The 70,022-nt window shown below is 57.7% G+C and overlaps 2 long non-coding RNA genes across 2 annotated transcripts; both read left to right on the forward strand.

The window, feature by feature from the left end:
• Positions 1–2,430: 2,430 nt before the first annotated feature.
• Positions 2,431–7,768, forward strand: LOC148109403 (uncharacterized). The gene is made up of 3 exons (XR_015725624.1): positions 2,431–2,649; positions 6,461–6,569; positions 7,302–7,768. It is a non-coding gene; the product is annotated as an uncharacterized LOC148109403 (long non-coding RNA).
• A 5,313-nt stretch (positions 7,769–13,081) lies between these two features.
• On the forward strand, positions 13,082–17,725 carry LOC148109404 (uncharacterized). The gene is made up of 3 exons (XR_015725625.1): positions 13,082–15,726; positions 15,819–15,886; positions 16,191–17,725. It is a non-coding gene; the product is annotated as an uncharacterized LOC148109404 (long non-coding RNA).
• The last annotated feature ends 52,297 nt before the right edge of the window (positions 17,726–70,022 follow it).

Below are 70,022 nucleotides of genomic sequence, written 5' to 3' on the forward strand. Positions count from 1 at the left end.
CTGCCAGTGAGGGCAAGGTGCGCGGACAAGGGACGCGGAGCCCCAGCTGCGGACCCGCCCTCCTGGCCAGGAGGTTTCAGGTCACAGACCGCTTGTACTGGGAGGACGAGGTGAACTTGGCTTCCTGGCCTCTGGCGGGAAAATCGATAGCATCCTGCAAGCTTGGATCTCATGCCCCAGAGACATCATTCTTATCCCGTCTGTGGGATGAATTGCAGCCAGCCCCGTCCTCTCACATCTGTGCACAGAACACAGACACTGGCCCAGCGGACGTGTCTGTGAGTGAGGGAGGGAGGGGATCAGTACGTGACTCATGACAGGCCCGGCCTAGAAGGGGTGCCTGGTGCCGCCCGTTAGAGGCACAGGTGAGCTGCTGGGTCTGGTGGTGCCCTGGGCCGTGTTTGTACTTCCTGCTCAGAGAGTTTCTCCTTGGGGTGTTGGCCCCTAGTCCTCAGAGCAGGGCACCTGGGGGGCAGGTCCTGGCTCTGCCGCCAGCCAGGCTGTGGCCTCGTCAGCTCACCTGCCCTTCTCAGAGACACTGGGCCTTCATCAGAAAGGTGGGCTCCCCAAAACCATGTCTTGGTCTCTTGCAGATCCTGGAAACTCCCCAGCCTATACACTGGCAGGTCCCCGAATGGGACCAGAGCCCTTTGAAGGACCCTTGTCCTGACACGGGTGATCTCCCCGCTGTGGTGTCGCATGGTGCCCTGATGACGGATGGTACGAGCTTGGCTGGGGCCGGCCTCGCTGTGGCCACGCCACACAGAGGGTTGTGCACTGGGAGCCGAAATCAGTACGTGGCACACGCATCTCCTTGGGACTAGGGCCGGGCTGGCAGCGTGGACTTCGGGCTTCGCGCCCTTCAGTGTGCCCTGGGCCCCCCACTGCGGGGAGGTGGGGGCCACACCTGTGTCCACCACAGCATTTGATGCCCAGGGCTCTGTGGCTTTACGGTGTGGTGCTCTCTGTTGGGAGGTCCTATCCCCGGGTGATCGCTCCATCGTCGGTCGTCCCGTGTGCGGTTCCTCGGCCCAAATCCGGGGGAGGAGGCTTTGGGCTCACCCTGGACCAACACCTTTTCCTAGAGGCAGACCTGGCTTCGTGGTGCTTGGACACAGGGCCTGTCACCAGGGGACAGGCTGCGGACCCCACGGAGCACAGACCAGCTCCCTTGCCGGGACAGCCGGGGTCGGTGCTTGGGGCTGGAGGCTGGCGCCCCTCTTCTTCCCATGGCACCATAGTCCGCACAGCACTCGTGCTGGGGAAGCTCCCAGATTTACAGAACACGACAACGGCCTGAAGGAGCATGACCGTGCCTCCTTCTCTCCTTCAGGGAGCGGTCTGCGTCTGCGCACTCTCACGGCGCACCTACTGAGCGCTCCCTGCTGGCAGGGACACGGTGCAGACGGCCAGCTCCAGCTCTGCTCCACCCCCCAGCTTGCTTGTTGTCCAAACAAGGACATTTCCAGAAACTGCAGCGGTTCCCCTGGTTCCCCCAGAACACAGGCAGATACAGCCTTGGCTCTGCCTCCCTTCTGTCTGACCGCCAGCTGCCGGGGAGGGAGCAGCTGTCCCCACAGCTGAGGCCCTGCCGCGGGGACAGGCGCCCGGGGAGGTGTCGCCGGGGCGAGCTGCATCCCTGTCAGCTCTGGTCTGGTGCTATTCCTGGCTCCTGGGCCACCAAGTGTCTGAGCGTGAGACCCCCTGATTCTCTCTCAGCAGCGGTCACTGAGGCACACAGGGGGGCTGGCCAGCACTGCCCGGGGCTGAGCCCACCTAGAGCCGGGCTTTGTGTCCCAGCTTCACCAAGCCTCCCCTACGTCACCCCCTCGCATTGCTCTGTGTCCCCGGGGTGGGTGCTCGGCCGCTCTTGACTCCAGAACCCGGAAACCATTCACCCGGGGGCCACTGCACTGGGCCCTGACCCAGCCCCTGGGGACAGGGAGGGGACCAAGGCCTGCACCCCAAATGCAGGCAGCAGGCCTGTCAACCACTGGGTGTCCGTAGGACACAGCCTGCAAGGGGAGGGTGTGGGAGATGGAGGGGGGAGGGGGCAAAAGAGGGCGTCTCGGTGTCACCAGAGGTGAGGGGGCTTGGAGAGCACCAGCCTCTCCAGAATGTCCAGGGGTTTCCGGGGTTCTTGTTTAAAGGCCCCCGGCCCATCATCTTGCTCAGTTGTCCTGAGTGGGGGCCGCGTGCCATTATGCTCACAGACGCAGGCTGGAGCTCCAAGCCTGGTGCTGCTGCTTGGGGCCCACGGAGACCTGACTGGGTCTGGGTCATCCTCCGTGTCTCCATCTGCAAAACGGGGCCACGGGTAGCAGCTGCCTCCCGGGGACGCTGCGTGGGTTCGGCAGGTGGGGCAGTGTCAGGCAGACCTCAAGACATGCACCATCGCATTGAAGTCTTATTTCTACACCCAGGGTTCCTGCAATTGGCCTCTGCGAGCTCCGGGCCCCTGGCCGGGCCTGTGGGAGGAGCGGGCTGCTGGCTGCAGGCCCAGCCCACTGGTCTGCCATCTCGGCAACCGCACCGGCTCCGGCTCTGGACCAGAAGCTTGTCGTGCGACATGCCTTCAGCTCCACGGACGCACTCAGCGAGTGTGTGCCCTCAGCCTCCTCTAAAGGCTGTGGCAAGTGGAAATGGCAGGTGAGTGTTGGCGGCCGATGATGCTGCAGGTCGACGCGGCTTCACCCAGATGGAGCGGCTCCCCACGGTGCCAGCTCAGGGCAAGGAGCAGAGGACCCTGAATCAGAGACGCGGGTTGGAGTCCTGAGTCCGGAGCTCTCCCAGCCCCACCGGCCCCTGGAAGCGCCCCCACCACTCCAGGAAGGAGCTTCCTCCCCGCCTCAGGCGGAGGCCTCTAGCCCCGCTGGGCCTGGCCCCCAGCACCCGGCAGCAGGGCGGGGAGGGGGGTGGGCTCACCATGCAGCAGGTGTCTGGCCTTGCTGCCTCGCTCGTCACCCGCTAGCTCTCGGGCAGCACGGGCTGCACGCCAGCGTCTGCAGTGGGAGGGGGGGGCAGCGGGGCATGAGCGGGGCCTGTCCCAGTGAGAGGCTGGGGTCCGCATAGTCCCCACGTGCTCTGGGAGTGAGCTACGTGCCTGTTTTGTCTCTGACTTTGACGGGAGCCCTGCCAGGCCGTGGGGCCGCCGCCCCTCGATTACAGACACCAGGCGCTGCTTTCAGAGCTGGGGGCCGTTTCTTGGAGAGGTGCTGATGTGGGTTCGAATCCCAGCTCTGTCTCCCAGACCAGGTGCTGCCACCATCACCGGGCTCAGCCGCGTCCCCTAGGAAACGGGGTCAACATCCCGTGGCGTGTGGCGGCGGGGCCGGGAGCCGGGGCTGGCGCGGAGCAGGAGCTCAGTGTCTGGGAACCAGCCCCACTCCCACGGCGCGTGGCTGTGCGTGCGAGTCCTGTCTGCCCTTTGTGCCTTTGACTGAGGGCTGCCCTCATGTCAGCTCCGGGTGCATCTGTGTCCACACAAGTCGATTTTTAGAGTTTGCCTGGTGCAGATGCGGGAAGGCGCTCCGTCCACCCGACAGGTAGCGGAGGCGATGGCATTAGGGACGTGGGTCCTGGAGCCCAGGCTGTGGCAGGGGGACTGGACGCTCCATTTTCACTGTGGACTTCCGTATCTTCTGAATTTTGTACCAAGGGCATTTTTACTATTCATAAAAACTAAGATATGAAAAATTCACCAGGGTGACGCCTGTGGCTGGCACCCCTGGCTTTGCCAGGCCCTGGGACCGTGTCTGCTGGCCTGTGCAGAGGTTGGGGTGGCTGTGGGTCCTGGCACTGCCCTTCCCAGCCTTGTCACTGCGGGCAGAGCCAGCTCTTCTTACGGTGCCCCAGAATCCTCTTGTGACCATGGGCACATGGGTGTGAGCACCAGAGCGAGTGGGTGTGGCGTGGGTCGGGAGGATGGGGTGGAGGTCTGGCCCTGCTCTGGGGCCGGGGCTGGGGTTCCTGAATGGGCATCTTGGTGTGTTTCTGGGCTCACCTGTAGGGTGTGGGATGGGTAGATCTTGCAGGTTGACCTCTTCTCAGACATCCCGTGGCCTCACAGAGAGCTGGGTGTCCCCTAAGCAGGCCCCCCAAGCCGGGGGGATGCAGATGGCTAGAGGGCCATCAAGTCACACGTCTCAAGGAAAGGCTCTGGTTATTCCTGAGTCATTAAGTGTCACGTAATTATTAAAAAGTAGACAGCCCTGCCACAAAGTAAGATGCATGTGATGACATAGACCCTGGAAGGCCGTAAATATCGCTAAAGAGCCAATCAGCCCCTCATTAACTGAGCTGCTTACGGAGCAGAGGTTGTGCGGGGCAGGGCCCTCCTCCCCACCTGCCCTCCCGTGGGGCCCCTTGCTGCCCCGTCCCCCCGCGCCCCTGCCCTCACCGGTGCTTTCGTCCCCGGCTAGTCCTCCCTGCCCACGCGCCCCGTCCTGGCTCCCCAGCTATATGGGGCATGACTGACAAATACAAATGTTACATGTTTAAGGCGTACATGTGGCGGTTTGGTACACGCATATACAGTGCGATACCCCATGACCCGCTGATGGACACGTCTGTCCCCCCATGGAGTGACCGGACACTTCCCTTCCTCTGTGTCTGTGGCGAGAACACTTAGGGTCTGTCTCTTCCCCGTGTCCCGGCATCCGGTGCAGTCCCGTTCGCTGTGGTCCCCATGCAGCACCCCAGGTGCCAGAGCCTGGCTTGCCCGTCACCGGAAGTCTGTGCCCTTCATGGCACCTCTGGGTCACCGCGGTGCGGCGGTTGCCCCTGCTCCTGGGGCCCGTCTGCCTCTGGTCCCGCAGGGAAGGGAGATCTGTGGTATGTGTCTCTGACTTACTCTGCTTTGAGTAATGTCCTGCAGGCCCATCCGTGCTGTCGCAAATGGCAGGACTTTCTTCCTTTTTGAGGGTGAATAATGCTCCTATGTGTGTGCGCGCACCGTGTCTTCCTTGTGCATCCGTCCGTCCATCTGTGCACACTCAGATTCCTCATCTCGGCTTGTGGTGAACATCTCCCTCTCGCTCAGCCTCTCCTTTCCTCTTTCCCTCCCTCCTCCTCCCCCTGCATCAGTCCCTTCTGTCTCTCCTTCCCCCGCTCTCTCATCTCTCCGTCCTTCCCCCTTCTCTGTCTGTCCGTCTGCCTCCCCCACCCCAGACGTCTGTGCAGCCGTGGTGTGTGTGTGTCATGGCGCTCACTACGTTCAGAGCCGTAGAAGCCTTGGCTGCATCTTATTCCCCCTGTGGGAGCGCGACCCCGGGAGCCCCAGGTCCGGCGGGGAGAGCACGACCACCCCGGAAGGACCTCAGGCGTTGGCGGGGGCTCTGGCCGGCCTAACTTGGAGGCATGAACTTGAAGCATGGTGGTATCTTCACGGGCAGAGGGATGGGACAGCTACAGCCCCTTCCGTCGATCCTGGGACTTTGAAATCAGCGGTGGACGACTTAGGCCACGTGGGTGGGTGGGTTTCCAGGTGGGAAATGGCACGTGATGCCTTTCTAGCCCATGTGGTGGTCCATACATGTATGCACAAGCATGCACACGTGTTACCCACACATGCTTACCCACATTGCACGTGCAACCCCTCCGGGGGCCTGGAGACGCTGGGCCTGGTGCTCCTCACTTTCGTTATGGTTTGGAGTAAAACCATTTCTCCGGCGAGCGCCTGGAGATACAGCCTACCCCTGCCTGGGCACCGCCGGCCTTCTGCAGGCCTGAGGGGGGCTTTTAAATTAAAGTCCTGCGTATGACAAGGGCTTGCCCTGGAGTGTCAGCTGCTGGGAGAGGCCGGGGCCCGGCTGGCAGGCAGGCTGCGGGCTGGAGGGTCAGCCATCTGCCCTCGGGTGCACGAGTGTTGAGCATTTGGTGGCAGCGTGGGGGGTGGAGGGCAGCTGGGCGCCCGTCAAGGGGAAGGGGAGGGGCTGGGGACAGTCCCTGCGGCCTGCTGGGCAGCAGGTGGGGGGAGACGGCTGGATGAGCCCCAGGGGTGCGGTGCAGACAGAAAAGGATCAAACACCAAATGAGGCTCTTCACCAAAATTAAACACACAGATGCGAGTCACAACGCGCATCTGGCCAAAACATAATCGAGCAAAAATCCACCTTAAGCCCATTGGATGACGGCCTATGTGTGGGAGGGGACAAACGGGAGCCAACAACAAAGTAGAGCCACGGAGAGAAGGCCCTGCTTGGAGCCTGCCCTGAGGATGGAGGCTCCCGGGGGTCTCTGTGCCCGGCTGGGGGTGGAGGGATGTGTGCAGGAGGGGATGGGACCATGCTGGGACATGGAGGTGCAGGACTGGTGGCCTGCCGGCGTCGCTCAGCTGTCTTGGTTGGTCAGGACAGGGCTGGGCAGCCCTTTGCTTGGTGATGGATGGTCCTCTCTGGAGGCCAGGAGCTGTGAGCTTTGTCCTTACTGGTTCATTCTTGCATTCTGCCGCGTTCTCTAGAAACACTGGACGTGTGTGGACCTGAGTCTGGCCTGCTGTGTGTGGTGGTCCAGGGACACAGAAGTACCTTCCTGCCCCTTAAGGGAGTTCAAGGGAGGCTCCTGAGCAGGTAAGGAGGCTGCCTGGAGGAAGCGGCCCTGAGCAGAGTCGAAGCAGTGAGGAGGAAGGGGCTCACAGAGGAGGAACCGGGCTGGGTGGGAGTCCAGGGTGAAGGGCTGAGACTCCGCCCTGTCCAGATGCCCCTGACTCCCTGAGGGCTCCTGATGAAACACCAGCCTCATTGAAGCCTGGCAAGGATTGAAGGGAGGGAGGCAGGAGCGCGCTGTGCGGGGCAGGGGTGCTGCAGCCTCGGCCGGGCTGTCTGAGCTGCCTCCCGTGGGGTGTCCTGCCTTCCTGCTCGCCCCGCTCGGACCCACTTCTCATACGACCCTGCCCCAAGTCCTCAGCTGCTCCCCGGCCCCACAGAGGAGAGGCTGAGCTCCTTTGCAGGGCATGTGAGGTACTCCAGAGTCGGGCCCTTCGTACCTCTCCAGCCTGGCACCCACCCCCGCCCCCCGAACCCCAGCTGCTAACAAAGCCGCATTGTCGGTAGTTCTCTCACAAACACGCGGAACCTGGGAGTTTACTCCTGAGCCCTTGCGCTGCCGTTCATTGTTTTGAGTGCCTGCGTGTCCCAACTGGCAAACTCCTCTCCATCCTCAAAACCCTGCTAATGCGTAACCACCCGTCGTAAAGCATTCCTGATGCCCTCGGACAGGGCGGAACTCTCACCCCATGCTCAGATGGCTCCTCTTCGATTTCTCCCGCATCCTAATGATTTACTTCCTCTCTTTTCCATCAGATCAAGAGCCTCTAGACGGCAAAGCTGTGTCTCGAACACCTGCATTTCCTTGGCCCCGGGCCTGTGACCCACGTACACCTGCCCCGCACAGAAGGCTGAGGGAGAAACAGCAGAGGCCCTCGTGGCCTTGCGTCCTCTCTCGGATCCAGGGCGGGAGGGAAGACACTGTTGGTCAAGGTCAGTTGGAATGCCCGTGGCCTCATCTCGGAGAAGATGACAGTGTGTCTCAGGAGCCACGGCCAACTCGGTGGCCGGCCAGGTTCAGGCAGGACAGACACAAACTAGGTCAGAGGCCCAGCTCGCCGGCTTGTTCGGCGGAGCCAACGCCGTGGCCACTGGAGAGAGCTGACCTTGCGTGGGATGATTTATCCATTTGGTGAACTAGGTCTTCGCAGACCGTTTCCCACTGTAGCTCCATGTGGTGAGGGGAATTTCGATGGGCTTTGCCAGGAAGTCCTGTTGGCATTGGACACCGCCCGGGCGCCGTGGCGGGGTGGGGGATGGTGGGGGCTGGGCTCTGGCAGCGGGGTCTCCTCTGGCCGCCCGCCTCTGCCCTGCGGCCCCAGACCCGTGTTCATTATTCATGTGCGTCCTTGCCGTGCCATGCACGGGCCCTGAGGACGGTGTGAGGCCACCCAGACCCTGCCCTCCGGGGCTTGAGTCCAACGGTGGAGGGAACCATGGAGGGCGCCGCCACAGTCCCCACGGGGCCGTCAGAGCACTTCTCACACACGAACTCACCGTATGTACTTGTCACCCCACCACACTCCAGGAGACAAGCACTGAGGGGCTCAGCCGCTGGCCTGAGGGCACACAGCTGTGGGTGGAGCGCCCCCAAGCTGCCCCCGGTGAGGCTGTGTGTACCTGTCCTCCTTACGGCCAGCTAGCCCACCGCCGAGTCAGGGGACTGCGGTGCTAGGCGTTCTGGTTCGGACTAGGGAGGGGTCTGGGGAATATCTGGACCAAGAGTCGGAGGTGATTAGGAGGCCCCAGGGAGCTCATAGAGTGGAGGTGACAGCCGGAGCAAAGGCCCCGAGTCAGGAGGGGAAGATGCATGAAAGGTGAGCGGGGCTGAGACGGGGGTGGGCGGCCCACAGGAAGAGGATCTGGGGAGGCTGAGGTTTGCGCACTGGGAGTGGCGTCCTCAGTGAGGGTCCCCTCCGCAGCAGGGCAGGGATGAGGTCCCGCTTATCTCTCCCCCTCTGGGAAGTCCGCCTAGGTCCCGCTTATCTCTCCCCCTCTGGGAAGTCCGCCTAGGTCCCGCTTATCTCTCCCCCTCTGGGAAGTCCGCCTAGGTCTCTCCCTCTCTTCAGAGGAAGGGGCAGATGGCTGCCGAGATGGCCTTTGGTGGCCTCGGTCTCCCTCTCTATCCCGTCCCCTCACTGTAGGTTTCCCCAGCCGTCACGTGGTATTTTGGATGGACCGCAGGTCAGACTCCCCAGTTGCCAGTGCAGACCTGCCCCTTTGCTGTGCAATTCTGGGCAGAGGAATCAGCCTCCCTGAGTCCAGCGCTGCGCCTGCAGAGGGAGGGCACGGGCTCCTGGGACCAGGCACGAAGGGCATGTGTGGGCCCCAGGATGCGGCCGGTGTTGCATAAGTATGACTGTCCCCCGGCCTCACTCACTTCCCTCTTCAACCCCGGACCCGCTCCTCGGCCCTTCGCCCCGGGGAGTGAAACTCCAGGAATGAGACTGGGTGTGGTGCTGGTGGCAGCCCCCCCGGACCCCGCCCCAGCCGCACAGATGCTCTGACAAGGGTCCAGACCCCCCGTGCTGAGTTCTGCTCCCTCTGGTTGAGGTGGGAGCCCCATTTTGAGCTCAGCTGCCCCCCACCGTCAGCCTCACTCTCTCTCTCTCTGGTCCAAGCGAGGACAGAACCCCTCTGTGCGTTACACCCGCACAGCTGAGGCGCCTTGGCTTTGTCAAAAAGGGCATTTCATCAGAACTCAAAGCCAGTGAGAACAAACAGTAAGTGAGTTCAAGAGCAAACGCTGGTTGTGACTTCAAAGCCTGGGTTCTGGATCCCGGGAACCGGCGGGAGCTCTGTTCCCATGTCGGGAAGCAGGGGCGGGGGTCAGGGCAGGAGCCCCTCCCCGGGGGCTTATTTCCCTCGATCCTCAAGACAATCCCCGAGGACTCTGGAGAACATGAACCAAACACAGAAAGGTTAAGACACTTGCTCCAGGGCACACAGCACCAAAGCTCTATTCATGGGTCACCACAGTTTTGCCCCAAATAATAGCTCTGACTTTCCAAACTTTCTGTGTAGCGACCTCTCTCAGTCGGGAGCTCTGCACCCCGTGCGTCCCCAGGCCTCTCTCTGTGGCCCAGGTCCCCTTGGGGGGCTTAGCCAGGTTGGCAGGTTGGAAGGGAGGGTCCTGGGAAAAACCTTGGCCTTCAAGTCTCAGGTCCGTGCAGCCTCCCGGAGGGACAGAGCCCCGAGGAGTCCACACCCTGGACTAGTCTAGTGGCTTCCCCTTTCTGCCTCAGACACCTGCCTGCTGTGCCAGGTCGGGAGCTCAGGGGCCCTGGGTGATGGACAGTCGCCTGGGCCCCGCCCTGCTTGGGGGCGGTGCAGAGCCCTGAGGGGGGCAGGGATGGCTTCCTGGAAGGTGTGGCTCCCGAGGGGGCTCTGAAGGATGGCCGGGGCAGTCGGGGACCAGGGCCTTCCAAGTGGAGGAGGCTGAGGGCGGCAAGGGGCGGGCCCCGAGTGTGTGTGTGGTCGGTGGTTTGATCGGGCCACTCTGGGAACTTGGGCTTCTCTGGAGGACCCCAGGGGCTCTGTAAGGGGCTCCTCCCAGCCTCTTCTCTGCACACAGCCCTGTGGGTCGTCCTAGAGAGAGATGGCCCTGCTCTGGGTCACTCCCAGAAGGGTTCACAGATGGAAACAGCCTTGTGCCGGTCAAGCTTTAATAACCAGTTACCTGGGCTGGAAAAGCTCTGATCTGTAGCATTTGCCAATTGCTACGTGCAAATACCATGGCAAATTTCAGGCTAGCAAGGAGACATCACTGACGTGGCCTGGGGAAGCGCTGACCACGCGCGGCTCCCACAGGGCGGCGGGCTGCCTCCCGCTCACCCTTGATGGAGCTGTGAAGGCCACAATTTGGGCATGGAATGGGGGTGGTCCAGGGCTGTGCTGGGGGTGGGGGATGGAGAGGAGCCCACGGGGCACCCCGGGGAGGGCACTGGAGGGCCTTCGCAGCCTGATGTGGGCTCCTGCACACCCGGTGTCCCCACCTCGGCTACAGCAGGTGGGGACCCAGCCTCTCCCCCGGCCCCTCAGCCCGTCATGAATCAGACCCCAGTCCGGTCCTCCTGACGGAGTCATGGGAGCATGGCCTTCCAAGGGTGGACGGGGCCCCCAGCAGGTACCACGGGTACAAAGATGAGAAATCGGACACTCCGCAGGCAGGCCTGTAGCTCCTGGGAGCTGAGAGGCATGCGCAGGAATTCAGACCCTGCTGTCTTTGCCCCGGGGGCGTGCGCCTGGTCCCCAGCTGAGCCCGAAACCCCACCGGTCCATCCAGGCCGAGGTCCTGGGACTGAGAAGTCCTTGCCGGTTGCCTTGCAGAAAGAAGGGCTCCTCCAGGGTCTGTTTATGCTCATGAACAGTTTATCCCAATCAGAGTGCGTGGCTGCGGCATGACTGATGGGTGAGTCGGACCCCGCAGCGTGGAAATCAAGCTCCTGTTTCCTGCCTGGAACGGAAGTGGCCTGGGGTTTGCCCGGCAACAGCTCTGAGACCTTCTCCTGCTTCCAACTCAGGAAGCGTGTGCCTGCTCACGGGGAACTCCACCAGCCCGGGGGGACCTGCCGGCACCAGGAGGCGCCCGGTGTCCGGGCCGGGCGGCAGCCCCGAAGAGGCATGGAAGCCCGCCCGCTCGGTGCCTAGCCTGCGGTGCAGCATTGGTGAAGTCACTGCGGCTCCTGCTGTGGTTCCTGGTCTGAGAAGCAACAAAAAATAATTATCGGTTCTCACGTCCGATGGCTCATTGCTGTGATTCCCACACGCCGACCTATTGATTCCATACACAGACAGTAAACATCTAGGCTTTCCTGGATGTCTCCTCATCTGAGGCACAAAGAGGAGAAGTAACTGGCCCAAGGTCACACAGCTGGCAAATGGCAGGACTCGGTCTCAGACGTGGACAGTGTGATTTCCTAGTGCTCTGAAAATGAGGGCGCGGATCAAACACGTTCTCTTAGCCGGAAGGCTCTATGATGCTTCCGCTCAGGCCCCTGGGCCAAGCCTTAGTCATTCATTCCTTCATCCGTGTGTTCCTTCAGCGAGTCATGGCCCAGGCCGGGTCCTCGAGCGCTGTGGTTCCACGGCCATGACGCTGGAAGAGAGCACCCTGACGGGTGCTGTCTGCTGGATAAATGTTAGCAACACCCCTGCATTGGCTCAGGGGCCACGGCTGGTATGCAGCCTCTCCCCTCCTCCCCCGCCCAGCCCAGACCGTCCCCACTCAGCCACCTCAATGGCTTTCCTTGAGGGGAGACCCAGACCTTCTTCGACAGGGCTCAGGGCCCGCCCCTGTGACATTTCAGGGGGGTTGCTAGGCCTGCCACTGATGGCCATGGCTGGACGAGGGGGCGCACAGGTGTGAAATGGGCCACCTGATCCCACGCACGTGCCTCCCTGTGCCCCGAGGATGGGGTCTGTCACCTTGCCGAGACGGCAACCCCCTCCTCACCGGACACTCCCCCCCACACGGGGAGCCTGAAGTACCCAAGGGCAGCCGAGGTTTGTAATTCCACGGGACGCTTTCCGTGCCCACCTGTGGGGACCAGAACCTGCAGGTCTGCAGAGCCTGGAGCCGTAGGGACGGACGTGCAAATGCCTGGTCGGGCGCAGGGCATGGAGCACGGGCTGCCCCGCCCTGGTTCCCGGGGGTCTTCCTGGGGCCCATGGGCCACGCCAGGGTTTCTCAGGTAGTGCAAACACTGTGTGGGGGCAGCACCCCAACTCGTGGAGAAGCATCTCCGACAGGTGGCCCCGGTGCTCCATCAGCTTGTGGCTTCGGGGCAGTCAGTGTGAGATGTGGTCAGAGGTCCCTGTGGTCCTAGGCCTGCTCCCCACCTCCCTGGCCCGATGTGACAGTGTGAGGGGGCCGAACCAGCGGGCCAAATGCTCAGGCACCCTTGTGCCACTGCTGGAGGTCTGGTGGGTAGGAAGGCCCACCAGGCCCCAGAACCTCCGCCAGTGAAAATGAGGGGCAGGCCCTTCCATCCTGGAAGGGACCTGGTGTGGTCAGTTTGCCACACGTGGTCATTTGGTCCCCTCGAGGAATGAGCCGTACGTGGCCGGCAGGTGGGGGCAGGCCGCCGGGCAGCTGTGTGGGCAAGCGGGAGCTTATGCTACGGGGTCAGTGGGCTGCCTCCTTCTCTGCCTCCATGGGTATTCATCCAGGGGTCCTCAAGCCAGCGCAGGGGTGGCAGTGACCGAGGCTGGCAGTGACCGAGGCTGGCTGTGACCGAGGCTGGCTAACTATGCCCGGTCAGATAGGCTGTGCGCCAGGGTCTCCATCGTGGACGCACCCCGTGGGAGTTGATGTGTGACACCACGAGCTTCAGGCTTCACGGCCTCTCCCACTTGCCCGCCATATGGACCCTTTCTAGTCTTGGTCGCTTAGACTCCCGACCAACCAGCTGGGCCCCTTCTCCCTGCTGTGGTCTGTGCGCCTTCTGACCTCAGGGAGCCTCCCCCAGCACACGGTGGGGCTGAGCAGGGGCACCGCCTGAAGCCCGGCCCGGTGGGTGGCCTTCCCTCCCCGCTATCTTCTGAGGTCACCCCAAGGAGGTTGGAGGGAGGCTTGTCCCACACGCTAGCCCAGTCCGCCCATGAGCCAAGCTTTGCACTCCTCCTCCTCCTCCTCCTTTGGGGGGTCCCCTGGGATTCCGTCCGCGGCCATAGAGTGATCTGAGGGGGACGGGCCCGAGGTCTAGGCCACCGGCACGGCAGCCTCGCCCTGCGGCTTGCCCGCTCCTGCTCTGAGCCCCCCACCGCCCGGGGCCGGGATCTGGATTCTCCACGGGGACTGGGCGCCAGGTCTGAAGCAGAGCGGGGTGCACCTGCTGGCTTTAATTTCTGGTTTCCTTCTTTTACAAGCTGCCTGACTATCTCTTACGATTTCTATTCTTCTAAATTTGTCAAGGTTTGTTCTATGGCCCAGAATATGTCTGTCGTGGTGAACGTTCCATGGGCACTTGGGAAGAGCGTTCCGTCCATGTTAATTAGACCTCGTCGGGGGATTGTGCTGTTCGGCCGAGACATCCTCACTGATTCCGTCCTCCTCTTGTACCCGTTACAGGGGAGGAGAGCTGCCGTCCCTCAGTGGAACCGCCGACTTCTCCTTCCAGCTTTGCCTCGTGCGTCGCGAGGGTGTTGATAGACGCGTACACGTTTGATTCAGCCCCTTTATGACGATGTTGTGTTCCTCTTTTTCTCTGATAATAGTCCCTATTTCGAATGTACTTTGACCTAAACTCAGCTACTTTGGCTTTCTTTCGATTCGTGACTCCATGGTATCTTCCTCCATCCTTTTTCTTTTAACGTATCTATATTTTAATATTGGAACTTGATCTCCTGTAGACATAATATAGTTGATTTTTGCCTTTTTAAAGATCTGTTCTGATTATCTGTGTGTTCACTGCCCTGTCTAGACTGTTCCCACGTAAACCGATGCCCGAGATGCTTGGACCCAAATCCGCCATCTTGCTCTCTTCTAGTCCTTCCACTTCTACTTTGTTTTCCCTTCTTTTCTGAACTTAACTGAACACAATTTATGGTTTCATTTTATCTTCTCTGTTGGCTTATTCTTTATTTCTCTTTAAAAAAACACTAGTGGGTTCCCTGGAGCTGACAATGTACATTCTTAAGGACTCTGCGTCTCCCTTCGAACATACGAGCCTCCCGTGGGTGATGTGACGCTCCATGTGGTGTAACGATCCGGCAACAACATGCTCCCAGTCACCTCCTCCCGCCTTTTCTGCCCCATCACGTGTTCTGCTTTTATATATTCTGCAAACACACAGCACATTGTTACTTCCAGAGCAAGGGTCCGCAGCCCGTTTTTGCCAACGAGGGCTCTGGGCCCACAGCCGCGCCCTTTGCCTGCCTCGGACCCGCGTTCCTGGGTCTGTATTACAGCCGCTGGGCAGTCGTCACAGACCAGGGGGTCCCAAACCCAGAATATTTACTATCTGTCCCTTTAAGAAGTTTGCCTACCCCTATTTTAGATCAATTATAGCCGAAGGGAAAAAAAGAGTTTTATTTTACCCTCATTAGTTTCATTTCCAACAATCTCTGTTTCTTTCTGTAAATGCGTGTTTCTGACTGATCCGCTCCCGTTGCCTGGAACATCTCCTCGGACACTTCTCGGAGACTAGGTCTGTCAGCAGTGAGGTCCCCCAGGTTTTCTTTGTCTGAGAAAGTCTCAAGTCCTTGTTCATTTGTTTTATGAACCCGATTCATTTTTATAATGGAAAATTCCAAAGCTGTTTACAACGAGAAGGGCGCCTCATAAGGAAAATGCTGGTAATTCTCTCTGGCTTAACAGTGCCCGGCTCTGGGCCCATCTTCATCAACACCCCGGCCAATTCCTCCTAAAAACTGTATAACCTCTGCCAGAAAATTTGAGAATGTGTCCGTAAAAGATAATGGTTTCAAATCGTTAAGGATAATGATTTTAAAATCTTAAGAAATTAGCTTTATCACACGCGAAAAATTAACAATCCTCCATTCATATTGTCAAATATTCGAGCAAGGTTTGAAATTCCCTAATTATGGCATAAAGGCACACTGTTTTGGAAAAGCTTTTCCCCAAGACCTCGGGGTTCACGGGGCTTTCCTTCCTCACTTTGAAGGCGTCTTCCACGGTCCTCTCGCTTGCGTGAAGAGAAGTCGCCTGGATTCTTGGCTTCGTGCTCCCCCACCAGGGCTGCCTTTAAGATTTGCTTGTTTTCGGTATTTGGAAGTTTGAGTATTTGGGGGGGAGGAGGAGAGCAGTTCTGTGATTTGTGTCTTGCACTGTTAAACATTTCTCGGCCGTTGTGTCCTGTACACTTCTCGGGACCCACCCTCTCTGCCCTCGCGCTATTCCAGTTATGCGTGTGTTAGACGCTTGATGTCTTCCTGGGGCTCCTGGATGCTTTGTTCTGCCTTTCCCCTCCCCCACCGTATTTTTCTTCCTCTTTGTGTTTCCAGGTGGATAATTTCTGTAGACATCGATATACATTCAGGTTCACAGATTCTTTCTCAGCTGGGTCAAGTCTTCGAAAGAGGGTATCCAAAGCGCTCTTCCCCGGCGTGGCAGCGATTTCTGTTCCTGGCATTTCCATGAGAATGTCCTGCTCTCTGCCGAAACTACCCATCTGAGTCTGCATGCTGTGAACCTCTTCTGTTAAAGCCTTGAACACAGGTTACCCCCTCTGCGTCCTATCCGAGCCTGGTCCTGACAACTGCTGTGTCTCTTGGGGTGGACTTCATCCTGCCCTTTTCTGTGCCTCACAGGTTCCGTCGAAAGGTGGGCACATCGTTTAGGACAGAAGATACAGAGGGAAGTATGCTCGTGCTTGGAGGTGAGCATGCCATTGCGTCCCCGGCTTCAGCATGACAGTCTGTGAATTCGGTCAGAAACCGGGGTGGCCTTGGGGTTTTTGTGGCTATGACTGCCCCCGTGCACGCCGGCTGCAGATTCTGGTCATCCTGCAGCAGTCATTCTGGTCAGAGCACATGGTCCTGCCCACCCTCTGGGCTGGGGAGTGTATTTTTTATGTTTTTTCTCTTTACTTGTTCGAGAGCTGCAATGGGTCTCCATCAGTGCCCTTGGTGACAATTTTTTTTTTTTTTTGCTCTTCCTCCCACCAATTTTTTCCCCTGCAGGGACGTAGGACACAAGGATCTGAGCAGACTTTCAGAGTGGCCGGTACCGTCTTTCTCCAGGCAGACCATGGGAAGCTTTTCAGAAAGGTCCCAGGTCTTCTTTGTAAGCTCCTGGTGGGGTTTGAGGAAGAAAATTCTGCGGGAAGGTATGACCCTCTCTACATTTGCAGCCCCCAGGGGTTCGCACTTATGTGGTAACCCACACCCATCCTCAATAGTCTAGTAAACATTTCGGCCAGCTTACATGGTGTCTGCCACTCTTAGGTCCTGTCTCTCCCTGCAGCCACCTCCTTCCCCAGATTTCAAGTTACTTGATTTTCTTGTGACCTCCATTCTCCGGCGCATTCAGTAAAGGCCATTACCGTTTTCCAGCATTTGTCTTTTTGTAAGAAAAGGAATGACGGTTTTCCTACGCTCTCCATCCCTCAGCTGGAATCAGAAGTCCCCAGGAGTCAGTCAACAATGAAATGATCTAGAAAACGAAAACACCAACATAAAAGCTTATGGCTTAGAGTTACGGCAATAGCCACTGACAGCATCACATCCCGGGGTGGCTGGAAGAGGTTGTCCTGGGGGACATGTTTGGGGGAGTCCTGGTGGAGGGTGTCTGTTATTATTTTGTGTCCCTCTGCACTTTTCTAGTAAGAGTCCATCACACACTCGTGTTGGTTTGCTTAGGGACCAGTTACACACACACACACACACGCCCCTGAAGGAGCAGCTAGAGAAGTGGCGGGTGGGTCAGGGTGGTCCCTGCGGTATCATTAAAGAAAGGTGGGCCTTGAGAAAGGAAGGGTGTCAACATCAGAGTGGAGATTCCTTTGAGGAGCTCTGCTGGCCTGGAAGTTTGAAAGTCCTCCATGCCTTACTCTATCGATTCTTATTTTTCCAAATGATGATATAAATTTAAGAAGGAATCCGTAACTCGAGATCTTCCAGTAGCTCATGGAACATTGACAGGTAGCTCTCTGGCTTAGTGGCTTGACATGAAGCTTTAGAACAGGATTAATGGAGTTGGGGTCTGGAGCATGAGTCTTGTGGGGGTGTCAATGGATGTGACTAAAAAAAAGCAATTCTGTGGCCAATCAAGTTAAAATGCTTGCTAAAACAAAGTAGGAATTCTTAGCTGCAGGACTTCTCAGAGCTTTGCATCAGCTCTATACACAGTGACTCTCGAAGGGGCCACGTAGTATGTGTAGTGTGGAATTCCTTTTCTTTTGGGGGTGTCCCCTGATTCGGTCACCCTAAGCCTTGGTCTTGTCATCCATAAAGTGGGTCTTAAATGCTTTTTGTGATTGTTGCAGGGCAGTACAAAGTGGGGAAGCCAGTGGGCGAAGCCAGGCCTGCACATTCCCCAGTCCCTGCCTCTGGGCCGGCTGCCTCCCTGGCCAGCAGGGATGGGTTATGGCAGCCTCACTTCCTCTTCTCATAGGACGTCCCTTGTGAGTACCCGCGGAGGCCAGTGTCCCTGCTGCGTCTGGACACAAAGCCTGCTCGTGGGGCTGTAAGAGGCTGCAGGCAGGCACCGTCCTGGAGCTGGGTGCGTGGGACCCGCTGACTTCTGGCCCACACCTGCCCTCACAGGCTGACACCTGGGGGAGGAGGACAGAAGTCCATCTGAGGAACTGGTCCTGGGAGCTCCGTGCTCAGCTGAGTTTGTTTTCCGATCTGGCCTTGCTCTCGGGAGAGGGTGGGCCACATTCTCCGTCCCCACCGATGATGATGTAACGAGCAGTGGGGGCCAGGGCACCAGGTCTGCCAGTTGCGCCTGCCTGGCCACATGCCCTTGGTACCTGCATGTGAATCCCACCTGCTCGGGCTTCCGGCCTCGGCTGCCAGGGGTGCAGGGCCGAGCAGGGCGTAAAAGATGGAGCGAAGGAAGGTGTTCAGAGGCCAGAGATCCGGGACGGCGGCTTCATCCCCGTATGGAGGGAAGGGGAGGCAGGGCGGCCAAGAGTGAAACTGCAGAGCAGGCTTGCCTATAGAGCACTGGAACATTCTCCACCTCACTGAGTTCCCCCGAGTGGCAGCCGCACTGCTGATAGAACAGAAGCTTCAGGAAGGTCTTAGAACGGACCCAGGACCTGGCTGCCTGGGATGGCAGGCATGGGGCCTGGCCTCTCACTTCCAACCCTGCGCTGCCCCCAGCCCACGCTGACGTCCTGGGAAAGACATCCCCGCTCCCGCCTCCTGTCCTCACCAGAGCGCCTGGTGCGGGCGCTGGGGTCCCAGAAGACCACCTGGGCCAAGGGCGTAATTGGGTTGGGGGCCAGGAGGGACGGCAGGCGCAAGGGCATCTCAGCGGATAAACAGGCACACTTCTCAGCAGCCTGTCGGCCCTCGTGCTGCCTGCCTGGGGGGTGAGGGGGGCTTGTGTCCTCACGGTGAGAACACCTGACATCTGGCGTGAATGCAGACCACGCAGACTGGGTTAGAGGCCCTCCCGGCGTTCCCCTGGACACCCCAGAGCCCTGACTTGGAGCGTGGGGTCGAAGTCTTGGACAAGTCGCAGCCTCTGTCCTGTGGCTGAAGCTGGAAGTTTACAGACAGCACAGCCCGGTCCCGGCCCAAACACGGCCCTAACGTCCCCTGAGGTCCACTCGCGGCAGGTGTGGGCACACTTTGTCAGTCAAGGTCTCCATAGCAATAGTGTAGGCTTCGTGGGTCACAGTCTCTGCGGAAGCCATTCGCTGGGTTCCTGTGTCTCAACACGCCCGCAGACCATGCATGGGTCGGGGATGGGCGTGGCTCTAACAGAACTGCACTTACAAAAACAGCAGGTAGGGGATGTGGCCCAAAGCCTGTCACTTAGACATGGCGCTAACGTCTTACCCACCCGTGCGTATTTGTCAAAACTGCAGTGCTGACACGGGACTCTTTCTACCAGCCCAACGGTGCAGACGTGATGTGGGTTCCAGTGCGTTCCCACTGCACGGAGCTGCTGCGTTCCCTCCGCCTCCTGTGTCTGGGCTGGTTTCTCCCGACGCGGACATAGGGGTCTCTCGAGCCCAGCGCACTCCCGGGGGAGCGGAATTCAGCCGCCTCCTGGAGGGAAGCGCATCAGAGCATTTGTGGACACATGTCACAGACACCGAAGCAATTAATACGCATTCTGGGATTCGGGGAGAAAGGCTCTGAGGCTCTGCCGGGATCTTACTTCTTAACATTTGCCTTCGGGTTTTGGCATCTCGCCTATGGGAGTGTTATTGTGAAGTTTTAGTGGGGATTGTCTACTCTCGGGTTTCTTCTGCGTTCAGTATTGGGAATTCTTCCATAAGGAGGATTTGTCCCTTCTTCTCACTTAATTACTTATTCAACCATTCGTTTATGTCGGCAGGGGTTCGTGGTCCACTGGCCTGCCCCACGGCTTCTATCCAATCCCACGCAAGCTTCTTTCCTGCTCAAATTGCTCAGCTGTGGCCCCGGGACCTCTTTCAGGTCTTGCCTCCATTGGTGCCCGTTGGTCACGGCTCACCTGCCCCCTCCCCCCGTGCACTTACTTCCTGGTGTCATAACACGCCCCTGGCGCATCTCACGCTCTGTCCATTCCAGCACGTGGTGTTGTCAGGTTTTCTCGTTTTGTTGTGGGATTTAGTTTGCGTTTCCATAAGGACCAACACTGACCAGCATCTTCTCCTGGGCTCCTTCACCATCGTGTGTCTTCTTGGGTGAAGTGTCTGTTTTCATCTTTTGTCCACTTTTCAGGTTGGATTTTATTGTCGAGGCTCGTGTATCTGGCTAGCTGGGGTGGACCCACTCTGTGTCCCATGGACACCTGTGAGCATGGACACCTCGTCCCCGGAGCTCTCGGGGAGCTATTCTCCGGCCTCGGCTGGTTTCTTCGCGTGAGAAAGAATGCTCTGTCTATATCTGTCTCCATGCAGCTCTTTCCTTGATCCCCCAAGGCCGCTGGCTCTATTTCCTCATCTCAGGGGTGCAGAGCTGTGCCTGGGCCTCCCTCTCTGAGCCTGACACCTGCTCGCAGCAGTAGGCCCAGCCTCACTCCTTCCCATCTCTGGGGATCACGGTGCTTCATTCCCTAGTGTCCAGTATCTTGAAATCTACTTGGCCTGCCTGTTTCTGTATTGTTCCAGGTGGTCCCATTACTCCATCCTGGCCAGTCCGGGTGCCTGCTTACAAAGGGCTTTACTGTTTGCAAAGTATGCCATGTACATCATTCCCACTGTTTGTCATGGCGATCAGGGGTCAGACATCCCAGTGCAGGGAACGAAGGTGACTGGGCTTGGAGTTCAGAGGTCAGAGGTCATGCCCCTGGCAGTGTCAGGGCTCTGGCTTCCTGCTGCCAGGGTCAGTGACTTTTCCAAATGCGGTTCAGGGTGCTGGCTCCAGTGTGCGGGGGCCGGAAGGGGTGGGAGGGGCCCGGGAAGGTTCGTGGATGGGGCAGGACGTGACCGGAGACCAGAATGGGTGCCCTTGGGGAGAAAAGAGGAGCAGGGACCTGACCCTGGAGGCCAAGCCGGCTGAACCGAAGCATAAGTTCGGGAGGAAGAGAGGCGTTCCCAGGGAGCTCGCTGCTGGGTGACGGCCATGTGCTGTCTGGTTTCCACGACAGGCGCGGAAGCTGAGAGTCTCTCAGAGTCCAGGACTGGCAACCCTGGAAAGAACTGTGAACATGCTCTAGTTCTGCTCCACCGCCTGTGACAGGTGGGGAAACTGAGTCAGGCGGGCCCGGGGCGTTGCGGTCAGGGCTGGGACACGACTACAGTCTCAGATCTCACTCTCTTCTTCACACTGCAGGTTTTTTTTTTTTTAAACATGGTTTCTCTTCCCACTTATTTATTTTTGCCCTCCGCGTGTGCATTTTTGTGCTATTAATATCTAATTAGACACAGCTTTGGATTTCTTCCTTTATCTTCAGGGCACATGTTTATTTTAGACCCGAAGTGGCAAGCAGAAGGGGAATGCTTAAGCTGTGGCAACACTGAGAATTTAGCCATGGGGCCAGGAGCCCGCTAGGTATGACCTACAGCAACTGAAGCCCGCGGCTCCCCGCCCCCACGGGCGATCCTGGGACGGCACTTAGGTCTCGAAGCCGCCTCGAGCCTGCGGTCTGGGCGCCGTGTTTTATCTCCTTACCCCAGCACCTACCATGGCGTAACCGCCGACCCGTGCCGTCTCTGGGCTCCTCTCCCATCCCCCACTCCCGCCTCAGAGTTCACGATGCTGTCGTGTCAACCAGGGAACTGCTGGAGTCGGGGAGGCGGCTCTCAGGACCCGCACGGCAGTGACCCTGCTGGAATGCGTTCGCTCCGTCCGTCAGCACAAGAACGGCTGTCCGTTTCCAGAACCCACGCTCGAGCCTCTGCCGGCTGCTAGAGCTGTGGCTGTGGGAACGAATGTGTGGGCGTACGTGGCCCCCCTGCACCAGACATCACTGCTTGCTCACAGGTCTGTCGGCATCTGTGCTCTGCGGGGTCTGGGCGGGGTCTGTCCCGCGGGTCCCTCGTTCTAGAAACGGCCCCTGCTGAGCATCCTCTTCTGTGGCCAACGGCAGAAACACAGAGGCCAAACCACGCTGTGCAAACCCTTCTAAACCTCGCCCTCCAAAGTGTCTGCTGGCATTCCATTGACCAGCGCAAACTGCACGGCCCACCCAGGCGCTCAGCGCCAAGCACCCCAAAGTCCCATGCAAGGGGAGGGCGTGACCCCCGGGGACAATAGTCCTGAAGCCTCTCTAAACCTGTTCGCTGGCCCCAGCTTCGGCCACAGCCTGTCTTGTGAGACTTCAGTCCTACCTCCCGGGCCCCTGTGGGGGGGGTGCTCCCCATCTCTTCTTGCTGCCAGCATTGCCTCCGGGTGCATCACCGTGTGCGTCTGGGTGACCTTCTCCAGGCACGCGGCGCGGTGGGAGCACCCTGGGTGGGAGAGCCTGTGCACCTTGGAGTCATTAAATGTCACCCAACAGCTTGGCAAGGTGGTGCATGGACCCCCCGCCCCCGTTTTCCTCTCTAAGGGTTGACACACTCAGCCTTACAGATTTTGCTCAACGCGTGGGTGTTGAAGGGTGAGTTCCTCTTGTTTTAATTGCATTTCCCTGACTAATGGTGAGGTTGAACATTTAAAAATGTATTTATTGGCCATTCGTCCTTTCGCGTGGGCCGCTGTTAGCTTGGCTCGCCCACCCGTCCCTGCTTCCGGACGGATGGGCTCTTCCTGACCGGCTGGTAGGTGTTCGCTCCCCTCCTTGCTCATCCTACGTCAGCCACACGTGCTGCACAGTATCTTTTCCTGTATTTTTTCTTTGTTTGCAGAGTTTTTGTGGTAGAAGACGTTTTAATTTTAATTGAGTCAAAGTGACTCTTTATTGAAGGTCATGGGCTTTTCGTGTCTAGTTTAATTAATCCTTTCCTATCTCAAGTTTATGAAGATATGATCTAATACTGTCTCCTTAAAGTTTACTTCTTCACATTAGGGATTTACCCCACCTGGGATTTATTTCCGTGCACAGCAGGAAGTGAGGACTTATTTATCTCATTACGGAGGGCCAGTTGTCGCTGCTCCATTTAATGCGTGCTTAGGATATCCGCACTGAATCCAGCCCTCCTCTGACATTCCCCGGGCTCCGCAGGTGCAAACACACCTGCTCCGGGGCCCCCTCCATCCCCTGGCCCGTTTCCATCTCAGCCCCAGGGACACTCGGACTCAGCTCTTGTCACTCCCTAAGCATTGACTTCTGAACGGACAAGATGACCTTCGGAATCTTGGTTATTCAGACTCTTCATTTTTCCTTATTAATTTTCTGATTCTCTAGTAAGTTCCATAAAATGCCCTATTGAAATTTGATTGGAATGTAATGATTTTAAAGACTATTTTGGGGGACATTCACGTCCTAATGGGAGTGAGTCTTCTCGTTAATGGACTCGGTGTTAAGCGGTAGTCGCAGGCGCTGCGCATGGGGCATCCAGGGGTGTCTCCCCTTCTGGGAACAGGCACATGGCCCTTTCTGCCCTTGGGGAGGAGGGATCCCACAACCGCCTCTGGGCATGAGCCGCAGTGACGTGGGGCAGTCCTGGGCCTGTAGGCACCGTGGCCCCAAAGCTAGAGATGGCTGGGTGCTCTGTAGCCTGGGGCCTCCCAGCAACCCAGGTGGCAGGCAGGGTAGGGGCGACACCCCAGGGTTGCGCAGTGCTGGCTGGTATGGGCTCCGGAAAGCCTGCGTTCAGCTTTCTGGAGTTTTGCAAGCTGGTTTAATTCATGGTGTTGTCTTGAGGTCCACCACAATAGGGGTATTCAAACCACAGAAATCTGCAAACACAATAAATCAACATTTTAATTTCTCCCTGAAGAGCAGGGGTGTTTATTTTATTTGTATTTAGAGAGCCAGTGGGTAAACCCTTGCTAGCACACCACTGAGCCCATGGTTGATATTTTTTCCCACGGAAGACTTGTGTGTTTCCTGTCTACCCCGGTTTTTGTCGCCACTGTAGACCTTTAAAAATCATGTTTTTAAACTGGTTGTTGCTGTCATTAAAGAACACCTTTGGCTTGTGTGTGTCATTTGAGGATGCAGGAGCGAGCCTGGATTGCCCTGTTACGTTGTCTGGATGGGCTGGTCTTTTCTATGGAGACCGTCGTGTTGCTACGAACCTGGACGGTTTTGTCTGTTTCTTTCCCATTTTTATTCTGCATTCTTTTTCTTCTCTTATTGTTTTGTCAAGTACACTTGGAATGGTGACATGAACAGTGTCCTCGCCCTGTAAGTTGGAGGACTTTTACCACTAAGTAAGTACGTTGTTTGTTGTAGGCTTATAATTAACCTTCACTATGGTCAGGACGTCCTATGTCTTATTTTTAAGAGTTGCTTTCAATCAATAGTAAATGAGAATTTTCCTTCTGCAGCCTATGTGATAATCCCAGGTGTTTTCACTTAGATGTATTAGAATTTCTGACACTGGGGGCGCCTGGGTGGCTCACCTGTTAAGTGTCTGCCTTTGGCTCAGGGCGCGATCCCCTCCTCCGCTGGGAGCCTGCTTCTTCCTCTCCCACTCCCCCTGCTTGTGTTCCCTCTCTTGCTGGCTGGCTCTCTCTTTGTTGAATGAATAAATGAAATCTTTAAAAAAAAAAAAAAGAATTTCTGACACTGAATTATCCTTGCATTCCTGAACTCAAGCCTGTTGCATCCAATTAAACAAGCCTCACAAATCAGTTGGTAATGTCTCCCTTTCTCCCTATCCCCCAAACAGTTTGTACAACCAAAGGACTGTCTTTATGGGATCAAACTTTTCCGTGCTGGGTCCAAATTATTTAACAATTATTGGTTCATTCGAGTTATCTATTTCTTCGGTTAATTTTGGGAATGTGTACGGTGATGTATTAGTGTCCTGGGGCTGTCATAACAAATGACCACGAGTCAGAAGCCAGACCAACAAGAGAAACTGGTTCTTTCAACGTTGCGGAGGCTGGAAGTCGGGGCGCACAGTGCCGGCAGGGTTGGCTCCGGCAGGAGGCTTGGGGAGAATGTGCCTGCTCCCCTCTCCTGCTTCTGGTGGTACCAGGGACTTGGGTGTCCCGTGGCCCAGAGACACACCAGCCGAACCCCTGCCTCCGCTGGCACGTGTGGTGTTTTCCGGTGTCTTCCCCACCCTAATCCAGTACGACCTCGTTCTAACCGATACTGCAAAGACCCTATTTCCAAATAAGGTGACATTCTGAGGTTTGGGTGAACGTGGAATTTGGGGAATACTATTCAATGCACTCTGGTGAGCATGGGGACCATGCTAGCTTCATCCCTTGCCTGGATGGGGTGCTTGTTGCCGGAGCCGGTAGATGACCCACTCCAGAGTCCTATTTCGGGCTTGCTGGCTGGGCCCAGTCCTGGCCCTGCTTGTCATGGGACGGGTCTCCTGGACACGGCGAGTGTGGGATGCTCTCATAATCAATGCCCATGAGATGTGAGGGAACTGGGCTGGCAGAGGGGGAGGCCTGGCAGCTGTGTGGTCCCAGCCAATCCTCAGCTGGTGTGAAGACTGTCTGGGCCTAGGATGGCCCGTCAGTGCTGTTCAGGCGAAGCAGGAGGGTGAGGCCCTCGGCTTTTCTCTGGGTTCGAGCCACCCCATCAACGGGCCTGGTCTTGGAGGGGCAGCTCCCTCTGGCCAAGGCCGATTCTGGGGGAGACTCTGCTGTGACCATCTCCTCCCACCACTCCTTACGGCTGGGGGATGGATCTCCCTGGTCCTCAAGATGGTGTTTGGGCAGCGTACGTCGGCACTGGGCTGGTGTCACCAGGAGGAGCCCAGTGCCTCTCTTGGAATGTCCCTGCCACGTGTTGGGGTCCTGGCTTCATAGACTCTTGCCAGTGATCCTGCCAGCTGTACGGCCCCAAAGACAGCCCATCTGGCTGATGTCATCTGACAGGAGTGGGGCCAAAGGTGGCCAGTCATGTCCTTTACACGGGTTGTTATGGGTTGAAGTATGCCCCCCAAACCCACAGGCTGGAACCCTGCTCCTAGCACCAGATTTGGAGAGAGAGCTGTTACAGAGGTGATTAGTTAAAATGGGGGTCATTGGGGTAGCCCTAATCCAGTGTGACTGTGTCCTTATAAGAAGGGGAGGTTCGGACACACGCACACATGCACGCACAGAAGGTGATGGGAAGACGGGGGAGATGGCCGTCTGCAGCCAAGGAGAAGGACCTGGGGCAGTCAACCTCTCGGTTCCAGAAGGAGCCGACCCAGCTGACGCCCGGACCTTGTGTTTCCATCCTCCGGACTGGGGGCAACACAGGTCTAAGACACTTGGTCTGTGCTGTGCTTTGTCACGGCAGCCCCAGGAAGCTCACCCACGTGTCGTCTTGCTAATCCTCACCACGCCTATGGAGGTGGGGGCTGTTGTGCCCATTTCACAGAGGAGGGCTCTGAGGCCTGGAGAAACTGAGTGACCAAGGGCAGCCAGCTGGTTTGCCCAGGGCCGCTTGCCTCCCAAGGCCATGCTAAAGTCAACTCAACCTTCAGAGGCATCTGGGGGTGGGGCCCCATCCTTCAGTGTCGCGCCCCTCGGAGGCACCTTGGCGGGGGCACCGGGCGCACTCAGGCCCGGGCGACAGAGTCTGGCTCTGACACAGGGTGCCCCAGGCTCTACCCGAAGCTGTTTGTCCAAATGGAGCGTTCAGACTCGGAGGGGTATTTGGAAGAGCTGAGCCGTCCACACTTGTTGGATGCTAAATGAGCCACAAGTACGTCTCGGTGCCTCTCCCTGAAGCATCTGGGAGGCTGTGCATGTGAAAACAGCGATCCTGACGTTCTTTGTTCTTTGCCCATATTTCCCGAGTTTTATACGAGAAGCGCCAATAGCTCATCTAACAGGAAATATGAAATAAAGCAACAAAAGGAGCCATTAAATGACATTATTGCCTAATATTTAGCTTCTTAAACCAATTAAGTTTTCCGCGTTCCTCGTCACCCAGAGCGCAGAGCGGGAATCACATGAGCCGAGGAATTGGGGAAAACACAGCGCCGGAGCCGCGGAACGAGCTGCCGCCTCATTAAACCTCGCCGAGCTCACTTAACACACCAGACTCCTCACGTCCTCAGCCGGTGACGGCAAATACTCCTTCCTAACCAAACAGCTTCTAACATATTATTATGGTGATTAACTTGTTTTTGGCTAAATTATATCTGGCCACTTTCTTCTCGACCAATTGGTTTTGGCCCAATTACATCTTCCTTGTGGTTTCCTGGTCTGTAAAAAAGAGATAATTGTGTGTAGCTTACAGCAATCGACAAGGGAGCAAACGTCCAAGAGCTTAATCCGGGCCTGGCGTGCAGCACGCTCCGTCCCTCCGCTTGGAAGGACCCGGCCGGCCGTGCAGGGGATGACCAGTGCACAGGCACAGATGCGGGCCGCCTGCCGCTGTCCACGTGGGAGGCAGGGCCGTCTGGCGGTGAGGAGTCCTGGCCGCTGGCTGGTGGACACGTGGCCTGACTGTGACTATGCCCCCGTGTCACTGTGCCCTCAAACCCAGCGGGGCCTCCGGGGTTCTCAGCTCGCTTAGGAAACCAACGCCCCACTCTGACAACCAGAGACCCCAGGGGTTCTGACCATCCTTTTTTTTTTTTTTTTTTTTAATCAGGATCCACCCCCAGCGTGAAGCCCAACACAGGGCTTGAACTCATGACCCTGACATCAAGACCTGACCTGAGATCAAGAGTCGGACACTTAACCGACTGAGTCCCCCAGGTGTCCCTGGGTTTCTGACAGTTTTTAAAGGAAGCATTGACAACTAGGCTGGGTGGGAGGACGGGGTGACCCAGGCCCCTGATGGGGTGGGGGCCGCAGGGAAGGGAGTCCCCCAGATGGCCGGTGTGCAGGGGGCACCTGCACCTCCCCGTGGGCCAGGGTGATCAGTCCGCCGGGCTGCGGGAACAAATACCCCCAACTGACAGCAGCTTAAACAACAGAAGCCTATCATCTCCCAGCGCTGGTGGCTTGTCCCTGAGGCCAAGGTGTCAGCAGGGCTGGTCCCTCTAGGCCTCTCCCTGCGTGTCCTCACGTGGTCATCCTCCAGTGCGTGTCTGTGTCGTGGCCTCCTCTTCTTAGGACCACCCACCGGACCCCATTTCACCTTAATCACCTCTGGAAAGGTCCTCTTTCCAAACACAGTCAGCTCCTGAGATGCTGGAGTCAGGGCATCAACATACGAGTCTGGGTCACGGTTCGGCCTGTGGTCAGGGTCCGCGTTGTCAGTGCGTGTGGATGGGGGATAGATGGGCTGTGAGGGAAAGCGGTGAGCAGAAAGCTAAGCCTCGGCTCTGGTGTGAGTCTGGGGGCCGATGGGCTGGCTGTGTCCTTGCAAGCCTGCCGGGCTGCAAACCCTCCCCCGGCCCAGCTCCGGCCTGAGCCGGCCCCTCTGTCCCCGGCTCCTGTCCGTGCGAGCATTGCCTGGTGCCCTTCCGACCACATTAGTGACTGAGCGCCCCTCTCCCTGCTAATCTGCTCGCTTTGTGGGACCCTCGCCCGGACACTCCGCACACGTGGGTTTACTCCCCGGGGAAGGCGATGGCTGACACAGCCAGCAGGAGCGGGGGCTGCGGAAATCTGGTTGGGGGAACTGAGGCAGCGGAGTGCTTCCTCTCCGTAGACCCGGGAACTGTGGACACAGGTGGCTGGAAGGGGACGTGGCTGTCCACAGAACACTCCCCACGGTCAGGGTGCGGGAGAAGCTGGCCGGGGCCAGGGCTGTGCATTGCATTTCCCTGAGGAGCCGGCTCCCCCGAGCCCATTGAGCCAGAATCCCTAGGGCATTCCTGAAGTGGATGCTTGGGCAGTTTGGAAGTGCAGAACGGCCCTGTCCCATCCAGGATTATGGTTGAAGAAACAGGCTCACAAGGTCAAAGGGACACATCCAAGGTCAAATGTCAAGTTAATGCCAGAGCTGGGACCTGAACTTGGCCCCCAGCAGCTCTGGGTGCACAGCACCGAGCTATGTCTCTGGTGCTGTGAGTTCCAGGGGCTGTGGCTGCTCCGTGCCCAGTCCCAGCCCCTGCCGTACACCGGCTATGTGCCGGGTTGAGGGACAGCAGTGTCCCCCTGGCGAGAGCCTGCGGGTAGCTTCCCAGCACTTGCCTCCAGGGCTTGCCAGACTGCAGGGGTCCCGGGCCCCTCTGGCAACGCCACGTGCAGGCAGCCACCAGTCTAGTCATCTCCGCACGCCGCAGCACGGTTTCATCGTGTCCTGGAGCTGGAGGACCATCTGCATGTGGGGGGCACGTGCAGGGGGAGGCCTGGGTACTTTGCGGGTTCGGAGCTCTGACTGGCCAGAGGGAAGGCCTCCAGACCTCTCTTGCACCTGGTGAGGGGCCCTGACCCCAGCTGAGTGGCCTGCAGCCTGGAGGGCCTCTCCCAGGGCCTCTCTCGGTCCCCTTTGCAGCTGGGGCTCTCCTGCCCGTGGTGTCTCTCATGTCAGACCCATGACAGGACCACAGGAAGCAGCTGTTGAATGAATGAATGTCTGACCCACGGTCCAAAGCCCCTTCCAGTACCCAGGTTCTGTGAATCAACTCTCCGTTCTGAAGGCGTGATCGTAACCAGCCCGCTGGATTCTAGCAGGTCCGCTGCAGGGTGGGCGGGGGACCCTGCACCTGGCACTTTGTGAACTGACGCCCCACCCCCTCGGGTGGCAGAGCCCTCTGCGGCTCAGGAGGCGGGCACTGCTGCCCCATGTTGCCGACAGGGACAGACAAGGCCGTCCCCGAGCCCCGTGGGCAGGGGCAGCAGGCCCGCGGCTGAGCGCGAGCTGCCATCTACGACCTTCAGGCCTTCAGGCCAGTTACTGACTTTTCTCTGACTCAGTTTCTTCAAGGGTCGAGATCGGGGTATCCGGCACCGGGGGCTAAATGAGACCCCAAGGGGTGACCTGGCCTCTCTGAGCCTGCCCAGGGGCAGGACCACCCGCACCTCGGCAGAGGGCTCGTCGTGAGCTGGCAGGGACACGGCCTCCCGCCCGCCTTTGCTGGCCGTGACCTTGAGGGCTGCTATCCCCCGTGCGGTCACAGTGGCCCTCCCTGCACAGGGCTGGTGTGGGCCTCCCAGCGGGCCCCTCACAGGCCAGGGCTGGCATTGTGCCCGTGTTTGCCGGGGGACCCGTGGGGGTGGGTGGGGTGGCTAGGAGCCCTGGGGTGACGTGGAGCGTGAGGGGTGGACGTGCTGCTTCCAGTGGGGTCTGCGGCCGCAGCATGGACGTCCCCTGGGGGCTGTCAGCAGTCAGACTCTCAGGCCCAGGCCTGACCGGCTGCCTCCGGTCTGTGATCCGAACGCTGCCCGGGTGAAGTGTGTGCACATTTCGCGCAGAGAAGCAGACTTAGGGCCCGACCATGCAGGAGACGCAGTTACAGCCACTGAAAGTCCCTGCCTAATCCCGAGGCTGGTGTCGTCCTGCGGCTCCGTCATGGCCCTCCTCCCCATGTCCCTTCCTGGTAGGGGTGGGGGGGAGGGTGGGGGCTGTGGTGCTTGTGCTGGAACAGACCCCGAGAGGAATGAGTTGCAGGCCTGGAGCTGCAAGGTAAGGTGCCCAGGCAGGAGGCTGGAGGGAGCCGCCTGCAGGAAGCCTTCCAGGATTGCCCCGGCCTGTGCTCGTCCCCTTCCCCAATGCCATCTTTGCTGGCATTTCTGGCCTTAGCTCAGGTGATGCCAGCCTCCTGGCTCAGGTGCCCATGCTCTGAATCCCAGCTGTGCCACCTTGGGGCGACCGTTATCCCCACCACACCTGTGTCCTCTCCCGCACGACAGGGATCGCAGTGGCACCCAGGCCACAGAGAGGGCGGGAGTTTTGTCAAGCCCTGATTAGTGTCTGGCCTGCGAGTGCCTTGCCCCTCAATCATATTTAAACTCCAGTTTCTGATTATTATAGCATAGAAAAATTGGATTTTACAGACTCTCACGAACGTCCCTTTACCGAGGCGGACGTGCTGAAAACGACGGGCTGCCGATGGAAGGAGTAAAGGAAGCTCTAAATGAACGGGGACTGGGGGTTCGTGGATGGGACACACATCGGGGCAAAGACGTCAGCTCCGCCCGGTCGCTGTGCAGACTCAGCTCGGTTCACACCACTCTGTGGAAGTGTCTCCGTGTCTCCTGTGACGGGGACGGGGTCACGTGTCAGCGGGCGGGCGCCTCCTCCTCGACTCCATCTGCGTCCCAGCCACGGGGTCTGCCTGGCACTCCTGGCCACCTCGGCCGGCTGCATGAACGGCCTTGGGCATTAAGGGCAGGGAAAGGGCAAGCCTTGGGTGGCCACTGCCCCGTGGGCTCCTCCAGGCCACAGAGTGGTGGTGGGGGCTCATGAACATTGGGCCACCGTGGCTCTCACCTCCCCTTCCTCACAGCTCTGGAGTAAGAAGATTGTGCCCACTGCCCAGATGGAGAAATCGGGTCTGCCCCCAGTCATAGAGTGAGTGGGCAGCAGGCCTTGAATGCTGATGCTGGCCCTGTGCAGGGTGGCCTGTCCCTGCCTCGCCTGGAGTCCCTCCCTGAGGCTGGAGAGAGAGGAGGCCGACCCAGCCCTGCCCGCTCCCTCCCGTCTGCTTCGGCCTCCCAGCTTCGCTGTCTGGGCCGCGGCTCCTCGACTGCGGGGCTGAAGCCGGCAGCGCTGTCGGACCCAGAGTCAGGGCATCAGAGACACCCTTTCTGGACATGTAAGGAGGCTGGAGGCCACAGCCATCCCCAGAGGCGGGCTCCGAATCCCAGCCTCCAGCCTCCCACCTCCTGCGGCCTCCTCTCAGGCCTAGATTGGAGCAGAGCCTGGGAGTACTGAGGCTGGATGCCTGGTTCGGGACTGTCCCCTTGCTGTCCAGCCAGGTTGTCCCTCCAAGGACAGCTGGCTCGTGTGGGCACGCTCCCTCCACAGGAATCTGCTGCCCGGGGACTGGGAGCAGACCGGCCCCGGTTCTTCCAGCGACCTCTTCTGCCGGGGTGGCGGGGACAGTGTCTGCTGGGCACAGGGTTTGCCCGGCAGTCCCTCTGCCGGCCGGGGGTTGCGGGGAGCTCCATGTGCACCGGGAGCCGGGGCCGGGGGCTGTGCGGGGGCTGGTAAAGCCATCCGGCTCCTCGCCAGCCCTGGCCCGATTCCTGAACAAAAAAGCTGGTTTCCCAGGCAGTGAAGGGACATTTCGTTTGTTTGGCAAAGTGACATTTTGACGGGATGTGTTCAGCTGAACGCAGGGAAATTGAGTGGACTTGTTACCTCCCTTTGGTGGCGGCGTGCTCTGTGCTCTGAGACAGCCGCATCGTTGCCTGCGCTCTCCTCAGCGTCCTCTCCGCTGCTGTGAGTCCAGGGCCGTCGTGGACAAAACACGCACCACCATTTGTCAAGCCGACCCCTGGCCCTGGCGGCTCCGAGCACCGTGCTTGGAGGCATCAATGGGTGCGGCGTGGGGACTTTGTGAAGGCCCAGAGCGGGGCCTGCGCAGCCTGGTCGATAGGCCGAGGCCCACGTCCTGCAGCCAGAGCCCCGCGAGGTGCCCAGGCTGCCGGCTCAGGGGAGCAGGGTGCGAGCTGACGTCCCTGCAGCAAGTCTCAGCCCTCGGCCAGTGAACCTGCCCAAACCCAAGCCTGTGGGGCCTACACTCCTCTCCAGCCCTCGCCCGAGACCGCGGGTGCCTCTCTTGTCCACTCTCTCTAGGCCACCACCGGCTGCCCGCCGGGATTTCCCCTCCATCCGCCCTTGGCTGCCGAAGGCTTTGGATCTCGGACTCTCACGGCCCACCCTCTGCTTCTGCTCACAGGCCTTGTCCGTCTGCCCACGGAGGCTTGGACAATCAAGGACCACAATGGGACCCCGGAACACCGAGGGGCCTCAGAGGGGCAGGAGCTCCTGACAGAGCCGACTGGGCTCTAGCTGAGCAGGGCATTAGGATTCGAGAAAGAAAGCCCGCTCCGTGTGGAGGTCTGCAGACCAGGGGCTGGTCGAGCGCCGCCTGTTTCCCGCTAGCATGGAGTCCTACACAGAGCGTGGCCGACCCACAGAGTCAGAGAAAGCAGGGGAGGGGCCCGGCGTGTACCCATGGTGGGCGGCCCAGGCTCCGAAGAGCCCCTGCAGGTGAGCCCCCGGCCGTGGCCCCGCATGGAGCCGGGGATGCTGGCTGTCAGCCTGTGCCGTCAGCATCACGCCTCCTCGGGGTGCCAGCCACCCAGTGCCGGACAGTGACGTGAACTCCAGCCCCGAGCAGGGGGCTGAGGGTTCCGTGTCACTGACATCCAAGCCATGGACAGTAGGGACCTCTGGAGTCAGAGGCTGAGAGCTGGGAGGGGCTCGAGGGGCACGAGAGGGGCTTGCCCGACCGAGGTCATGGAGCAGGTCAGGGTCACGGGCCAGGAGAAGAGCCCAGGCAACTGCCAGGCCCCTTGTTGGGGTCTCCTGGGGCTGTGGGCAGGCCGGAAGCTTTCAAGGTGCCTGTCCGACAGGTGAGCGGGTGCAGTCAGGGTCGGCGGCAGGGGACCTGTGGGACCCCTGCCTCTGCTGTGACTGCTGGCGTTCATCTGTGTTTATCCTAGACCCTCCCATGGGCGGGTGCCACACAGGCCAACCGACGTTGACGGCTGGGGTCTCTGAGCTGCCCCTCCTGGCTGGAGCCGTGTCAGAGCACATGGTGATGGGGGCACCAGTCCTCGGCTTTATTCTACTTACTTATTTCTCTTCAGGAAGAGGCTCAGAGAGCCAGACCTGTTGCTCCTGGGGGGCACAGGAGGAGGCACGGAGCCCTGTCTACGAGCCGGTCATGGGGGAGGGCGGAGACAAGCAGTGAGGACGTCACATCCGCGGCATGCCAGGCGCTGGGCACACACTGGACTCCTGCTGTGTCCTTGTGCTTGTGGAGCTGGTCCCGTTTTATGGGCAAGGGGCTGAGGCTCAGGGCCCCACACCTGGAAGGGGGGCCATTGATGCGGGCGCCCACGACGCCCAAGGTCCACATGCTTTCCCCTGTGGGGTATTCAGAGGGCTGTAAACTCAGCACGGTGATTTCTGAGTGGGGGTCAGGACTCGAGGTTCAGGTGTTCCGGAAAGGCTCCAGGGAGGAGGCCTTGGGCTGGTCTGGAGGGGAGGGTAAGGTGTGTCCCTGAGGTTCATAGGGCAGGAAGTCCATGCTTTGTCCCCCTGCAGGGAGCAGCTCGAATACAAAGTGTGCGCAAGGCTCACATCCCAAAACCACCGAGGTCCTCAAAGTGCAGAGGCCGCTCCCTGCACAGGAGCCGCGGCCTGGACTCGAGGTGAGGCCAGGGGAACACATCGTAACAAGCTCGCCCAACGAGAGTGGGACAGGGCAGCTCCCAGGAGCAGGAGCGGGAGTGAGGACTGCACACGGAGCAGACGGCTCACAGTGGGGCAGGGGCGGGCGTCTCCACGCCGTGAGCCGACATTCAGAGGGACCGGGAGGCCTGGGAGTGAGGACGGGGCCCGGCATGGGCTCCGAGGCAGATGTGGCCGCACCGCTGAGCGCCCAGCCTCTCAGAGGGTGCGGTCTGCACACCGGTGTTTCCATTCCTCCTGCTCTGTTGCGAGAAGAGCATCCAGTAAATTCAGAAACAAACAAATGTATCTTCCCCTATTTCCTTAATGCAAGCCCACTGTAGAAAATCTGGAATATTTACGGAGGAACAATGGGGAAATGAAAGTCACGCATCCCGTTCCAGCGGATGACAGGCTGGCCCTTTCTTGCCGTTGTGTTTTCAGTCTCCGCCCCTCCCCCTCCCTCCCCCGCCGCCCCTCTTCCTACCCTCCTCCCTAGTTGTGCCAGAACATACGTAACATAAAATTTGCTGTTTTAACCATTTCTGGCGCCCCGCTCCGTGGCACCGAGCACATTCATTGTTGCGTGATCGTCACCTCCATCCACCTCCAGGACTCTCTCCTCTCCCCGACGGACACTGTGTCCCTGTTACACACGGGCTCTCCTGTCCCAGCCCCTGGCGCCCCCATCCGCTCCGTGTCTCTGTGAACTCGGTGACGCCAGGGCCCTCATAGGACTGGAGTCACGCCATGGTGGTGCTTTTGTGACGGGCCGATCTCCACACGGTGTCCTCGAGGCTCATCCACGCTGTCGTGTGTCCTCCCTTCTTCAGGCTAAGTCTCCCTGGTCATCATGCCACGTTTTGTTTGCCTGTTTTCCGTCTGTCCATCTGTCTGTCGGTGGGCACTTGGGTTGCTCAGCCTTGGCTGCCGTCACTAGCGCTGTCCGCACGCCAGGCCCTGCGCGGTGTCCCCAGCGGCTTGCCGTGGTGTGGGTGGCTTCTCCCGTGGCATCCGTGCTTGGCGGTCGGGTTGTGCGCACACGCTCCCTACTCTCGGCCGTTGCACGGGCGCATCTACTCACGGCCTTGTTTGCACTTCAGCTCCTTCAGCTCCTCTCCCCTTGACAGGCTCTTTGGAGCGGAATTACCAGGTCAGCCCTTCCGACCCAACGCTGTGCACGGGAGCTGTCAAGTCACTGCTTGGAGGAGGGCCCGCGGGTCTACACCTGCTGGCAGTCTGCCCGAGCTCGCCAGTGCCAGCGGGGTGCTTAATCCGTGCAAATCCGAGAGACAGCGGGGCGCCGCATGCTGCTTCTGCTGTAATGTCTTTCATTACGGGGAGGGTGACTGACTCACCTCTGTGTCTTTCGTTACGGGGAGGGTGACTGACTCATCTCTGTGTCTTTCGTTACGGGGAGGGTGACTGACTCATCTCTGTGCGGGCTTGGCATTCAGAATTCCTGTTTTATGGAGTTGCTTTTCGTGTATTTTGCTCATTTTCCAGCACGTGGCTTAGCGTTTGTGTTATCAACTTGCAGGAGCTCCTCGTGTAATTAGAAATGAGCATTGTTGTAATTGCTGGGGACCTCTCCTGGCTTTCCTTCTTTGCCGTGTGGTTCTCGGCTCTGCCGTGTGACACACAGAAAAGTAATTGATATGATCAGACAGCAAGCTTTATGCTTCCTCCTTTGCTCGCAGGAAGCCCTTGTCCACGCAGGGCTGGAAGAATCTCCACCCACGTCTCTCTGTAGTTATTTCAAAGGCATTATTGAAAATCCCCAGGGAACCTGTGCTTGGAGTAAATGCCCAGCCCCCAACTCTTCCTGGCTTCCGGCGGGCCACAGCGGCCCACCATGGGCAGGGTCCTTGACTGGTGTTCAGGGGCCTGGGTCTGTAGTGATCCTACCCCCTACCCTCATCTCTGCGCTCTGGAAGCTTCCCGGTTATTTCAGGGAAATGGTTCCTGCCCCAGGACTATGCCCATGTCCTTCTCAGGAAGCCCACCTGGCCTCCCAGATGCGGTGCCTGCCCGCCCCACCCAGTCCCCCGGGCCAGTGCTGGGCCCCGCCCCCCCCCCCCCCCCCCCGCTGTCCCTGAACGTCACCTGGAGCCTCTCATTCACGGGCACTGCTCTTTGGCGGGTTTCCTGGTGCTCCCCACGCAGGGTCCCTGCCCACCACCAGGCCTAGCACACAGTAGGTATTTACAAAGCAGGGCAGCCGGATGAACACCTTGTGGGGGTGAGAGCTGTTACAGCCTGATGGAAGCAGGGAATGCAAGCAGTTGTCATTTGGTGTCATTTTGGAATTCTAGTTCTGAGGGTTCCTGCCGGACAGGCACCTGGATGGGATGTGGGCTTGGTCTGTCCCCTCCTCACTGTGGGACATGGGGTCCATCTGTCCCTTCCTCACTGCGGGGTCTGCCCTGGGACAGCTGGCATGGGGTCACACACTGGGTGGCCCTCCTGGGTTCCCAAGGGCAGTTGGGCAGAGGGTGTGGCCAGATTCCCCGGGTGGGGGCTGGAGAGAAGGCGGTGGGGCTTGGGACCGCCCGGCTTCCTCCGGGATCTGCCCCGGCCACAGAGGCAGGCTCTGGCTGGGGGTCTCGCGGATGCCTGGTAACCCCTGGCCTCTGGCAGCTGCTTCTCCAAGGAGCTGTCCTCACATCCAGAAGGTCTTTCCCTTCCCACTCCAGCTCAGCTGCCCACGGTCACGAGAGTGTTAAGCCTCCTGTCCCATGCTCTTCGGGACTCAGGACTCAGAGAACAACCCTGGAGGCCACAAAGAGGAGAAACGGGCTGACTGGAAACAGACAGGGTGTTTTATCCACTCAGCCGAGCTCCGGGGACATCGGAGTGTGTATGATGTCGCCAGCCGCTCCTCTCAGCCCGAGGAGCCTTCATAAGGCTGCAGCCAGGGTGAGAGAGAATCTCTAAGTATCTTGTCGCTGAATCCCTGGGGCTTCCCAGGGAGACTCGGGGTGGGACTCAGGCTGAAATGAGAAGAGGAGCCTTGGGGATCAGGCTCCCTTTGGCCAGCGAGGCTGTTCTCTGTTCTTGGGGCTGCGGACATCGTTTGTGGCCCAGAGAATCACCCGGGCTCTGCTCGGCTGTGCTCCAGGAGTGTTGGTTACAAGCATCCGCCCCCGTAAGCAGGGAACCCTGACTCGTCCTAGCTGCCTGAAGCACCATTTGGGTAAAAACACAAAGTGGGGAGGAACCAGCGAGTTTCATGCTGCTGTGTTTGCCCAGCTGGTGGCTGGACTCGAAGGTCTTCATCTGTATCTGTGTGTACGCACGTACGTTATCTATATGTGATATTTTTCTGCCTCCGGTCGGCATTGCCAAATTAATTCAGAAAACCCCATAAAAGGGCTCTATTTCAATTGACTTAGAGATGAGTAAGCATTTACATATAAATTAAATATTCTTAAAATTCCCAGAAATATAGGAAGTAACTTAAATGCTTTTCAAGTTTATGGGCTTGGGTAAATCTTTGGTAAATAAGGTTAGTTTAATATTGCTGGTTTAATAAAAATTAAATTGTCTTCTGAGTTATCAGCATTAAGTATAATAGGAACACATAGTTTCAGTCTACTTGGGTTTACTAGTCAAAATAAAGTAATATATCTACGATCCGCTCGGTGTTCAATGTTATAAAAATTATAAAGTCAACCTCAGAACGAATGTCTAAGTAAAGAGGCCGCAGAAGTAAGCTGCTTGACAACCCATTACTTCTTGTGTATCAAGGAGAAAAGAAAAACAAAAACACCTGTGTATTTAACTTTTTAGAGTTTTTGCTTTGTGATGCTGGCCCGAATGCACTTGCTGTACAAACAGCCGAGTTGAGAGGACAGCTAGCTTGTGGGAGGTTAGCCCACGTCTGCCCACGTGACGTGGCTCGTGTCGGTGGGAGGAGCTGCAGACGTTCCCTCCAAGCCTGAGTTCAAGGTTATGCAGTTACGGTTCCTTATTTTTACATGATGGAGAGAAACTTAATACACTCGAGTCTGTTAACAAGCACGTACTTTTTGCCACATTGAAAAATCACACTGTAAAGATGTGCATAAGAATCCTGAGAGGTGTATTTATACCACGTGCAGTCCTGCCGCAGGACGCGGGGGGTGGGACAGACGTCTACGGCCGGGGCTTTCTCTGCCAAGACAGTGCGCTGACGGTCACAAGTCATCATCAATATATGGAAATGAAACTGCTAAAAATAATAAGAGACACAACTTTGTATGCAAAGTACACAAGGAGAGTGGGGTGTGTGTTTGATGAGGGAAAGCATACAAGGTGCAAAAGATGGGTTTTGTTTAGGGAAAAAATGAGTCACCCTGTGCTTCTGAAGAAGAAAGAGGGAAAACATAGGTCAAGACTGCATGGATAGAGATCGCGGTTTTGCAGAAAAGGAGTTATGTGTGTGGTCAAGCCGGTTGAGAGCGAATGGGCTTGTTTATAAGGTTTAAAACAATGAGCTCAGCCATACGCTGATAGAAACTGGAGCTTGGTTTTCTTTCTGTTATGAAAACGGGTTCTTGGATTATTGTCTGCTCTACAGAAGAGACTGTAAGAGACTTTTCCCTTTACCTTGGAGTCAAACTCCCTAGGAGGCAGATTCTGTGTCTTAGAATAATTTTCGTGCTTTATGTGACCCTCATTACGTATTTGATTATTTACGGGAGGCTGGGTATGGTTTCACAGTGACCCGCGGTCCTACTTAAGCAAGTGTTCAAAGCTTTTGGTATCTTGGACAACTTCCCCAAATCAAATCCTAAGTGGAAGTTTGATCTCCAACTGACCTTGAGATTTCCCAGCAGGAATCTGGAAAATGTCAAAGGATTTGTTCCTTCACTTTGTAAAGAAAGAAATGTTAAAAAAAAAAATTTGGTTTACTGACCAATGTTGCATTGCGTGGAAAGTGTCATCCAATAAGAAGAGGATGGGGCCCCTGGGAGGCTCAGTCGTTTGAGCGTCTGACTCTTGGTTTCAGCGCAGGTCACGATCTCAGTGTTGTGGGATCCAGCCCGGCGTCAGGCTCCGTGCTCAGTGTGGCGTCTGCTTGAGGTTCTCTCCCTCTGTGTCCCCTCCTCACGTTCTGTCTCTAAAATACATAAATCTTAAAAAAAAGAAAAGAAAAGAAAAGAAAAGAAAAGAAAAGAAAAGAAAAGAAAAGAAAAGAAGAGAGGCTTAGCCTTCCCTAAGTGGTCTGTATGTGAAAATGTTATTAATGTAGGTATCTCAGAGAGTGTGTGACGTTCATAGCTGCTTGTCGATCGCCTCCCTGTCCGTGATGGGCCCGGTTCGGTCGCGCCAGTCTGCGTGACGTGTGCCACAGAGGTCACTGAACTCCCCTGTCACCAGACTCACGGATGCTCGCAGTCTCCTGTCACCACATCTGGTTTTACTCTGGTTCTTCTCTGAACGTGTTTGCAGCCAGCTACGGACCAGAGTGCGTCATCATCAGTAAGAAGGGACCTTCTCCGAGACCGGGGACAGGGCTGTGCCGGGGGCTCGGGGTAAAGGCTTTGGTGGGGTTCCTTGTATAACTTCGAGAGCATCCCACCTGACTAAGTCGGGGTTTCCAACCCCAGTGGAATCACTGATGGGCTCACAAAACTGCTAAGCCGAGCTCAAGCAGAGCGGGAATGAGTGTGTAGACCCGAATGGACGGGTAAAGGCTGATCGGGATATGAGAGACCCCATCCCTTTTCTCTTACCTACGCTCGTAACACCGAGTCAAGCAGACCTTTGTAGATAGAAATGAGCCAGTTACCTTTCCGGGTCTGACCCCTGCAGATTCTGAAGACTGTTACTGAGTATCCTTATTTAAAGGCAATAGAAATCTCTCTCTGAGTTCAGTAAGAGCCTGTCTTGCAGTAGGACATGACTGGAAAATTTGGTTATATAACCAAGGCTTGGACCGAAATTTCCTCTTTGAAAAGGATGACCAGTCCGTTCTAAAGAACTAAGTCTGGCTTTATGGACCCAGTGCTGTCAAAGCCCTCTTAGAAACACCTGCCTGGCACCTGGCTCACTGGGCCCCCAGCTTCACAGGTACGATGGACCTTATGCCCCGGCACGCCTAGAAACCGTAGGATATTTGGGGCGACCTTGAGGAGAGACAAATTCACCTTAATCTATAGGAATCACAGGCAAAATCCAGTGGCGGGTGCTTGGATTGGCTTTCCAGCCTTGAGAGCCTTTGAAAGTCCAAGCTGGGAATCCACATGAAAAGTTCCAGCAAAGCAGCCCCCAAACCCACGTGGTCAGGGACCATTCTTGCTGCTCGTACGTGAAGAGCCAAGGCCAATCTCGCAAGACCAGGCTCACTCTGTAGACAAGAATAGGCCAACGCTGGGTGTCTTTGCTCACAAGCACGTGAGTGTAGAGAACACGCCCTCGTGGGTGTCAGGCCAGTTCCAGCCGCTGCCTCTGAGCTGCGTGCACTCTGTCTGAGCCGGAGCCCGCATCCCGCACATTCTGTCAGAAATCAGCGTTTCCAGTGTGCTCCTGCCCCGCCCCCGCCCTGGGGTCCCAGAGCCCTCCCTGCGCCCTGACGCCGGGTGACCCCACCTCACATTGGCAGCAGCGTGGGCTGCGCGGGAAGCTGGTGAGGACATGCTGCCTGGTGCTCCAGGGAACAGCGTGCCCGACAGAGGCTCATGGCCATCCTCGTCCCGCCGGTGAGGGACACTGGAGACCAGCCTCTAGACATCTCGGCTGGCTGCTCCCTGGTCGCAGAGCCTGGGTCTTCAGTCGGCTCCAGCCATTCCTCTTCGAGTCTCTTGTTTCCATAGAAACTCCCGGCGCTAAGTGCCTGACCGCTTGCCACGCCCAGCATGGCCCCACACTCCCAGGTAGCAGGTGCTCCGCTGCTGTTTCTGCGCCACAGGTGGGCCGACGGGAAGTGGGCGCGTAGGCTGCACCGACAGCGTCTCGGCTACAAGCACGTCTCCTGACCAAGCTGCAGGCGGGAAGGTCCCTCCCAGCCCTCGGTCCACTGAGCCTGTCCTGGGCGTGTGCTCTACACTCACCACCCGCACGGTCTGATCAAATCCGCCTTCCCCAGGTGAGGCCGAGTCACCCGGGCCGCCTTCATCAAGAGTCCTGTTCCAGCTGTTGGATCAGAACCCCCCCACACCCTCACCCCACGACGTCCCCTCTTAGTAACCGTCCTACGTGTCCTGCTGTTGAGTTGGGAGCTGAGTTTGGATCTCCAGTCCCTCATTGTAATGGTTTCTGGAAACATCTGTTTTTGCCTGTCATGTATGACCAGCGCTGGTTCTCTGACCAGGTAGCCGTTGGGAGGGGCCCATGCCAGGCCGGGAGTCCCAGGTGGGCACTAGACCCTGCCCTCTGCCCCCAGTGCGGCTGCATCCTGAGAGAGGCCTTTCAGGAGGTGATTTCCTGAAGGTTAATTGAGGTCGAGAGTAGAGCCCTAATCTGATAGGACTGGTGGCCTTCTAGGAAGAGGAAGATCTCTGTCCCTCGGCCCTGCCCTGTGAGGCACAGCGAGGAGACAGGAAGGTGGCTGTCCCCGAGCCAGGATCCAATCGGCCGTCACCGCAACGCTGTGCTTGCCGCCTCCAGAGCGTGAGAAGTAGACTTGCTGCTTCAGCCGCTTGGGCTGTGGTGTTTCACTCCGGCAGCCCGAGGAGACCGAGATGGGGGCTCTGTGCCTGCCCTGCAGTCCCCCTGGCTCTCCCTGCCTTTGTCAGCCAGAGTTTGTTTCCACTTAAGGCAGGGACCTGGTGTGGAAATGGCCCCGGCCGGCTGGCCCTTGACGGGATGTGACCGCTTGTGTTGTATTCCTGCAACAGCGTCAGCGAGCGCCCCCACTAACAAAGCACCTCCCTAACCATTGTGACTCTGGCTCCTCCGCCTTCGGGGAGGCAGGCAGGCATTCCCATGAAGGCTTGCCTGAGGTCACACTGAATGGACCTGGCCTGGACTCATCCCCAGAAACTACAGAGAAGATTTATTTATTCTCAGAAAAAGAAGATGACCTTGAGAAAGCATTTTAACCTTTCCAGTTAAAATGGAAGTTGTGGGGAGGTCAAGACCAATTCCCTGACAGGAGCCACACCAGATAGTGTGGGCACAGCCAGGTCTGCCATGGACACTTGTGCAGGTTGTTCACTGCCCAACTGAAGAAGCACTTTCACATAAAATACTGTGTGAATCACACCCCTGAGAGCGGAGCAGTGCAGAACCTACACAACTGAGCGCAGTGGTCCTGGTGTCTCCAGGCCCCTCAGTCATAAGCCATCAGCAGATGCTGAATATATGTTCTACTCTTTCCGGGGAGCAAGCTGGGGACAGGCAGATGGCCTAAGCCTTGCCCTAACAGTCTGGCTGGGATGGCCGGAAGATATCACTGGACACACTTTGTGGTGTGATCATGCGAGGTCCCCTGGGTGGGCCGGACGAGCAGACCTATGGTCCATTGCTGGGGGCTGTGTGCCCTTGACTCCTACTGTGGAAATCTCGGGCTGGTCTCTCTGAGCGGCTTGTCCTGGGTCGCTCAGCAGGGAAATGCTGAGGCCAAGGGAGCCTTGGGACTGTTCTTGGTTCTTCAGGCCTTCCTGATCAATGTCGCTCTGGAGAAAGCCCAGGCAGGGCAGCTGGGATGAGAGGCGTCACTTACCAGTAGGCCTTTCATGGGCTTATTCAAATCTACGGGCTTGGGAGTGGATTTGTAAGGACGCCTGCTGTGCTCATTCCCCACCAAAATGAAGTTCATATCCAGGGCTAAGTGATGCAAATCTCTCTCTCTCTCCATCAGTTCAGATGAGAGAAGAGAGTTTATAGCCCTGGCTCTGATTTCACACTGATGGGTCCAAACGCAGCATGCAGGCTGTGTGTGTGCCCTCTGGGGCGTGGGCACATACCTGTATATGGGAGTGTGGACATGCACAGGCACGGATGGTTATTCACCCAAGCACATATGCAAGGAAACGCTCATGTGACCAGCGAATGTGGGCACGTGAGCTCAGAATACATGCACCTGCAAACGTGAGCAGACAGGTGTGCTCCCAGACGCCTGCTTACCGAGGCATTCAGGCCCCGAGTGTCCTCCTGCAAAGAGACACGCATGGCCCATGCATACACAAGCGTGTGCTCACACTGCAGACAAGAGCGTGCTCTCCATATAAAGTCCCCAGTGGCTACAACCCAGACATTAAAAGCATTAATAAAAGAAGCTGTCAGAGGTTCAGTTGCAACATTGATTTTCGTGGTTGTCAGAGCTGAGTAAATAAAACCCAAGTGACATTTAATATTGGGTCTGCCCACCAAGGGCTAGCCCTGGCGAGGAACAGAGCCAGTAAACGTTTACAACCTTCTTTAACGTGGAGCGGCCTGCGCTGAAGGTCAGAGATGTCCGGGACTCTCTGGGGACCTTGGGGTCCTAGCCCGTGTGTTGATTCCTTCGTGGAGCGGTTATTGCTTTCTTTTCCTGGGAAGTCAAGCACAGCCGGCTGAGGGCTCTAAAGACCACCCAGGTCCAGGTGGTCACTGTCCTTCCCCACAGCCAGTTCAGGGTCCACTGGACCCCCATGTGTCCTCCTTCTCCTGCCTCCTAGAATCTGAGGTCATCCCGAGTTAATCACCAGCCTGCCTGGGCCCTGACCACCAACTGCTAGGACTGTGTCCCTGAAAGTCATCTGTTGAGTCCTAACCCCCAGGACCTCCTTGAAAACTGGAGCCTTTAAGGAGGTGGTTAAGGTAAAATGAGGTCATACGGGGGTCCTAATCCAGGGTGACCGGCATCTTTGTAATAAGAGGAGACACGGACACGCAGTGGGGGTCGGCCATGTGAGGACACGGGGAGGAGACACTGTCTACACGCCAGGGAGTGGTCTCAGGAGGACCAGCCCTGCCCATGCCTGGATCTCGGACTTCTGGCCTCCAGAGTTGTGAGGACATGCATTTCTGTTGCACAAGCCCCCTGGTCTGGGGTGGTTTGTCGCAGCAGCTGAGCTGACGGACACACCAAACAATCCTCAACCCTGTCATCCCACCCGACTGCCCTCTGGACACTGGCCCTTGTTGGAGTCCTGATGCTGGTCACACCTGAGCCCTTACCCCTAGCCACGTGTGGCCACAACCTCTACAGGTTGAATCCTTTAAAGAGATTTAAATAGTAATGAAGAAGTCCTGTCCATTTACCGACATGGTTCCCTTTATGTGGGTCCACATTCACACCTGCACATCTCCTCCTGCCCGTGGGACCTCCTCCAGCGCTCCTGTGCCACGTGGCAGCAGGCGGTGGACGTTCACCTTTTGTGTCTGCACGTCTTCCTTCCGCCTTTGTTTTAGAGAGATATGTTTGCTGGGTATAGAATTTTCGGTTGACAGGTTTTTGCTTCCAGGACTTTAAAGGTGTCGTCCAGGAGACGCTGGTATGCGTTGCTTCCAGTGGGAAGTCTGCTGTCCCCCTTACCTGTTCCTTTATATGATACTCGGCTCCTCTCTCTGCAGTGTTCTCTTTACCGTCTTGGTTAGGAGCCGTTTGATTACGAGGTGCTGTGGTGTGCGCGTCTTCGTGCTGCTTGTGCTTGGGTGGCTTCTTTTAACGTCTTGGATCCGTGGGTTTACAGGTTCCGTCAAATTTGGAAACTTTTCAGCCATGACTTCTTTAACTGTTGTTTTCTGTTCCCTGTCTCACCTCTCTCCCTCTGTCCCTGTCTCTGTCCTTGTCCTCTCCCTTACGTGCTTCGATGCATGGGGCAGGCTGCTGCCGTGGTCCCACAGCTCACTAACACTCTGCTCGCTGTTCTACTGTCTGTATTTCCTTTTGGGTGGTTTCTATTGCTGTGCTATCAAGGTCACTAATCTTTTCTTCTGCAGTCTCTGATCTGTCATTAACCCCGTCCAGTGCGTTGTTCATCTCAGACATTATAGCTTTCAGTTCTAGGATTTGGTCTGGGGTCTAGCCTTGCTCGGCCTGCAGTCCAGCCAGGAGAGCAGCCTGGCACATGGCCGAGCATGGCAGTTGCTTTTGGCAGGAGAGTGACAGTGTCAGCAGGATGCCTCTGGCTGTTCAGTGTGATGTCAGGGGGTCAGGGAGCTGGGCACAGGGCTGTGGCAGGACCCCAGCAACAGAGGCCTCAGCAGACATGGGAAGACTTCTCTGACTTTCTGATGTAAAGTGCAGCCAGCAGGATTCTGGGCAGAGGAGGAAGGGGGTCAGGGAGGAAGATGGGGTCTAGCAGGATCCATGCTGGGCTCGGGTCACAGGAGACCAAGATGGGGCAGCCACAGGGCTCTGGCTTGGGGGTAAGGTCAGGAGTTAGTCAGACCTGCTGACTTTGGGTCACGTTTGTCTAGAAAGTGCTGCGGGACTTGGTCTGCCCTGAGGACATCTGTGGCCAGGATTCTAAGTGAGCACTTGGCTGCCAGCCTCCCGATTATTCTGAGGCTCAGGCAGCACCTGACACAGGCAGGAAATCAAATGGTGATGATGTATAAAGGAGCACTTTAGTGGATCCCAGGGTTCGAGACAGCGGCGGGGCTGTGGCCTGAGCCCTGAGCCTTCTCTCTTCCCTGATGCTGTGGGGACAACACTGCCCCCCACGGAGGCTGGGAGGCCCGCATAGGCCACACACAAGAAGCCAAGGAGCTCTTTGCAGACCATCTGCTGGTCGGTGATAATTGGATGCAATGTAAGCGTGGCGAGAGGAAGAGTGTCTCCAGAAGGGTTTGCTTTTCTACCTTGACTCTGAAAAGGGATGACCAGACGGCGTGCTGCCAGCGTTGGAGAGCAGTGCGGGGGGGCTCGGCATCTCTGGCTGCCCCCCATCATCTGCCCTCTCTGCACGCACACGGGAGAAGCTGAGCATCCTTATCCCATAGCCTCAGTTTCCCTGACTCCTTGCCCGTCCTGGCTGGAGCAAGAGGCCTCCCTCCCTGGCTCGGACCCCGGGCAGCAGAGACTGGCTGTGGCCATGGCCAGTGCTCTGAAGGTCCAACTTCCACCCTGAGTCACAGCCCAGACGACCCCCATCCTTTCATTACATGTTTGTTGAGCACCTACCGTGTGTGTTCTTGGGATTCCGCGGTGATCCAGATGGATAGTTGGACAGACGGCTCACAGGTGTGGTTCCAGGGACTGAAAGGTGCTGGGAGGGAAACAAAGAGGTTGACACCCAAGTGGGCGGCTGGATGGCGGGGAGCAAGAGCTCTCAGCTGAAGGGTCCTGGGCTGTGGGACCTGTGGCCTGAGTGGGAAGGAGGAGCCTCTAGGGGCAGACCTTCTGCTGGGGGCCCGGCTGCCCTCCGTTTCCTGGGCAATGGGCTCTGACCTGCGTGGGGTTCACTGTCCAGTGTGTGACCACTGGACACAGGGCCTGATGAATGAGTGAATGACCAGAGTGATTCCTGTGACCACTATGACGTGGGGACTGTTATTATCCCCATATTATCCCCATTTCTCAGGGGAGGAGAGAGTGACCTCGGGGCATGGGTCATGAATGAGTGCTGAGAAGTCCAGGTGGGTCTGCGGCCCACGGATGCCCCAGGTCACCCTCGTGGGCCGCCAGAGCTCTGGGAGGGTCCAGGGCCACACCTGCACCTGGAGTCCTGACATGTCTCACGGTGTCTGGCCGGGAGCGAGGCTCTGCTGTTGGGCTCGGAGGACGCCGAGCCACCTGCCAGTCGGAGCATACGGTGGCTGCCCGAGACAGACGTCAAGCCAGAGCGCTGACACGGGTTTCCCAGAGCCTGGCGGGTGGCTGAGGGCTTTGGCCTGGCTCCCGCCGTCCCTCTGAGCAGCGCCTCCTTGTTCTGTCAGCCCCTCACCCCCGTGCCAGGCCGCGACCTGCAGCCTTCTCGAGACAGAGCGCCGAGGAAATAATTGTCATGTCAGGCCCCAGGCTTCCGACAGCCGCCAGGAGTGACACCCGGGGAGGCTGCTCTGGGGCGCTACTCCGGCTTTCCTCGCGGTGACAGGGAGCGTGAGGACAGCTGAGCTGTCAGCTCAGGACCTGCCACAGATTTGAGAGGCCGAGGCCGCAGGCTCCTCACGGGGGAGGGAGGACAGCTCACGGAGCGCCACTGAGTCCCGCGTTGTCTGCCAGGGGCCTCAGCCCAGGCAGCAAACGCTGCAGCCACCCAGGCCCCCTCATGGCAGGGTCTCCGGGGAGAGGCTCCAAGTCTGTTTTCCTGTGCTCCAGAGGCCACGGTGAGCTGACGGTGATGGGTGCTGGTTGGTGAGAGGCCAGGCGGGAGGGGAGTGAAATGTGGCAGGAGTGAGACGTGGGGTGCAGTTGCATGGGTGCTTGGAGCTGGGGGAGAGGCCAGAATGGGGGCCGCCAGGATGGGCTGGGACAAGAGCCTGGGGCGTTAGGCCTGACCAGGGGAGTGGGAAGCATGGCCACCTTGTGTGTCAGACAAGGGGTTGGGATCTTGGTGTGCTCGGGCCTTGGTCAGTATCCAAGGGGGTGGCCGGCGGGGGTGGTGGGCATGTAGTCAGGGGGCAGGCGGCAGCATCTTGGTCTGGGAGAGCAGCCGCAATCTGGCCCTGCCCCCTCTCCATCACCGTCCCACCCTCACGCGGAGCCCTTCCTGCCTGGACACCACCTCCCGCCGCCCTGGAATGTCTTCTCCCCACCTGGGCCCTTCACCCTCCACACTGCGGTGCGGGGCCTCCTTCTTGGCCGTTGGACTCCATCTGGTCTCCGCTCCGAGCTCCCCCCTCCCACCCGGCTTCTCTGTCTTCAGAGCACAGCCCCCCCACCCCGGATGACATTACTTGTTTAGAATCCCCCCCTCTGGAGTCTGAGTGCCGTGAATGCAGGATGCATCTTGTACCTGGATATTTCGACAAGAGTTTTGTGTCCTCGATCAGTAGCTGCTGGGGGAGGAATTGTCCCAGCTGCCCACATCACTCTCTGTTCCTGCCACTAGCTCCGCCTCTGCTCACCTGACAGCTGGGGACCCTCCTGCAGCCCTCGAGTTCTGCAGCTCCTCCTCTCACTCAGCTCCCCACAGCAGACAGCCGGGACCAGCCTCCCTTCTTGTCTCCAGAGGGAGGGCCGCCCCCTCCTCTAGGCTCCTTGGGGGTTAGCCCCCCAGCCCACACCCTGCTGGCCCACCCTGCAGATACCAGGGAGGGAACCAGGTATGTGCCAAGGTGGGCTGAGCTCAGCGGGCTCAAGGCCCATGAGCGCATCTGGGTGTGTTAGATTTGGACTTAGAGCTGCGGGACCAGGTCACACCTGCCCTGTGGGCCTGGACCTCACCTGGGCCGGCCCTGCAGGGGCTTCATCAGCACAGCTGCACTGCGCCCGGGGACAGGAAGTGCCAAGGACGACTCAGCCAGGAAACCTGGGTGAACAGGGTCATGTCCACAGGGGCAGACAACCCAGGATGGGGGGAGTGCCCAGAGGAGGAGGAGCTCAGTGTTGGACCCTCGGGGCTGAGACGCTGACGGCCGCCCTTGGCGAGATGTGGCCCTAACGAATAAATGAGTGAATGAACACACGCACGATGGATCTGTGCACTCTGTGTGTTCATAGTTGATGCTTGAAAAGAGAGGTCAGCCGGGTGTGGTTTGGGGACCATCAGAATGGAGACGGGAGCTGAAGCAGGAGGTGCACGTGTCTGCATGAAAGTGCTCAGAGAGGGGCAGGCTGAACTCAATGCTTCTGGGCAAGACGCTTCACACATGGCAGTGTGTGCACCCACGTATGTGCGTGCACACACGCGTAGACACATGTGCACATGTGTGCGCAAGCGCAGTGCACGCCTGACATATTTGAATGCACATGTGTGCACGTGTGTGCACAACACCCACGATGCACTCACATGCAAATGCATTCATAACACATGCACACACGTGTGTAGACACACATGCACATAACACACGTGCACGTGCACACGACACACACATACCACTCACACGTGCACGTGCACACAACACGCATGTACACACACGACAGACACGTGCACACTCACACCTGTGCACGCACGTGCACATGACACACATGTACACATACAACACACATGTACACACACGTGCACGTGCATGCGTGACCACACACATGGACATACTTACATGCGTGCACACGCACAATGGCCCATGCCACTCTGGACTTCAGGAGCGGTATGGCAACTTGGCCTTTAAGCCGGGGCTCCTCCAGCAAGGGTCAAGGAAGCCCAGCCCATGCATGTGTGCCATTGGCACCTTAGCTCCGGTCCCCAAGCTGCTTCCCCTCTCGCACAACAGACATCCCTGTGCCAGCATAGGTCACAACGGCAGCTGCCAACGATAACTTTCCCTTCTGCTTAAGTCCGGACACAAGCCGCTGGCAACCTTGGTCTTGCTGAGTTACAGGGACTGCTGCAGCGTGTCGTGGCCTGCCCACGAGTGTGTGTCCACGAGTGCATGTCCACGCCACTCTGAGAGGCCTCGTCTACCCGGCAGACGCGATGTGCCTGGAGGAACCTGGGATCGGGCCCATCGTCTGTGTCCCCCTCAGTCTGTCACATGGGGCATGGCCTCTGTCACTGTTCCCTAGCTGCTCTTGAGGACAGGTGAGGACCTGCTGCCTTATAAACCACAGGACTCTCCCCCCACGGGCACCTGGAGCTGCACTACTGAACCTTCTCTCCTTTGGATCAAAGGCGACATGTCTTCTCTCTCTTCAGTGACAGGTGGCTTGATTGTCACTTTGGCTTTCAGCATACCTCTGAGGAGGGACACGGTCTGGAACGGAGGCATGAGGGGGTACCCCAGGCCAGGACTGACTCCCTGCCACTTGCCAGAGCTAGAAAGGGGGCTTCTGAGCAGAGAGACCAGGGAGGAGCCCAGAACACACCTCCAGGAAGGCTCAGAAGGGGCCTGACCCTCTGGGCCGCCTCCCTGACGAAGAGGGGCAGAAAGGAGCACCGGCAGCAGGGGGCACAGCCGGCACTACAACAGCAAGGCTCCATACCTGTGTGTCCCCGAGGAGCGGGCAGCCGGAGCAGGGGCTCCCCGTGCCTGACAAAGCAGGTAATCAAGGGCCCCCGAGCCTGGTGGCCGCCCCCAGGCTGCATGGAGATCAGTAGGCTTGCCTGGGGAGAAAGCAGCTAGTGCAGAGCGAGCCGTCAGGGAATTTGCATCTCAAAGAGATGAACGGAAAGCGGGCTGTCAGCAGGTCCCTCCACACCAGAAGAACGGTTTGTCCCAGAGGAAGGGCAGAAGGGAGCAGAAGCAGATTTCAAACACCAGGAGATTGCAATCATCCAGGAAATGTGTGGAAGGGCATTTTCTGTGGCAAGCTGACCTTCCTGGGGGCTGCCCCCGCCTCATAGGCAAGCCCTCAGGGGCACCGGGCCGCCTGCCCCCCCTGCCCCCCTCCCGGTGCTGAGCCGGCTTCATGCTCCCTGGCTCAGAGGTGGGCGCTGAGGGCTGGCTGTAACTGGCCCCCTGCCCACTGTCAAAGGGCTCCCACCTCCGTCCCTGCTCCTGTAAGCTCATGGACGGCTCTGCCAGCTGCTCACCAGAGCAGCCCTACCCGGGCCCCAGGGCTCCCAAGCGCCCACCTGTTCCCCAGGCCAGAGGGGTGCCAATCAGTCCAGGCTGGGTTCTTTGCTTAATGGGTGCATGTGAGCATAACCGATGAGGGGGCTCTTGGATTTGCCTGGTAGGTACTTTGGAAATGCCTATGTGGGCATAAGCTCCCAGTGGGCTGAAAGAGCCAGGGGGTCCTTGGGGGTGCTCCTGAGCCGTGGCCTGAATGGGGTCGGGGAGAGCGGTGTCCAGCACCCTGACCCCGGCGGGGGGCCCTGCTCAGTTACCTGCAGCAGAGCTTCACGGGGGAGGTCGCTTAGTGCAGGACGACAATGGCTGTAAGCCTCTCTCCCTTGGACACTGTGTCGCCAGGAGACGAGGGTCCAACATAGGGTTCCAGGGGCCTGAGCATGGTGGGGGTGGAGACTCAGAGCTAAGTTATGTCAGACCTTCAGGGAAATTCACATTCCTCGAAGACCAAGCCCCAGGGGTGGGCAGATGTGGAGGTGGGGCCAGCAAGCCCAGCCCATGCCGTAGGGGTCTTCGGTGGTTCCTGCTGGTTTTCATAGCTCCCTCCTCTCACCTTTCGGGGCCAGGGTGAGTGATGCCTGCTGCCTGGGGACAGTCAGCAAGGCCTTGATGGTCCGGACCAGGGCGGGCTGAGGTGGGCAGGCCGGGTGGGTGGGGGCCCAGCACGTCTCCCGCACAGTGATGGAGATGGAGGGCCAGCATGAGAGTCGGGGGGCACCTGACGTCTATGCCGGGAGCGGATGGAGGCCGTGGGGGCAGAGGTCAGTCATGGGGTCTGTAAGGAGGAAACATCCTGGACGGAGTCCTGGTGTGGCCTCAAGTGCAGCTCAAATGAGGCACGATTCTGGCACCCAATGTGACCGGTTAATTCCCAGCACAAGTACTCACCAAGTGTCTGCTGGACCTTAGGAGCTGCTCATGACCCCAGACACCAAGGTCAAGGTCATTTCCAAAAAGTCAAGGGTCTTCTGTGACTCCCTGACTTGGTGCTTCTACGAGTCTGGTATTGGGGGGCAGAGGTATGTACAGAATCTATCCAGGTCACCCCCAGCTTCCGTAGTCCTTGACGCATGCCACGGTCAGCGGTGCTCTCCCCTGAACGCCTGGGTCCCCTTGCTCTCCACCCCACCCCCACCCACCCCACCCTAGCGAGGGGACGATCACATTGCTCCAGTCCTGATGTCCCTCCCACTCCACCTCCACCTGCCCTGCTCCAGCCCCTCCCGCCTCCCTACTCCCACCCCCCGTGGAGGTTGGCCAGGGGCTCTCCAGACCACGCCATCAGTGCTGACCACAGATGCTCCCCTCTGTCCGCTAGGGTTGGGCCCGGGCAGGGCTGCCTGTGTCCCTCACCACTTGGCCACGTTCCCTGGCTCTCAGCCCCTCAGCAGGCTATGGCGCATCAAGTCTGGTCCTCTGACCCTCACGGCCAGTGCTCCCCCTGCAGCCCTGCACACTTTTCCCCAAATCACAAAACCCTCCCATGGAAGTCTGTTCCCCGAGGGAAAAAGGAGATGTGGGTGGTGATGGCCCCAGCTGTCACGTCACCCAATGTCACCTGCCAGCCACGTGATCTGGTGGCGACTCCGGCCTGGAGGGCTGCCCGTTTCCCTTCAGCCCTGGGCTCAGACCTGAGCCTGCTTAGTGGGGCTCAAAGGGGGCCTCTTGCTCTGGGACCAGGGTATTCAGACCCAAACACCCCTCAGGGCCCCCCACCCTGACCTGACCTCCCAGCCCTATGCACGGGGGGGGGTGCCTCTGTGGAAAACGAGGGTCCCCCCTCAGTCCCAGGTGAGACCTCGCGTGTCTCTGCTAAGATGACAGAGTTGGCAAAGGCTTAGGGGCCACCAGGCCTGACTCTGTGAGCAGAGGAGAAACTGAGGCCCAGAGAGAAGGGGCCTGTCTACACCACGGTCACTGAGCAGAGTTGGCCGCGCCGACAGCAGGCCTGGCCGTGCCACCCCGGGTGTCAGCGGCCTGCAGGAGACACAGAGCACGCAGGGCCCCCCACTTTGGGGCTTGCTTCCCCTCACCGGCTCCAGACGGCTCTGGCTGGTGGGGTGAGGCTGGGGGAGCATATGCCTGCCACAGCGGGCGACAGCTGTCAGCCATCCAGAGAGCTGGCAGGGCCAAGCCTGGGAGCACGGGAGCCGCGGCCCGTTGGTGTTTATGCTTGGAAATTGGAGACGTGCTCTCTGCCAAAGGCCCCAGGGTGGCAGAGGTGGCACCAGGGTGTTAACTACCTCCGTGTGCACTCAGCCTGGGAGCCGAGACGCGGGCCGCGGCCAGGACGTGCTCTGTCCTCGTTCGGGGAGCGATGGGCTCCCTGGTGCCCGACAGAGACGGAAGGGGGCCGTCTGGGAGGGAGGGCGCCTCAGAGAGGTGGGGCACTGGTAGGCGACCAGGTGGGGAGCGGCAGAAGGGCTGGAGGCGGCAGGGTGGAGAGGCAGGAACGCCGGGTGCTTGGGCACGGTGCTGGACTCAGCAACTCGGGGAGGGCCAAGCTGGCCTCTCTGCTAGCGGCTAGCTCCAGCCTCTTCACCATCCCTGGGGCCCGCGCTTCTCCTGGACGGCCCCCCCAGCCCCGAGCCTATGCTCCTCCTCTTAAACCCAGGGCCCCATGAAGGAGGGAGGAACTCTCTCTTCTCCTTTCCAGATGATCCATCAGAGGCCCAGAGGGTCAAGGGGTGCGCCCAGAAGCACAGCCTCCCGACCCTGACCCACACCTACCCTGAAAGGAGTCAGGATCTCTGATGTCTGATACTCTCAAGGCACTGAGCTGCCCTGTGACCCCAAAACAGGGACAGCAGGGCTTCCTGGTGACTGGGGTGCATGAAATGAGCCCGGGCTCAGGACACAGGAAGACTGAGCTTAGGTGTGAGCTTTGCCTCTTGCTCTGAGCCCCTGAGAGTCCCCTGCACTCGGATGCTCGGTCTGTCACCCCCATCAAGGGAATCGAGGCGCCCTCCCTCCCAGCAGGTGATTGCGGGACACCCAGGCGGTGACGGCCTGCACATCACTGGTGCTCAGGAGACGCGGCTCCTGTCCTTCTCGGGGTGCTCCCGGGCAATCGGGTGCGGAAGGAAACATGCAGTGGGTCCCACCGCGCCCACCAGCTCTGCTCCCTGGAGCCTGAGCAGACTCGGCCCCATGTGGGCACTCGTGGCAGCCACAGTGAGCCTCCCAGGTTCTGTCTGCCAGTTCCGAGTCCCCATGGGGAGCCCTCCTGGAGGCTGGCATCAGCCAGCCAGCCGGCAATGCTCGGGAAGCAGGGGCCTGGCCCCGTGTGCACGGAGAGGGATGTGCTCACAACCCAGGGAATGCCAAGGGCACCAGAAGCTGCGAGGGGCAAGGGTCTCCTCCCTGCTGGGGCCCCCAAGGGAGTGTGGCTCTGTGCATCTTAGCTTGACATCTGGCCTTCTCACAGAAATGCGAGGAAACACTTGTGTTGTTCTAAGCCCCCACATTTGTGCTAACTTGTCACGGCAGCCATAGGAAATGAGTACAGTCTCAGAAGAGACCCTGGTGCTGGCAGACACCAGGACCACCTTTCCAGAGGCAGAGGGAGCCTAGATGTTCTGGCTGAGATACAGGCACTAGCAAGAGGCTGACCTCGGCGGGGGGTGGCTGGGGGTGGGATTTCCATCAGGGATCACTTGGCATCACCTCCGAGGGCCAGAGGGCACAGGCCTCCTGATCTGGCCCAACCTCCTGCGGTCCTGGGGCCCCCACAGGGCATGCAGCTGCTGCAAGAGCCCTGGGGAGCAGGGAGCAGGGGTTGGCAGTGTCTGAGGTCCACGTATTTGCAGGCAGAGACTGGAGTGGGGCCCACTCAACATGCAGATTCTAATGCGGGCAGGGCCATCCGGTACCACTTGGAGCAGCCAGCTCAGAACCTTGTCCTTATTGCTCAGAAGTCCTGGGGGGGGGGTCAGCTTATCTGTTCTTACTTTAGGAGAACCTAGGATAGTTGGGGCAGACGTTGATGGTGGTGATATAGTGTGATGACCGTGGTGGTTCTGAGGGTGATGTCATGGTGGTGATGATAACGGTGATGATGGTATTGATGGGGGCAATGGTGTAGATGGTGATGGTGATCATGGTGCTGACAATGGTGATGATGGTGTTGATGGTGTAGATGGTGGTGATTATGATGGCGCTGACAAATAATGGTGATGGTGGGGGGTGATGGTGATGATGATGGGGTTGACAGAGATGACGGTGATGGTGTTGATGGTGTAGATGGTGGTGATTATGATGGCGTTGACAAATGATGGTGATGGTGGGGTGTGATGGTGATGATGATGGGGTTGACAAAGATGATGGTGATGGTGTTGATGGTGATGATGGTGGTGATTATGATGGCGTTGACAAATGATGGTGATGGTGGGGGTGATGGTGATGATGATGGGGTTGACAAAGATGATGGTGATGATGTTGTTGATGGTGATGATGGTGGTGATAGTGATGGGGGTGATGGTGATGATGATGGCGATGACAGTAACCCCCAAATCCCTTACATCCGGCAGAGTTTTGTTGCCTGTGTGAGGGACCCCAGTGCCCCGTAAGTCTATACGCATACTGTGTGTTTAAGCCAGAGCTGGCCCGGAGCAGAGACTGCTTCTCCACCTGAGTTTCTGTGGACTGCCTGTGAACGCACCATTTCATTTGAAGCTGTCACAGTTTATTCACGGATTCAAGGTGTTGCAACCAGGATGAAGCTCAGAACTCAGGCAATCCAATCTCTTCTTTTCTCAATGAGGGACAGGCTTGTTCTAGTCACACTGCCAAATGGGCCCCAACGAAGGCCGGCACTGAGATCCCAGTCAATCCCCCTCCCACCTATTGTTCTTGCTGTGGCTGTGGCAGGCCAAGGGGACAGGAGCCCCTCATGGTGAGTTTCTCATGGGCAAGGGGGGACAGGGAGAGAAGGTGCCAGCCGCAGGCCAGGTGCTGTGGACCCAGCCTCTGGCAATGATGTTCTATCTATGAGCAATGCCTCTGTCCAGACCCTCTCCTGGCTGGACGATCACCCCAGCACCTCGGACAGAAGAGCAAGTGCAGGGTGCGGGTGGGGCAGAGTAGAAGCTGGCCCAGGACGGTGTGCTCCTGCCTGCTGGGAGGCTGTAGAAGGGGCTGAGGGGCCAGGGAGACCTTGTCCTGCAGGAGACAGGAGTCGCAGACGTCACACCATGGCTGTCACTGACCATGGGCCTTGGGCCTGTGTTCCATCTGGTGAGCAGGGGGGCAGGGCCAAGAGCACAATGCCTGCATCCAGAGGGTGCAACGACCTGGGGACCCACATGCCACCCTTCTGTGTGGCCTCAGGTGCCACAGGACATTTGTCGTGAGGATTCAAAGCAAGAATGGGTGGAGGGGAGGGCCTGGGTCAAGGATACCTGGAGCGTGGTGTGGCGAGAATTGGGCTGGAGAGGGTGGCCTGTGGCCGGCAGGGTGGGGCCAAAGCCAAGGGGATGGACATGGTGGACACAGGAGACATTTGGAGTGACACAGATTCTGAGTTTGTGCCACTAAGTGAAGTGGGGAAGGAGCTGGGAGGAGGAGCAGACTTGGAGGAGATAATGAGCTCGGCTTTGGAGCCAGCTGGGACGGGAGCAATTAATCCACGCGGAGAGGGAGGGCGTCTGCTTTGCTGGCTCAGTGCCTGCTCCACCGCTTGCTCTGAATGTCCCTCTAATCGGCTTAGAGGTTTATGCAAATCCGGGTGCGCAGGTGCCCTGACTGGGTGGCGGAGCCACTGTCCAGGCCGCCAGTCCTCAGTTTCTCCACAGCACCCTGGCTCTGAGCTCCTGCTCTCGGATGAAATCCCCCAGCCAAAATAGGGGTTTTAAACACAATTACGCCTGGAACCAAAGGGGATTTCCACAGGAAAAAGTGCAGAGATCCAGAGGCAGGCCACCTTAGGGCCAGGGCAAGATACAAGGTCGTTCTCAGAGCGGCAAGCAGGGCTACGGCAGGGAGGTCGTGAGCCCCAGCCATGGCTGAGACTGAGCCCTGATCCCAAGCACATACGGAGCCCTGACTAAGGCTACACACTGAGCCCAAATTCAGAATCCTTGCCACAACCGAGCGCTGATCGTGACCACCCATGGATCCCTGACCTGGTCACCGGGTGGTCTGCGAGCTCCACCACAGAGAGGCCTTAACCCTACTCATAGTTGGAGAGCTGACCGGTAAAGACTGAGCCTTCGTCCTGGCCACTTGTTCAGTCTCATGGTGGTTCCAGACTGAGCCCTGACCCTGGTCACCCTCTGAGCCCTGACCCTGGTCACATTCTGAGCCCTGACCCTGGTCACAAACCGAGACCCGATCCTCCAAAATGAGAACATTCTCACGGATGCTACTCTCCCCTCCTGGTCTGAGCATTCTGTGGCCCCCTGGTTTTGTGACAAGGGCTGCTTACGAGTGGTATCTCATACTGTCATTTGAATGGATGAGTCTGGGTGTCTCCGATCATCACAATTATCAGACTTTATCATACTGTTGTTCAGTTGTGTGTCCTTCCTGCTAGACAACAAGCCAAGAGGGCAGGCTCCAGGTTCATCCAGCTCACAGGGCCTCCCAAGGGTCTGGCACGGTGCACCCGCTCCGTACAAGTGTGCGAACTGAGTGAGTGAAGTGAGTAAATCCCAAACTTGATTCTTTTGGTAAAGAGGAAGTTTTATCAGATGACAGAGGAAGCAAATACTCTCCTGGAGCATCCAGAAGATGAAGGGTGCTTGGGGCAGTTATGCTAGAGTCGAGCTTCCTAATGAAGTTCGTCAGTGAAGTCAGACCCGGTATGTTTGTGCATACATGTGATGTCTCTGTGTGTGTGTGCACATGTGATGTGTATGCCTGTGTGTGTGTGCATAGCCGTGTGTGCATACATGTGATGTCTCTGTGTGCACATGTGTGTATGCCTGTGTGTGCATAGCCGTGTGTGCATACATGTGATGTCTCTGTGTGCACACGTGTGCGTATGCCTGTATAGCCGTGTGCATACATGTGATGTCTCTGTGTGCACACGTGTGTGTATGCCTGTGTGTGTACTCATGTGTATGTGTGTGCCAGTGTGTGTCTGGTGTGTGTGTTGCATGTCTGGGTTGTGGGTGCCATGCACCTGTGTGTGCATATGTGTGTGATGCTGTTGGGGGCTAGGGGCCAGGAACAACAGAGTGGGGAAGAGCCTGGGGCGGGTCCGGAGGGCTTCCTCAGCAAGAGGCCGCGGGGAGGGGATCGTTTCCTACACACTGAGCTGTAGTTAAGGGGGGCATCACCCTGGGTCATTCTCTCCGAGGGGAGCCATCTGAGCTCTAGGATCAGCATGGGTCATGGGTTTAGTGCACTAGAATCTTTGGCTTCAAAGAATCTGTGGAGGTCTTGGGGGCAGATGGCAGAGGGGCACCGAGGGGCACCTGGTCTTTCTCATGCTGAGAAGGTGAGGTCCTGACCTCTCCTCTGTTGGCAGCTGGAAGCAGTGTGAGCCGAGGGGTGCTGGTTTGCTTTCAGTGCTGTTTATTTTTAATCTGATAAGAAATTAGCAACCACTTAGGACATAAATCTTAGAAAATGTTGTAAGCATAAGTAAAAACACAGCAATGACTCATAATCCATTCCAACTTGGAGTTAATATTTTAGGCTGCCCCGTATGGCTGTGCATGTTGTCCACTGCACAAAGGGGCTGGGGGAGGAGGCAGTCTCAGCTACCCGAGGAGGGCTGTATCCACCTGGGTGGGATTGGAGGTGATGGGTGTGGCTGTTTGCAGTTTCCCGGAAGATGGCACATGGGCTTTTTCATTTTAGTTCTTTTCTTCCAGACGGTCTCCAACCATCATACCACACAGACCCAATAGGCACACATCCACGTACCTTCCCAAATGTAGAAGACCGTGTACACACGGCTGCTTGTCGCTCCCCCTTCTCACTTGAGGTTGCGTGTGTTCCTATGTAGGCACCCCAAAGCGTGCTCACCCCTCCCCCACTGTCAGACATCGCATTGTTTCCTGGTGCCTGTTTCAGTGACTTCTGTGGTGACGCGCATCTCTGCCCACGAGTGCTTTCGCCTTCCTCGTGGTTGCACAAGTGGATTGCTGGTCTCCTAACCACAGGACGTCAGGCGTGGGATGTTAGGGCCGGGGACGTGTGCTGCTGGGTCCCTGGCTCCTAGGACAGTGGGGCTGTTGATTCTGGAATCTGCAGGGCCGGCTGGCAGGCTGGGAACTCAGGCAGAGTTTCCGTTACAGTCTTGAGGTCAAGTTCCTTCTTAATGAGACTTCCATTTTGCTCTTAGGACCAGCTCCCGATTAGACAAGACCCACCACATCACCAAGGGCAATCTGCTTTACTGAAAGTCCACCAATTGTAGATTTGATCATAACTACAGAATATCTTCACAGCAACGTTGAGACTGGTGTTTGAACACACGTCCAGGCCCTGCAGCCCTGCCCAGCTGACATCGCAGGGACCACTGCAGTCACTTTGAAGGACATTTACTACCAGCCTACACACACACACACAAACGTTAGTCTTGACATATCTTCACGGATTAACCAAGGGTCAGGATTTACTAACTTGATATTGGCATCAACATCTCATTTAAAAGCAAGTGGATTTGTTTAATAGAGAGCCGGAGCTTCTTTTCACATATTTCTAGGTCATGAGACATTTGCCAGAGTGCAGTAAGGTCGGACTGCCATGGGGTCTGTGGACTGGAGGACAGAGAGAGGCTGTGGGAGGGACAGGTAAGCACAGCCGTGGGTGTGAGACGGTGCAGGAATCTGAGGGTCAGTCGGAGCACCGACAGGCTCTGCTCATCTCCCTCCCGGTTCCACCACATCTTGAGGGCCCCACGACCCCTGGGGCCTCGCAGTCCTGCACCTCTGTGAGTTCCGGCCACATGGGAACCAGCACCAAGTTCTTATCTCCCCAGGTCGACAGGGGCAGACAGACGCGTGGGCCCAGTGCCGACTGCAGGCTCCGTGACTGTTCCTCCCTGGTGGTCTCTTACGGTTGCTGCTCCCAAGGATGGATGGGACGGCTGCCAGATGCCCAGCACATAGTAGGGGCTCAGTCAACCCAGTCCCCTCTCTTCCCTTCATCTCACAGCTCAATTTGCTGTTGGAGCAGTTGAAGGAATTGGGTCAGTTCCTATAATATCTTCTAACTGATTCCGATCATTCAGGCGATTGCTCCGTCATTAACCCAGATCATCACACTCTTTGATCAGCAGCCGAGAATAGTGACACCACAGGCGTTCAGCAGGGAGCGCAGCCACACGCTGACAGTCATCTGGCATTTGCCAAAAGCCTGCTTGAGACATTTGGCATTTAAGGGACAGACAGTCCGAGGCATGTGCTAACTACACATTTGTCCAGGTCACTCTGTTTTCCAAATTTGTATCAGCCCTGAAATTGGCCTCCTGGTTCCCGTACTTAGTCCAGATCGCTGGTGTGCGTGTGTACGTGCGTGCGTGTGTGCATGAGTGTGCGTGTGTACATGTGTGTGCGTGTGTACGTGTGTGCGTGCACATGTGTGTGTGGGCGTGAGGGAGAGGATGCTTTAGTTCCTTTAAAGAACAATAAGCTTGTCATGGAGGAAAGGTACAGATTGGAGAGGCCAAGGCCCTCCCTGAGGTAGGCTGTCATCAACATGACGTGTGACCTTGGAGTGTCCTTGGCTCGTCTGTGCTCAGTGGCCCTTTCTGTAAACTGGGCTCCGGGGCTTCGTGTCAGGGCGTTGGCGGGACAAGATCCAGCGCGATGTCTGTACTCGGGGTAGACCAGGTGCTCCACAAATACTCGCCGTGGTCCTTCTTCCAAGCGCTTTGCTTCCCGCTACAATTTCACTAACTCGTAATTACGTACGTCACCCAGGAGCGCGTTCTCTCTGCAAGTAACTCTGAGTTCCTAGATAAAGCTCAGGACACCCGAGCCAAGGCCCCGCTCCCTTTTGTCGGGGTCCGACGCGGACACAGATTTCCACCTTTAGAAGCGAGCGCTTGGGTCCTTCAGGTACCTGGTGTTGATGGCACGGAGCGGTGTCCTCTTACCTCGAGCTCACTCCCGCAGAGCCCAGGACCGGTCTGTTTCCACCGCCACCCGGGCCGGCACCCGGAAAAGCCAGGCGGTGGGCACTTGGGTCACTGCTCACTTCCGTGGTTACGCGCGTGCGGCGGGTGGTCCCTGCCTGCGCCTCCCAGACGCCGGCCAGGCTTCTCTGGGGCTGGTGTTGAGCAGTGTGTCCAGGTCCCGCAAGCCCGCGGTCGGTGTAGCAGCTGCTGTCAACCCACCTCCAACGTCCTCGTCTCCATCTACGGTCCCCGGGGGTTGAGGCTACATCCGTCCACAGCGTCACTGTATCCCAGTGCCCACAGAGCAGCCAGCAAGCGTTTATCAAATGAGCGAGGGAATGAGCCGATGGCGGAATGAATGGCTTCACTTTCCTTTCAACAGGGATGTGTTCCACACCCACACGGTGTAAGACGTGTCACTGCACCTGCCCGCGTGCCCGGCAGGGCAGGCCCGGTGAGGACTTGGATCTGGAAATAGAATGTTGTACACCTGAAACGAACATAACATTGTATGTTAATTATTCTTCAATTAAAAAATCATAGCAATAAAAAATGCTTTTATTTTATTTCGATGTCGAATAAATGCAGCACTTAGCAAGCGAAATCATGAAGCCCTTCACCTCTTAGTAAATGTCGTAGAAGCTCGCTCGGCTTGTGTTTGCGTCCCCAGACCCAGATGTTGCACACGGTGCTAATGACGGGGTCCCAGGGTCAGGCTGGAGCGGCGGAACGCGGTGTGATGGTCATGCCTGCGCTCTCGGGGATGCCTCCTTCCCGGGGCGATGATTTAACGCTAGTCCCCAGCGTTTATAGAGGAATATAATAAGACAGATCCATTTGAAGGCTGTCCCTCTATCTTTGGCAAAAATGTAATCTAAAACCCCATCCATGCTTCCAGACAGAGCTGCTTATGGGAAGGCCCGCGGCACGAGTTCCTCCTAATTGTCGTGTTGTCCTAGGTTACGTACAGGACCGCCGATGTGGAAAACACTGGCCTCAGCGCCCAGGTCTGCCCAGACCTTCTGGGTCACCCCGGACTGGCCCAGGCCCCGAGCTGGGCTGGGGGGAGGGGAGGGCCCAGCCTCAGATGAGAGGCTGGTGTGGAGGAGACAAAGCCGTGACCCCCGGAAGCTCCTGAAGGAGGGGGTTGAGGCCCTGTCTCAATTGCTTGACTCACGCATCGTGGCCTTGGCACTCTGTTCTCCGACCATTTAAGAGAACCTACTGACTTTGAGGCTCCGCGAGGCCTGCGGCTCCATCAAAGGGACGCTGGACCAGGCTCGGGTATGTTGTCACTTCCTTAGTCCTGGGGCGGGGGGCGGTGATGGGCAGTCCTCAGCCCGGTTTCGGGGTCCGTGCCATACTGGGCTCCTCACTCAAGGCCTGGTTTCTGGGCCGCTCGGGTCGGATGTGAACTGGCTGGATGGTGACCGAGGGGAGAAGGGCAAGAACAGGAGCCTGTGAGTGTGGCCTTATTTGGAAACAGGGTCCTTGCAGATGGAATTAGGTTCAGGGTCGACACGTGAGAACATTCTGGATTTCTCGGGGGACTCGAACCTAGTGCCAGGTGTCCTTACGGGAGGTGGGAGAGGGGAGGGCTCAGAGAGAGGAGCGGCCCTGTGAACATGGCGTCAGAAGTGGAGGAGCGTGGCCACAAGCCCAGGGACCCCGGAGCTCCAGAAGCTGGGAGAGGAGGAAGGGTGCTCCCCGACAGTCCTGAGAGGGGGTGCAGTCCTAAACACCTCAGTCTGGGGCTTCCCGCCCGCGGAATGGTGACAGAGCCCACATCTGCTGTTGTGAGCCCCCAGCTCGCGGTCCTGTGCTCTGGCCACTCACCCAGGACGCAAACGCGCCCCGGTAGCTCTTGGCTTGGATCCCCGTGGAGGCTGCAGGAGAGGCCCGCCGCTGTGCCGGGGAGGCTCGGAGCTGCCTGAGGAGCACGTGGCCGGGCTCGGGCAGCGGCGTGGGCGAGAGGCCAGGCTGGAGGGCCCCTGGGAGCCAGAAGGGCGGGGTGACGTGCTGGCGCACAGGGGACCCACGGGGCGTTGGGAAGTGGAGGATTGGCTGTTGGGGCCTCATCGGCAAGGACTGTCTCCCTTGCTGAGTCAGGAACTCTGCCAAATAAATGATCCCATTTAATCCTTACTTTGTGACTGACTCCTGTTATTATCCCCAATCTGCCACTTAGAAAATAGGCCCAGAGAGGTTAATTTGCTGACTCAGGTCGCACAGCGGATGCGCACCGGGGCCAAGGCTGGAAAGGAAGCTGAGATTGTGGTCCTGGGGGTCCCCGTGCTCTTCTGGTCTCCTGCCAATACCTGCGGGGGTGGGGGGGGACAGGCACACTGGGCCGCGGGAGGGCCAGGCAGACCGGCCCTGCTCACTCTGCACCCTCCGCGGCTCGCCAGAGACCAAGGTATCGATCACTTCGCTGCTCGTGAGTGCCCGGGAGCATCAGGCTTCGAGCCCCAGTCTGCATACGACCACCCCCCAAAGTGCAGGCCTCCAGAGGGAGCCCCGGGGGGGTGGAGACCGTGGACACTCAGAAGACAAGTGGCTCTGGAGGAAGAGCGAATCCCAGGTGACCTCGGTCACACCGCTCACTGTCCCTCAGGAAGGAGGTGGGGCTCCCAGGTCCCCCAAGAGCAGCAAGTGGAAATCCACTTGTTTCTGATTGGCTGGCTGACAGCAGCATTAGTTTTGTTCACTGGGAATAAAAGCAGAGAATCCCTCTAAATAATCAGGAGCTCAAGTCCTGTGCAGTGCGTCGTGGGTCCAGCGTGTCCCCGGCTCTTCTTGAATGCTTCTCTGACGCTGAGCCCATGACCGGCCCCCACAGCCTGTCCCTAGTGTGTACTCCATTCGCATCTCTGACACGTCCACATTTTCGTCCTGGTCCCCCCTCTGGAAGCGTGAGCCCTGGCCTCCCCACCGCTTGAGCAGCCCGGTGCACCTGAGTCTGAGCCGTGGGCGTTTGTTGCCAGGACACTAGGACAGCATGTTGGCTTCCAGTCCACAGACAGACGCAAGCGGTCAGTAGCGAACATAACCAAAGTGGTCCTCACCCTCCCCACTCGCGAGGCCCCAGCTGCCTTGCCTTTCTTCCTTCTACCTTTCCTTACCTGCTGGTCATGCTTCCTGGACCCCTCTGCATTCTGATCACCCATTTTGTCCCAGAACTGCATCCTGGGCCTCGGGCGTGGCCTGGGCAATTTCAGGGTCAGCCATGCTCTCTAGACTAGACAGAAAGAGGCGGACACCTCCTCTGGAAGGCCAGCAGGAGGTGAACCCATGGGAGGGTGGCCCTTGCCGATCGCCAGGAGGAGTGGAGCCGAGAGTGTGGTCCAAGTGGGGGCAGAGGGCACAGCCCCCAGCTCCGGTCGATCGGCAACAGTTGGTGAGTTAAAGCCGTCACCCTGAAAATCAGGTTAGAAGTCAGAAGAACTGTAAGTTCTGTGCAATTTCCTGCTCAGTGGGGCTGACACATGCCCGGGGAGTTTGGCATGATGAATGGGCCCTGGGGGTGCTTTCTGAGAGCCATGACTGCAAGAGAGCCAGGGGCCCGGGCCAGCCTTCCTGAGCAGATCGAGGGCCTTTCCAGTTGGGCTGCCGCCACACTGGCCTGGCCCGTTATCACTCACAGATGGTCTGCAAATAGTGAGGGTGGCAGGAGACAGGCGGGTGGTGTGTGTGAGTGGGGGATGGATCCCCAACAGAGCCCGAGCACCCACCAGGGCCAGTCCACGACTGGCTTCTGGAGGCAGAGAGCTGGGCAAGGCTCAAGTGGCACCAGCAGCAGCCACTGTTCACCCACGCCCACCCTCCACCATTCCAGACTGTCTGCAGGCTCTCCTGCCTCTGCCTTCAGACTGTGATCTCATCCAATCCCATCATCTCCAACATTCCACCTGCTATGGAACACTTCATCTCTGTCTCCTCAGTCAACGCCACTGAAGTGCTGGCTCGTAGTGAGTCTTCCTTAAACATTTGTTGACCTGAGTTAAGCACAGGGTGGGGGAGGTGTATGGGGTTAAATAGTGTCTCCAAACTTCATGTCCGCTTGAAACCTCAAAATGTGGCCTTATTTGGAAATAGGATCTTTGCCAATTAGTCAAGATGAGGTCAAACTGGAGTGGGATGGGCCATTATTCCAATCCCTGGTGTACTTGTAAGAAGAGGAGGGAAGGCCTTGTGAGGACAGAGGCAAAAGATTGGAGCCATGCGGCCACGACCAAGGACAGGACCGCCAAGGACCGAGGGCCACCTCTGAAGCTAGGAGACTCCACAGAACTCAACCCAGACAACAGGTTGGTTTCAGTCTTCTGGCCTTCAGAGCCATGACAGAATACATTTCTGTGGTTTTAGGCCACTCAGTTTGTGGCCCTGTGTTATGGCAGCCCCAGGAGACTAGTGCAGAGGGTAAGCGGGGTCAGAATACCTGCAGATGGGAGGTTGGTGAGGACAGGCTGAGCTCTGCTGTGTAATGGCTCCCACATTTCCACGGCCTAACACCATGATCGCTTCCTTCTCATGCCCATGTAGGTCAGCAGGGTGCTTTGCTCACCACAGTAACTTGGTACCCAGCTGACAGAACAACTACCGCCTCCAAGATCCTGCTTCCTCCAAGATCCTGCTTCCTCCAGCTGGGGTGAAGGAAAGGAGGGTGTTTCACACCAGCATGTGCACGTTCCTGCCTGTACCCCACCTGCATGGCTCCAGCCAGCCGTGAGGGGATGGGAAAGGCAGATCTCCTATGCACCCAGAAGGAGAGGATTCCTGGGAATCCGTGATGAGCACTGACATCACCACAGCCTCAGCCTGGTCTCAGGACCACTCAGCCCTGAAACCCTGAGCCACTCTCACCTCTGTGTCTCAGCTCAGGACTGTGGGAAAAGCATGAGGTTGGAATCATGACTTGAATCCTGGTTCTAATGAACTTTGTCACAACCCTTGGTACAAAGTGGCCTAGGTCTGATCCATTAGTACTGGTGAAGGGATGAAGGAGGGGAAGGAAGATGGAGGAATAGATGGATGTGTGGGGAAGGGACAGATGGTTAAATAGGTGGGTGGTTTGATAGATGGGTGGGTGGGTAGTTGGGTGGTTGTATGTATGGATGATGGTAGATGGTGGATGGATGGATGGTGGACGGATGGATAGTGGACGGTAGATGGAGGGATAGATGGATGGTAGATGGATGGTAGATGGTGGATGGATGGGTGGATGGATGGGTGGCGGATGGATGGTGGATGGATGGATGGTGGATGGATGGCGGATGGATGGTGGATGGATGGATGGTGGATGGATGGTGTGGGTAATTGGATGTATGTGTATATGGATGGATGGATGGATGGCGGATGGATGGTGGATGGATGGGTGGTGGATGGATGGTGTGGGTAATTGGATGTATGTGTATATGGATGGATGGATGGATGGATGGATGGATGGATGGCGGATGGATGGTGGATGGATGGATGGATGGTGGATGGATGGTGTGGGTAATTGGATGTATGTGTATATGGATGGATGGATGGATGGATGGATGGATGGATGGCGGATGGATGGTGGATGGATGGATGGATGGTGGATGGATGGGTGGACAGATGGGTAGGGGATTTGGATGGATGGATGAACAGGTGAGTGGGTTATGGATAGATTTACTGACAACTTTGCTTTGAACCAGAAACTTCCTATAAATTAACAGATTTAATCCTTATGCCCCATCTATGTTATCGTGGTTTCTAACTTACAGTTAAGGAAGCTTACCTGGAGATGCCCAACATGTTTCCGGGGTCACATAGCTGACTGGTGACTGAGGTGGGATTGAACCCACCATGAGTCCCAGGCAACCACCTCAAGGGCTGAGAGCAGAAGGGCTGGTCCTGGTGACTGCCCTCTCCAGACCAGGGGAAGCTCCTCCTCCACAGATGCCCCTCCCCCACAGGAAGCTCCTCCCCCACGGGAAACTCCTGCCCCACGGGAAGCCCCTCCCACGGGATGCCCCGCCCAGTGGAGGCCCCTCCCAACTCGGGACCGGCCCAGCTCCCAGGAGCACTGCTCTGGTCCAGCCAGAAGCTGGCTGGCCGCCTCTGGACTCCGAGGGCAGGCGCTGCTCGGTGGCGCAGGGAGGACAGTAATCCCGACTTGGAGCCAGGGACCTCCGGCGGCACAGCTTTCACACACACTATGTTCGTCCTCTCAGGGTCTTTGTGCGAGCGAGGCATTCTTCTTCTGATTCCATTCTTTTTTATACAAAGAAAAAGTATCATAAAAGGCCCAAAGCCACAGTGATTCGTCTCCAACTCATTTCAGAGTTTCAATTATCTAAATTATTGCTTTGCCCCGGCACAAAAGGAAGAGGCTCTATTTTTAAAGGCACTGGGAGATAAGTGCCGGTTGCCTCCCTGTCAACAATGCATAATAATTCCGATCAGGCGCTCATCACGTTTCAATAGCAGCAACAATGGCAGCCATCGGGGTCCCCGGGTGTTTTATTTTTAGCCTGAAAATCACAAAGGAGGAGCCAGGAGAAGATTTCATATGGCAGCCTGGGCTTTTGAATGTCTCCTCTGTCAGGCCAGCCAAAAATCCTGTTTGGCTCCCTGGGAGCTGGGAGAGTCCTGGTGGGAGGGCTGCTTGGCGGGGAGCCCACCGGCTGTCTGGAGCAGGGCTCCGTGTATGCATCCACCCTTGCTCCTGAGTCCTGCAGGGAAGGGCCAGCTTGGGAGATCTGGCCTCCATCACCAAGATTAGACAAGCCCCCAGATGGGCACCAGCCCTGCAGGAGAGAGACACAGAATACTTGAGGGGCTTGAGGTGAGAGAGCTTATCAGGGGAGGCTTCATGGAGGAGGCACGATCAATCCGAGCCTGGGGACATGAGTTCAGCGTGGCCGACTGGACATGGGAGAGAGGGTGTTCTAGGAGGGCAGAGGAGGCCTGAAGGAGAAGGTAGCACGGGTGGGCAGTGAGCCTGGCACAGAGAGAGGGGCCGTGAGAAGACACCGGACAGAAAGGGGGTGTTGGACGGAAGAGGCAGGCAGATTCTGAAGAATTTCCAGCCCCGGGTCTCTGTCCCTTCCTGCTGACCCGATGGGTTTCCGTCTCACGTGCTGTGAACACAAACCATGCTTCCAACAGCGTGGGACCCCGTACGATGGGTAAAGTCTGCCGTCTGCTCTCCAGGCCCGTTGTCCGTGGCCCTGGAGTGATTCTCGGGATAGAGGACCATTAAGCTACCGTTGGCCGCGGGGCTCTGGCCAGTGGGCGAGGCGGCCGCTCATTCGGATGGGTACGGTCAGTGCAGCAAGTGCCGGGAGGAAGGACACTTTGCAGCTGTGTCTCCAGCTTTACTGAGATACACTGGACGTAACACTGTGCAAGTTAAAGGTGCAGGAGGGGCTGATCGGGTACCTTTACAAAGCCCCAGACGGTCACCACCACAGTATAAGCTGCCACCTGCACCCGGTCACATCGTTACTATTTCTTCTTTGTGCACAGTGTTGGGGGCCCTGGAGTTACTGCCCAAATCAAGTGGGGGGGCAGAGAGAGGGCAGCTCCTGGGTCGCAGTGCTGGCAGGAGGGGGGGCAGAAGACGGGACTTTATGGAGGTCAGATTCAGGGGACGCCTCTTGTGTGCCCAGACCTGCGGTTCCAACCCCCTGCCCTGCCCCCGCTGACGAATCCAGGCAGAACCTCACACCAGACATTTGCTGGGGACCCTCTTCCGTTATTGGAGTCCTGGACTCTGGTCACCTCACTCTCTGGACCTCAGTCTCCTCGTGGAAATAGGATGAGTCCCCCTTACATGCTGGCTGTGAGCACCTAAGGTCATGGGTCACCTAGACATGGGGCCCTAGCCTGAGGCTGTCCTTCCTGCACATTCTGTCCTGCCCTCCTGGGTCTGGCCAGGCAGCTCAGCCCAGCCCTGCAGGGCCTCTCCCTCCCACGCCTCTCCCTCCCCCAGCCTTTCCTTCCCGGGGCCAGTCGGGCCTGAGCAGAAGGAAGCCCTGTCTCGAACACAGCCCAGGGTGCTGCACATTTGGCCTCATGTAGACACCACCACCAAGCGTGTCACACATCACTGCACAAGCATACAGCTCAAATCTGGCTGCTCATGGTGGAGAGGAGGGGCCTGGTTGAGGAAGGGCTGGCATTGGAGTCAGTGCCCAGGGGAGGGGGCAGGCGACAGGTGCCTGGTGAGCTGGAGGGGGTGAAGGGTATGAGAGGGCAGCTGCCCTAAACTAAACAGATTCATGGATGAGTGACCCCAGCCTATCTCCAGACCGCAATATCCCCTTTCTGCCTCTCTGCTCATGATAGCAGACAACTCACGAGTCAGACCAGGAAGGGAGTTTGGGCCCCATTCCCCCTTTATTGAAAAGGGTACTTAGCACAGCGAAGAGTGGGGGTTTGGTGTTGAAGCTGGTTAGGTGCCACCTTCTCTTCTTTGTGGGATTTGGACAGTTAAGCAAGGCTCCAGACCAGCCTTGGTGGGCCAGACCCCACCCCAGGCCCCACCTGTAGGAATACAGAAGCAGATGCTGCCTGCTGCCCTCAGCAGGTGTCAGTAACAGCCTTACCCCACAGCCCCAGATACTAGCACAGGTGCGGGGCTTGACCTTCTGCTCTCCTGACCTGCCAGTGAAACCAAGCAAGCTGGGTTTTTCCATAAACAACCAACAGATAATAGTTTTGGGCTGTGGGTGCTCAATGTGGACTGTGGACAGTCAATGTGGACCCCAGATGGTCAATGTGGATGCAGGACGGTCAGTGCAGACTGTGGACAGTCAATGTGGATTATGGATGGCCAATATGAACTATGCATGGTCGATATGGGTGGTCACTGTGGACCCGGAAGGGGTGGTTAGTGTGGACTGTGGACAGTCCATGTGGACCAATGTAGAGTATGGATGACCAATATGGATGGTCCCTGTGCACCACGGCCTGTCAATATGGAGAGAGAAGTCATAGGGCATGTGGTCACTGTCTGTAGACCTCAGAGTCAATACTTTGCCAGAGAAAAGAAATGCATCTTATGGCCATCAGGGTAAACCCAGCACCAGAGGATGGAAACCCAGCAAAGCAAGCTTTGTCACAACATACAAGACAGCATTCTAGCACAAGAGCCGACCTGAGTTGTAGGTAGTGAGCTCCCCATCACTGGAGGTGTTCAAGCAGAAGCTACATAAACACAAGTTTGCTGAAGACATTCCTGTACAGAAAGCAAATGTTAGACTAAAATCTACTGCAGGCTCTAATATCTCTTCCAATTCAAAATTTCTGAAATTCTGGAACTGAACAACTGAGTCTTTGCAGGATCCTCTCAGCTTGCCTACCTCTCTGGTGCTGCTCGTGTTCTGTCCTTCTTCCCTGTCCCTCCCCCTCCGTCCCTCTCCTCTCTTTTCCTCCAGTCTCTGCTCATCATTTTTGCATCATCTTGTCCATGGATTCAATTAATGTGTTTATTAAGGATTCTTATCCGCAGGTCCAG

The sequence above is a fragment of the Ursus americanus genome, chromosome 9, assembly GCF_024610735.1.
Source record: "Ursus americanus isolate L20-20 chromosome 9, mUrsAme1.1.p, whole genome shotgun sequence".
Lineage (NCBI taxonomy): Eukaryota > Metazoa > Chordata > Mammalia > Carnivora > Ursidae > Ursus > Ursus americanus.